General features: G+C 33.5%; 3 protein-coding genes and 1 non-coding gene across 5 annotated transcripts; 3 read left to right on the top strand and 1 right to left on the bottom strand.

Annotated features, from left to right (window-relative positions):
- The first annotated feature begins 11,322 nt into the window (after nucleotides 1-11,322).
- Nucleotides 11,323-12,127, top strand: LOC129315155 (uncharacterized). The gene has a single exon (XM_054958716.1). The coding sequence runs from the start codon at nucleotides 11,340-11,342 to the stop codon at nucleotides 12,120-12,122; it is 783 nt and encodes a 260-aa protein (XP_054814691.1). The 5' UTR covers nucleotides 11,323-11,339; the 3' UTR covers nucleotides 12,123-12,127.
- An 18,010-nt stretch (nucleotides 12,128-30,137) lies between these two features.
- LOC129315651 (uncharacterized) lies at nucleotides 30,138-35,132 on the top strand. 2 transcript variants are annotated; one of them, XM_054959526.1, is made up of 4 exons: nucleotides 30,138-30,244; nucleotides 30,413-30,739; nucleotides 31,805-32,164; nucleotides 33,201-35,132. In XM_054959526.1, the coding sequence occupies exons 2-4, from the start codon at nucleotides 30,548-30,550 to the stop codon at nucleotides 34,800-34,802; spliced, it is 2,154 nt and encodes a 717-aa protein (XP_054815501.1). In that variant the 5' UTR covers nucleotides 30,138-30,244; nucleotides 30,413-30,547; the 3' UTR covers nucleotides 34,803-35,132. The 2 variants fall into 2 exon arrangements, with proteins under 2 accessions (XP_054815501.1, XP_054815502.1); XM_054959527.1 differs by lacking the exon at nucleotides 31,805-32,164.
- A 1,787-nt stretch (nucleotides 35,133-36,919) lies between these two features.
- Nucleotides 36,920-50,795, bottom strand: LOC129314844 (uncharacterized). The gene is made up of 2 exons (XM_054958285.1): nucleotides 49,176-50,795; nucleotides 36,920-37,067 (listed from the first exon to the last, which is right to left on the bottom strand). Exons 1-2 carry the CDS (start codon nucleotides 50,793-50,795, stop codon nucleotides 36,972-36,974), a joined length of 1,716 nt encoding a protein of 571 aa, XP_054814260.1. The 3' UTR covers nucleotides 36,920-36,971.
- Nucleotides 50,796-51,534: 739 nt separating this feature from the next.
- LOC129316912 (small nucleolar RNA R71) lies at nucleotides 51,535-51,641 on the top strand. Its single transcript, XR_008594838.1, has one exon. It is a non-coding gene; the product is annotated as a small nucleolar RNA R71 (small nucleolar RNA).
- Nucleotides 51,642-72,089: the final 20,448 nt, after the last annotated feature.

Genomic DNA, 72,089 nt, shown 5'->3' with positions numbered 1-72,089 from the left:
CCTAGGACTCTACTTTAGAAAGGTTTAAACACTCACATTTCCATTTCATGAGTTAATTAGGTCATTAGTTAAATATGTCCTTTTAGTTTAATTAGTTAAAAGCAATCAATTATTGGTTAGTTATCTCACTAGTTATCCTTAAGTAACCTTAGTTAGCCTCCTTAGTGAAGAATGACCTAAGTTGCCACTAATACCATACACAATGTGCCGGTGCCTATAGATTATTTATGAGGGTTGATTCTTGAACCTATTGATGCTAACTACCCCTTGCCCATTCCTAGCTTGGAAGCATTCACTGTTGGAGAAGTAATAGCAACTTTGTTGCATGGACTAGGGTTTTCTTTTGTGTAAAATATGAAGCATAAAATTGAGAACAAGTATGCTAGTTACCTATTTATGTATATGTTACTTATATTGGTCTCTAACTATATAACTAGTGTGCAATACAAGGGGAAGGGCATCACCAAACAATTAGGCCAATTATTTAAGGTTGAGACAGCTGTACCGAATGAAATGCTAAAAACCTACCAAAATGCATTTGAGGCATATGTAAAATTATTTACTAATTCTACAATGTTTATCAGTTTTGACCAAAGCATGTACGGCAGAGAAAAACATGATATGAATAGGATAAAAATGGTCAAAGAAGTCCTCAAGCGCGTTTCGATCAGTCAAAACATAGTCCACTTTTATATGAGGTACAATATAGTTTACATGCCCTTTTACTATACTTTAGACTTACTAAAATAATTTGTTTATTTTTTTCATTTAGGTACTTATAAAATTTTATCATCCCTAATGATCCTGCATCAAAGTTTGTCTTTGTATGTTCTCATGATATCTTTGCTCATTGTGATATCACTACCAAGGTATGGCATGATCAAACTCAAACTTTAGCAAATTACTTCGAGCAAAGAACCCTACTATAGGGATATTATTTCTAGTACCTTATGTAACAAGGGTGAGATGAGCAGTATCGTAATTATATTAATTTATTTTTTTCATTTTAAGTTTAATGACATGTGCTTTCAAATTCTTTTAGGAGCCACTGGATGCTGATCTGTATTATGTCTGCTGTCATTAAAACTATAAAATTTTACTACCTAGATTCTACTAGTGGGTAGCCAGATAATAGACCAAACATGATGAAATTATTTAATGTGTAAGTTTATATTTTAATTAATTTTTATATTTTTTTTTCATTTTGATTTTCTAACTTCAACTTATTTTCTTTCTTCTTAAGGCTATAGAGTTTTATCACACCCAAAAGAACTTGCATGTACCATTAAGGTACAAGTCATATGATCTAACCTACCCTAATTAGAAGATGATAAAGGTACTTATCACTACTAATTTTAACAATCAATGCTAATTTTCTAATTGATTCAATAATATGTTTATTGATTTTTCTATGCAATGCCCATAACAAATAGTATATAGCAGGGATTGTGGATATTGCGTGATAAGGTTTCTCAAAGACATCATCACTTTTGGGATGATTATAATCCCTGTTACAATATATATATATTATTTAGATTCAATTATATATAATTATGAATTTTATTTTGCTAAAGTAATAAACTTTGTTGTCTTATTACAATATTGTAGTATTATCTCGATTCATACTATAAAGAAATTGAGGATCATCACATCACCGAAGTTGTTAAGGAATGGTATGAGTACATTTTCTAACTGTGAGCTAAAAATAAGTGAGCTGCACATTTTTATTTTAGTTTTTATTATTTATATTTTATAATTTAGAATAATTTTGGTTTAGTATAGCAAACAACTTTGCTTTACTTAGTATTATATTGAGTAATTGTATAGGAAACAAATTTTTTTATTTTAATAAAATTATTAGTTTATTATAATTGCATTTAGTTTAGTGTAATTTTAGATTGGACTGGTCATTATATTTGTGTTGTACTATTTCATGAGGCTGTAAGAAATGCAATCTCTGTAGAAAAAAATTGCAATATATTGGATAGCCAAAACCATCCAATATAAGCAACATATTGGACAGTTGTGGCTATAACCATCTAATATTGGATCATATATTAGAGGATTATGGTAATAAACATCCAACATTGACCATCTATTGGACGGTTATCATAAGCCATCCAATATGTTGCTTATATTGGACAAATTTGGTAAATAATAGTCTAATATATACTTCCCTATTACCACTAATTTGGATACTATATTAGACAAGTACTTGAACTGTCCAATATTATAACATTGGACAGTTGTAATCACCGTCCAATATTTGTTTTACCAATCTATGACGATGTCATATTGGATGGTTTATATAAGCAAAAAAAATAGTCTCTTCATCATTGTTTGACACATCTTATTTTACATACTACTAAGATACGATTTCAATATCTAGGTTCTAGGAAAAAGTTCCACTTTTAAAAAACTTTTGCTCTTAATTAGAATCTAGTTTTGGATTTTTTTTCCCAAATTCTGAATCCAATTAAAAAAAACATAATTAACTCAATAAAAATAATTTGAGGGTAAAACTTGTCGTTGATTAAAGGTTGAGAGGTTCTTAAACACTCTAAAATATTTTCTTAGAAATTGAATAAGCCTTCTATAGCCCAAAACTTGTTTTAAAAAAATCATATACTATAGGCTTTTTAGAAATCCATATATTAGAGCTGTTATTTTGGAAATTCATATCTTAAGTTTTAAAAATTCAAACATTATATTATTGGGCTCTTTGAAAACATAAATGTGTCCTTGATAAATTAAAAATATTACTAATGGCATATCATAGCCCATTTGGTATAGTTTATTAAAAAGATGGGATCACTTAACTTAAGTTAAAAATAGGTACAATTTATTGTTGGAAATTCATATCTTAAGTTCTAGAAATCCTTGTCTATAAATGACAAGCAAATTTTAAAAATTTACCATAATTTTTCTAGAGCACAATTTTGTATTATTTTTTTTGGAAAGCTAGATAAATGACATATGTGATAAAAATATTCACCAGTCGCTTTACTCATCCTGTAACATCCTAAGTTTTAATTCCCTAATTAATTAAATTTAACTAGGGTAATTAAGTAAATTGAAGTAGTGTATGGCTAGAGAGGTCTAATAATTATATTTGATAGTATTTCAGCTCTAGTTGTAGGTCTGGGATCGAGGCGGACTACCCGGGCATCGAAAGGAGGAGAAAAATAAAATTTGAAATTGCTGTGCCATACGCCGCAGTATGTAGATCGTTCGCTGCAGTGCACAATCATCTCTGAGTAAGGGAGGACCTCTCTGTGCCATGCATCGTGGCGCATTGTATGTCCACCATGGTGCATGGTCATTTTCTACACTTTATCAAACACAAAATGAGATAGAAAAAGAAAAAAAACAAGGGAGAGAAATGAGAGGCGTGCTAATACTCTGCTAGGGTTTACTTGGGGACTACTTTGAGAGTATTTTGAAGGCTATAGATACCCAAGGTAAGTATCATACTCATTGATCTCCTCTCTTCTTCCACATTTATGAGTTTATAGTTAGGGTTTGATAGTAGAAGTGAGATTTCAACCCATATAGGTTATGGGTCTAAATTTGTTAACTCAAATGGAGTAAGGGTAGATTAGAGTAGTTAAACCTAAGTATGATGAGTTTTGATGTCTTGGGTTGTTGAGCACTATAAATACCCAAAAATCCCATTTATTATGGGTGGTTGGAAGTTTTTGATGCTATTAATAAGGATTTAATGTCTCATTAATGCTATTAAGGGCTAAAGGTAATTATTAAACCCAATGGTTAGGCTCCACCTCTTGTAAAGTGAAGGTTGGGCAATTTAGAAGTAGAGATTAAGAGTTCAAATGTTTGAGTTTGTTATGTTAATGGAATTCAACTTGGTTAATTGTAGCTTTGGCTCTTGATCACTTATTGGAGTAGAAATTCAAGTTTGTAAGCTAGTTAATTGAGGGGTAAACTTTTGACCTCTCAAAGGTTTGAGGTAACTGGGAGAAAACTCTACTTTGGATAGTTGTATGTTAATTAATTGTTTGAATGCTAATGGTGAATATTACATGCATGAGATTGGTTTTTATGTAACACTATACATTAGTCTTCATTGAGTATGAAAATTTGATTGAGCACAATGCTATTTTGGCTTGAAATGTAAAATGCAAAGTCAAAAGGATTTTATGATGAAAATGCTTATGTTTTAAAAATGAATGCAGTGATGAGTAGAGATATTTGTTGTTAGTCATGAAATAAATTTGAAAAAATGATGAGAATACACACTTGAGTAGCACAGATCGTGAGCCCAACGTGGTTGCTATGAAAGTGAGTAAATAAAAGTGAAAAAGTAAACTCAAGTGAGTAATGATTATGGCATGATCAGTAGTGGGAGTTCGCCTAGGGATTTGGACGTAGAGAAAATCCATATGGTAACTAGGCTGCCCTTTGGTACACGAGAGCTATAGCCTTATCCCACTATTTGTTAAGGGACTATCCCATAGTTTGTCGAGGGACTAGAACCTAGCTATCTCCACCGGTTCAATGAGAAGAATAACCTAGGGCATGAGACACCCCAGGGATTCAAGAATGGGGGAAGCCATGGTCTGAGAGTGAGTCCTATGATCTTTGACCGGGTTACACCTCATAATTGGTGACCTTGGGTAGTCCAGTCACATGGACGGAGCCTTAATCAATGTTATAGCCTACAGTTTCAGTTTGAGGAAATAAGGAGAATATAAGGTTAGTTGATCATTGCCTAAGTAAATATATGACATGTCACACGTGTTAAGTGGTGGCAAGTCGCAAGAGTATGGGTCATGTCACATATCTAAGAATATGGTGACAATACACCTAGTTATGTGAGTAAAGAAGCTATAGAGTGATAAATGATAAGTTGTGGTATATGTGGACTTGTTTGACATATTTGATCTCCCTGTGCATGTATTTATTTTATAATTGATATATAACTGCATAGGGTAGGTTTAACCTTGGTTACTGAGTGGCTAGACTTATGCATCTTATTTAATACTTTCCAAGCTCTAGCTCTAATGTTGAAAGGGAGAAGACTAAAGAGGTGGGGAATTAGCATATTCCTACTGTATGCCTCTAGTTTAGCTTTACTTGTGTAATAATATATGGCTTGCTGATTTTAGGATGCATATTACCTCACTTGCACTATTTTGGTTGTTGAAAATGTTAAAATTATATTTTAGGCCCTTGGCCTTTGTGTATATTGTCACATATATGTTTATAGGGCCAAAATACTAATGTAAGTGTAGAAATGAAGTTTTATGCATGTTTTGAACAATTTGAGTGAGATGCAATGGTAATTTACCTCCCCCTTTATTTTTGGTAAATTGGTATTGAGGAGTGAATTTTTCTTATACTGATGTTTTGAAACTTGTGTCATGTTGTACTGGTAGTCCTAGGTCCATTGGACATGATTCAGGTGTTAGAAAAAGCTTTTGGCACTTGTTAAGGGTTTTGGACACCCATTTTGTGTAAAAGTGTTAAAAAGTGGTTAAAATGTGTTTGGGTGTCCAACTTCCTAGTGTGACTTGTTTTGGAAGTAGAACCTGTGCCATTAGTTAGTACAGGAAAAAAGCTTTTCGTAGACACTTGGATCACATCATTCAAACGTCAGACGGAGAATCGGGACGAGTCGGAAGTTCCCCCAATTTGACAGTAGAACCAGTGAAATTTTGTGCAACACACTGTGATGCATGACGCCTGTGCTACGGCGCGTGGCATAGAGTGCAACACACCGCGACGTAGAGTGCACCCGCCGTAGCGCATTGCTCTGCATGCACATAATTTGTTTTCTATCATTTTTGAATTCTTTTACTCCTCTGAGGTATCCCATGCTTTTGAAACTTATTTTTACTCTAATGTGAAAGATTTTATCGATGTTAACTTGTTTCTATTTAGAAAACTTGGGATCCTTTATTTTTGAATTAAAACTTGGTAATTACTCTTTGGAGCTAATCCCTCGATTACTATGAGCTTTATTTGTTAAGTGTGCTTAGTGGAATGAGAACGTTACACATTCCATTATGATGTAACTCTCAAATACTCACCATTACTCCAATCTAGCTATGTTCAGTTTCCAAATTCCTTAACCTTTCTTTGAAAAATTATAACTTGAGTTATACAAAACCAATTTAAGTGGTCTTAAACTCATGTTAAAGCTTAGAATGTCTTATTTAACATATATAAATTTCAGATTTTTATGGGTTATAATCAAAATTTATAGTCTAAGTGTACTTGCCTAGATTGACTCTTGACTTGTCTTCAAAAAGATAACCAATGTTTTTATGCTTATAACTCCCATGAAACCTAGACATTTGCACATGTAAACACATAAAAGGGTAGATAACACACACACACACAATAATCCAAAGGAACTTCAAAATGTCATGCATGTTTGGGCAAAATTTACAATACCAAAAGTCATTCCAAAAGCTCAAGCATCAACTATCTTGTCATTGTCTTTGCTAGAACTTGGACCTAGCATGTTAGTTAATGATTTGGGGAGTGAGATTGAGACAATCTTAGTAGTAATTTATACTTTATAGATTATATAAGAATTTACCCAAGCATATTAACATACAAACATTACAACAAAAACCAAACAAATCAACTAGGAAGTAGCAAGCTTAAACCCTTTACTTGGAAGCTACATACAACATTAATCTTGAAGAGGATTTTTGTAACATGCAGAATTTTTAATTCCTACATTAATGCTAATTAAGAAATGAATTAGTATGATTTAATATGAGGTTAGGATTCTATATAGTGAAATGTTTTGACTTTTTGGGATGCTATATGAATAGATATGAGTAAAAGAATGGCATCCTAAAGTGGAACGTGTGAGTATAGTGATGATTTCTCTCACTGTGCCTGCACCACAGCTAAGGCTGGATGCACCGCAGCGCATGATGCAGAATTTTGATAAGTTGGATGTGTTAGCTCATAAAAAATAGAAGAGGAAAATAGAGAAAAGGGATTAGGCATGGAGAAGAGGTGGTCCCCTGCTAGGGTGAGCAATTTTAGGAGCAAAGATGGTGTTTCTGACTTGTTACTTATCGGATAAGTTTTGTACTGCTTTGACCTCTGAAATTACCATATTATCTCTTGGTTTAAACTATTGAGAAACTGAATTAGAAAGTTTTAAAGAGTTAATTTCTTCCCTTTTAATAATAGAAAGGTTCTCTAGAGCTAATAGGGAAATGATAATGATTAAGTGCTTGATTACTATAATTGGCACTTTCAATCAATAAGAAGACTGACTCTGGGTGCCTTAATTGTGTAGATTCTCATTTGTGATGTGTTGAAGTTGCGAGAAGAAGTTTGAGTGATGTTTTAAAACACGAGGAAAACCTTTCTTACAAATAGAAGGGTTAAGGTAACCATATAATTTGTTATGTTCTTTAGCTATTATAACTGTGTGGAGTGAATATGCATGTGCAAAGCTATGATTTTGATGATTGTGCTTTCGGTGCATGATTTTACATTACTAATGATTTTGGCATGCATCATGATTTAGGAATGTTTACAAAACTTATATTGGATTTCAAATTGTAATGAATGTATTTATATATGAGTATATAGTGGAAATTATGAAAGTAGTGATTGGTATGTGTGAAAAGCATGATCATAAGGGGTGAAAGTTTACCTAGGGTATGTGTAGGGGTATGTGTGTTGAGATGGGTGTAAATAAATTCATATGGTTGGGCTGGCACCATAAGACATCTGGTGCAACATTATACAAGCTAGTACCATGGGTAATTTGGTACAACATTATATTAAGACTATTATCATGGGATATTTGGGCAATCTTACAACTCTCTAGTACCCGTTAAGGTATGATTAAGAGTCAATGACACCTTTATCATAAGTGTGTGAAATGAGAGAAACCATAGTCTGTAGGTGGGATAGATTACTTTTGGCTGGCTATTTCTACCAGTAAAGGTGCACTTAGGTCAGTATGCGATTGATCTAGGAGAGCCTATGGTTTCATGTCGGGCAGCTTAGAGGCTTGGTGGATAGAAGATCATGCTATTGTTGTGAATGTGTGGAAACACTTTTGAAAGAAGAAATTCTATATTTACTTTTGATATATAAACTACTACTTTAGTTTTGTTGCTTTAACATGGTTATTTGTGTTAATGGACATTAAATAAGCTATACTAGTTACTGAGATTTTGATCTCACCTGTGGTTATTTACATTTTTCAAGTTCTAGTAGTAGTGGTGGAAAGTGGAAAGACTTGGGTCAAGAGTAGAGATTTCTCTATATCACCCATTATAAGAATTGTTGTGTGTATGGTGGTTTTGATATCCTAGCCTAATGTGTGTACATATAAATGTGGTGGAAATGACATTTTGGGCTAGTGGTTAAATACATGAGCATTTGGTTATATTGTATATGTGTATGTGTCAAATTTGGCCTTAGGTATAAATAAGGTTGAGAAATATGAAATATGCCCAAAGTGTGTGTTGGGGCAGTTTATAGGCCAAGTGTGTGTACTTGTAATATATTGTTTATGTAACTACTCAGTCAGGTGTTATTTGTTCATTTGGATGTGGTCAAAGCCTTAAAAGAGGCTAATGATATATGGTTTCGATTGGAGATGCTCAAGTGAAAAATTTTAACATAAAATAGTTAAAATACACTTGGGTGTCTAATTTTTGAATGGGATATTAGATTTAAATGAAACTAGTATCATTAGTTAGATTTTGAAATAAATTTCGTGCGGCCAATTGAATAACCCCAATCAAACATTGGGTGTGAAAACGGAACACATCCAAAGTTCACATTAGAATCTATAATTTGACAGTAGATTTTGATATATGCACCACGGTGCATGTGTCAATGTGAACACATGCCACAGTGCATGGTACAGAGTGTGGTGCTTATGCTTCCACACCATATCCTATGATGCATGTAGCACGGGCCACAGCGCATGGCCCACTTTTTAGGTGAATTTTGATAGTTTGAATTGCTCTTTAATATGTTTATTCCTAATACTTCTACTGTATAGTGTTTTACAATTCAAATATTTTATGAATTAGTTTTAAAAATGATTTATTTGGGATCCCAAGCTTTCAAAGTAAATGATTTTGAATTGATTAATAGATTGCGTGGAAGGTTGTATGGTAATATCATTGAGGGCATTATAATTTTCGGTTAGTGTTTTCCACAAACAAAATGCCAAGCATTATCACAACAACATGCCATTATACTCAAGCAAATAAGTATATAAAGAGCAAAGCATAAGCACTACCTCAAATCTTAGCTAGCACAACTTGCCCTTTTTCTTCCTTGATGATCGAGCCCCTCCTTCATTCCTCTCCTCTCTTTTCTTTTCTCTCTTCACCTCTCTCTCTCTCAGTTTCTGCAAGAGCAAAATGAGCTATCAAATGTAAATAGAGGAAATTAATTCATCCTCATCATCACTTAGGCTTTCTACAAGTTGATACCTATCATCTCCTCTTCTCTTTGTATTGCCAACACACCAATCGTTACTTTTTTCTCCCATGATGACATCATCCTAAACCATCAACTTTTCTATACTTAAGCATTTTAAGTTCTATTTAGCAACTAGTTTCTTCTCTCAATTTCTTTCCTATGATGACATCATCTTAAACCATTAATCTTTTCTACACTATAAGACTTTAAGGCCCAATTTCAGCTACCTATTTCCAGTCAATCACAAGTCCTAATTCATATTCCAAATTGTTTAGACATTAAGGATTAAGTCATATTACAAGGAACTTAAAGTATGACAAATATTTTATGACACTTCTAATTTACTTAATTTTTCAATTATTCCCATTATATACTTCATTTATTTGTTTATTTAATTACTATTTTATGCTTATTTAATTATAATAATAATCAAGCAATCAGCTAAATGAAAGTACTATTAGTAGGGATGTTACATTGTTAACCCAATTATTCATTATAATTTTGTGAAATTCAATAAAATAAAAAGAGAAAATGACAATTAGGGACCCTATAAGAATATTAATTACAATTATATACCTTGAATTATTTAAATCCTAATAACAAACCATGATCCTTACTTATAATAAAATATCTTTTGTTGATTGACTTGAGATTTATGACTAACTTTTATAAATTCTCAACTATCATTACAGAGATTTTCGAGTATCCTTTATTATGGATTTTCTAAGTGATTTATATATATATTGACACCAAAAAAACACAAGTGATTAACTTGTGATTTACAATTATTCTCACAAATTCTCAATTGACATTAGTTACAAATAATCCCAAGTGTATTTTTATAAATTTTCAAGCGATTTATCTATATATTAACAGCAAAAAGTCATAAGTGATTGGCTTGCAATTATAATTAATTTTTATAAATTCTCAACTAACGTTACAAATAATTCCAAATACATTTTGTTGATTTTCCAATTCACTATTACTATTTTTTTTAAATGCAAGTAAAGATCATTGTCTATTATTGGAATTTCAATAATTTAGGGTAGATCTTTAATTGTAATTAATATTCCTATGGGTCCCTATTTGTCATTTTCCCTAATAAAAAGTGTTACATGAAAGTAACACTCATCCGCTCATAATTGAAAATTAGAATACAATGTAGGATATATATTAATATATAGAGAGAGAGAGAGATAGCTTAAAAACTTAAGTTTTATGCAGCTTAATTAAAAAATTTAGGTGGCATTATGATTAATGAATTTTGATTTAAAATATTGCATCTTAAATCTCACATTTAAAATTTATGTACTTAAAATATTGATTTAAAATGTTTGATTGTTTAAAAAAAATTCAAGTGCAAAAAGGTAGATTGAAATTCAAAACAAAAATAGAAAATTAGAAATGATGAGTTTATTCATATTTTTTAACCACTGAGAGATAAGAAAATATAATATAGTTATAGAGATATCAATAATAATGAAGACATAAAGAGAACTAAATATTTTAATTGACTAGAATTTCAAATGAATAAGGTGCAGAGAGAATATGAAGTTACAAAAGAATTATAATAAAAAATGGATAGATTTGAATTTAAACCAAATCAAAATTCATAAATTTTTGTATATTTAAATGAGGGATTTGGACAAAATCCAAATCAAAATTCTAATATCCATTAATCCAAACACACAATTAGTGATTAGAGCTGCAAAATAGTCATCCAAGAGGCGTGAACAACAGTTGGTGAAGCATCATCTTTGCATGCATGTACGTAGAAGAAAATTTGCGTCGTTTTCTCAGAATTTGGAGTACCCATTTCAAGATAAAACCAAAAGAAGAGATCGATATATCAGTAATAAATCAAGAAGCAAAGGGGTTATTAAACCTCAAAAATGGCGAGCAATAATATTGCAGTGTTAATGGCAATATCTCTGTGTATGATGCTGCTTCTTCTTCTTCCATCATCAGCTACTCCATTAGTAGAAAATCAAGACCTTGTTGCAGCCACTGAAGAGATGCAACGAGCTAATTACTTCACATTCGTGACACTTATCAATATGTCTCCACCAGATGCAAGACTTGAGGCCAACATTACGTTCTTGATGCCCAAGGATCGCATGCTCTCGAGAATGACGATGCCGGTAAGATCTGTTTCAGATTTCTTGCTTCGGCATTCGATCCCTTCGCCCTTGCTGATTGAAACCCTAGAAAAATTCCCTACAGGAACCACAATCCCCAGTTCACTGCCAAACTACATGCTTAGAATCATCAGCACTGGAAGGAAGAATTTTGTTATCAACAATGTGAAGATCATTAGCCCTAATATTTGTGTCGTAGGATCTTCAATTCGATGCCATGGCATCGATGGGATTTTGTCACAAGAAGCAGATGGATCATCAGTAAGAAACTCGTCGTCATCATCCAGTACTGTTCCTCCTCCTCCATCTTCTTCTTCATGTCCTGATAATAATAACAGCACAGAGTCTTCATGCATGGCTTCTTTATCACCTCCATCTCCATCTCCTATCAATAATGAAAATCTGAGTCCTCTTACATTGACAGCTCCTCCCGGTGAACCAGATTCTGGGACACAAAATTCATCAGGAGCTTTTGGTGGATCATCACTGAACTTTGTCACCACTTTGATGTTGATTTTCGCAGGCATTTATTTTTAATGGTCTCAGGCTTAATTCCATGCTTGGGTTGGATTATCAAATACTATATATTATAATTTGAAGAGGATATCGTTATTCATTAATTAATACAAAGATACTTTTGTTTTGAATCACAGACATCCAAAGAGAACTCAAATGCAGCGCTCCACGTAAGTCTAGTTTGGTTGGTGATTAATGAGGTGATTATTTTCATAGATACAAGATATATATGGTAATTTACTAATAATAATTTACCACCGACAAAGTAACACAAAGGGTAAGAATATAGAGCATGTTTCTTGATTATTATAGTGTACGTCATTCTTTCATTTGAAAGAAAAATTGAAAGGTGGGCAAAAATACTTAGAAATTTTTTTTCAAAAACATCAAATATCTTTAAGTGAATAAAGGTACAAGAATGCCAATGAATTTGTTATGATGAGTGCAAAAATTTACATTCTATTAAATTTGACTAACATCTGTTAATGTTGATTGTTAAAAAAAAAAAAGAAGAAGCAAACATAAGGTGTAAAAATACTCAAAAACTTTTTTTTCAAGAGCTTTTGGTATCCATAAGTCAACAATGGTGTATAGGTGTCCATTAACTTTATAAAAGAGGCCACATAGCTAAGTCTGGCCCTATCAATTCTAGGAGGAAGCAAATATATAAGGTGCATAACTTTTTCTTCATGAGCTTCTAGTATCTTTAAATCAAAAATGGTGTATATGTATCCATTAATTTTATAAAAAAGGCCATATAATTAATTCTAGGCCTAACAACTTAGATTTTTGTGGTTGAGCTGTCCCAAATCTCCAAATTATTAAATATTATTTTTATTTTATTTTTCTTTTCAGTCAATTTCAATTTTATCTTTTAAAATTAAGATTTTAATTTTTCTATCTAATTTAAATTTTATTTTATTAATAAGAAAAAAGAATTTGGGATATTCGGCTTAACCCTATTTGGTTTTGGAAATGAATCTTCATATTCATGGAAGTATATCAAATTTATATGTATGGGCCCAATCAAATAAAATGTGAACCACACAAGTATTAGATAAATTTAACAGTTGCATATGTGAGATGGTTCCATGTATGATTGTTTCCAATTTACAATTTGAAGTTTGCAAGATTGTTTGAATAAATGATTATATTGAGTGTACAATTTTCAAAGTATGCCATCAACACATTTCATTTTGAAAATGCTAGTGAAATTATATCTCAGGTTCTCAACAATTATAACATGTTTATTAAAAAAAAGCTAGTTGAAAGGCCTATTTTAGATATTTATCTAGCAAAACTATTTATGATAGCTATTTTAGATATTTATCTAGCAAAACTATTTATGAAAGCTATCATAGGAAGCTAGATCAATACTTTATGAGAACAAAATTTCTATTTGAGTGTTGACATATTTCATCTTATGTATTGCAACATTTATACATATTAAGCCAACAAAATTCTCCCACTACAATTGGCTTTCAGTCAAGAGTTAGATACTTTTCAAATTTGAATGTACAATATTTTATTTTATTATTATTCCACCACCCTAGATGGGTATTTGGAGTAAGTTACTGGTGTTAAAAACTCCTTCTAATTTGTTTCTAAATGAAACAAAGGAATATTTTCTAAAAGAAATGAATGAAAATAGGAGACTTATTCTATATGATAAGTTGATCATCAATTGACCAAGTTTTCTCAATTTAATGGTGAAAAAGACATTCATCAAACGCATTCATAAATCAGACATTCATAAAAGATTGCAAAATATTTGTAAAATACAATTACTGACCTAAATAAGAATTATTAAATCTTATATTCTAGCTAAAGATGTTCCAATCATTATAAAAGAAAATGAGACATGCCTAGAGTATGAGAGACCAATTGGTTAATTTTGAATATAAATATATCTTTACAAAAGGAGCATAAAATTAAAATGATAGTACTAAGGAGAAGAGATGGACCTACATACATCATAGAGGTGGCATTTGCTCGTACTAGATAAGGAAAAAAAATTAAAATTATAACACTAAAAAATTTCAATTAGGCCCCCAAAAACTTTCAATTACCCCACTAAAAAACTTATGTTCCTTAAAATTGTCCACTTCTCTCTCTAAAATTTATCTTATTCAGAAAGTTATCTATGTATCATAAACTTTTTTTAGCCAACATGTATAATAAACTTAAATAAAAATAGTTTTAGAATGGAGAAAGTAATATTTTTAAAAATAAATTTTCTAATTGTATAAATAATGATATACTATACAAAAGAAATTAAATAAATTCTTTAACAAAATAAAATTAATAAATATTATTTTATAATATTTATAAAAAAATTTGTATAAAGACATTATTATTTTTTCTATTATTACAAATTTTATCTTCAATTTAATTTAACAAATTAAAAATATTATATTTAAAAATATTACTATTTATTTTAAGTATAAATTTTGTCCCCATTAAATTTTTTTTTTTGGGCCTATCACTGCAAAGGAGGCATACACAATAGAAAAGAGTCAAGACAAATGATTTTGAGAACCCTTAAAGGGGTTCAAACACCTAAAAGTAATAAAAATATTTCAAAAAGTTATGTCACAATTGAAAAAATGAAATAAAAAACATAAAGTTGTCAACAACAATTTTGATGATAATATCAGTGATCAAATGAGGATTTTATACACAAATATATTATGAGTGGATAGAAAGATGATTGGTGAAAGGAAGAGGGAAAAAAAGTGACCCAAAGTAAGTAGAATTACATTTATTTTTGAATATATGAATATGGACCTGTAGTTTGAACACTTTAATTAGGATTTGACTTTAGTTTTAATTAGTTTCTTATTTTATTTAAAGTTTGAATTGCAAGGCTAATTAGTTTTCATTTTCATTCATAGCTTTAATGCTAATTCTCTTTCATTAGTTAGTATTTGATTTTGTTTAAGGGTTAAGTCTTCAATTTTTTGGAAAGTTTTTGAAGTCTTCCAATGAACTATTATTGCTAACGCTTCATGAATTAGGAAACCTTCCTAATTTATCTAGAGCAAATGCCACTTGTTGGAGGAGTCTTTTTTTTTTTTTTTTTAACACCAAACAAAATTCCCATAAAGGAAGTGAAAGAGTTTACAAATAGAATAAAGCAACAGCAATAGAAAATCAAAAGCCAAAAAGGCAAAGACCTTAAAGACAAAATGGACAAAACAAGAAAAAGCCAGCAAATCAACCAATTCCTTCTCTGTCTCGATTCATCACAGTTTGTTGAAATGAAGTCTCGGAATGATCAAAATCTTGAAAAGAAGACTGATGAGTGGGGGTGGTGGACAAAAAACCCATCCATGTGCATCTACTTCCTTTAAAGAGGAGGCTACCAACCAGTTAGCAGCAGAATTGCCATCTCGTTTTTATAAACGAGAAGGAGAGAAAGGACAAGGACTTCAAGATAGTTAATAAATCTTCCAGCAATCCATGGCAAGGCCACAAACAATATGATATATCTCTATGAACCAGGGCTCGAAAGAGATCAAGACAATCCATCTCAATGACAATTTTACCTTAACTGAAGTCCAAGGCTAATTGTACTGCTTTCTTTTTTACAAGCCAAAAGTTCAATTAAAATTCAGCCTCAACAACCTCACGCCAACCTTCAAGAAACATGCTAGAACAGTTACGAACGATAATACCTATGGCTGCCTTGTTAGTAGCTTGGGAGAAGGCTCCATCACAATTAATGTTGACTGTACTAGGCACCGGGGATTTCTTGACAGAATGCAAAACGTCAGAAGATAAAGCAATAGAAGGCACTGAGTGATTTATTCTACAAAATTCATCCACCGTTGCAGCTGTTGAAACAGGAATTTGGGTTAGGATTTTATTGAGTCTTCCATCCTCACTGCCAGAAAAATTAAAATTAGTAATAAAGATCCGTCACTAATTATAGGTGTTAGTAACAATTTTTGTAACATACTGAATGTGCCATTAATTACATAAATTAGTGACAAATTAGTAGTGGATATTGTGAACACCATATTTTATTTAAGCCTTAATAAATAAAAAAGGTAATATCCATAATAAAACAAAAAAGAGAAAATAATAAGAATGAAAATGGAAAAATATTTTACAACAAGAAAATATCAAAAAAAGGTTAAAAGGTATTGGATATGAAGATAATGAAAAAATTATATAATCAAGCTAGATCACAATATAATTATTTGAATAATCAAAATATAAAATAATATAATATAATGATTTGAAGATTTCAAGATGATCTAATAACTAATATTAAGATTTGAAGATTTTAAAATAATATAATAATCAGGATATAATAATAGGAAAGATAACAATTAATATCCAATCTCTAATAATAACAATAATATAAGAATATATAAAAATACTAATTTTGATCACGATAGGATTGAGATTTTAGAAAAACCGATCTATATAAATGAAAGCAAAGGTAGAGTAGAGAGAGTTAGATAAAGACTCAAGGAAGGAAGAAAAGAGGAGACAACATAACAGCAATCCTAATTGATTGAGTTTCATAAAGGTAAGTCCACCTTCCCTTAAATTATAAATATGCCTGTACATTGGTAGAAGATTTCAAAAAGTTTAGTCTTAAAAGCTTTAAGTCTTAAATCATTTAATGGTTATTATTATAAGAAATATTAACCTACACACGTTGCTTTCCATCTCTTCTTGAATAATCCTCCAATGTTTATCTCATATTTTGTCTTCATGCGTGGTTCCATGTGTGTTGGAGGAAATCAAGATTGTCAAACTCGTGAGTTTAAGTAAATTTATGATAGAGATGTAAACTCAAAATATAAACACAGATCGTAAACTTATAAAAGTTTACCTATATTAATAAATAGCATTTAAAAGTATATAATTAAATAATTAAAATATAAAATATGAACATAATTTATTGAAATTAAATCTATCTATATTTATAGATTATTATACTCAATATAGAAATTTCAAAATATGACAACTAATTCTTGATAATTTTTTCTTTTTTATTAATATTAATTTTTGGATTTTTTAGTTGAAAGTCCACCCAAAAGAGGGGTGAATTGGGTTCTATAAAAATTTGATAAATGATAGCTAAAATAAGGAGAGTTTAGAAAAATATCACCAACCAGAGAGAAGATAAAGAAGAATAAGCTTGTTCAAATATTTATCCTGATTCAGCTCCAACCACTTGAACTTACATTCAGTCCTCAAATTCTCCTTGAGATTTCTCCACTAACTTAACCAAGATTAATCCAAGCTCTTGGTAGCCTCGGTACAATCCTAGACTTCAACTAAAGTATGTATCACTCCCCCTCACAACGGTAATGAATTAACCCACTTAAACTCCCCGAGTTTAAGTTGCTGTGTTATTAATCAATAAAACAGAGGCAAACAGAGTATGTTTAAAAGTGAGCAACAACTATTAAATACTCTTGCTCAGAGTTAATATCTAATCAATGAAGCTTACTGGAAATAAATATATACTCAAAAGGTTGGTGAACAACAAATATGAATAACTTGAGCTTCTTTATATTTCTTCGTGTCTCATCCATCTTCATAAATATTTTCATTTATAGTTGAACCACGTTAAGGATCCGTTACTCTCATGAATATAGCCGTTAGAGTCAACAGCTTCTTTTCTCTAAGATATCTGCACAATCGCTGAACTGGGACAATGGAACAGTGCTTTTCAGCAAAGCTTTCTCTGATACAAGAAATAAGGAAAGTAACCCAACTTTTCATTAAATGTTCTGACAAAGTAGGTGAGAATGCTATTTTAGAAGAGAGAAGCTTATTCACGAATAAGGATTTTATGGGTAAGATCAAACTGAGCTCAACTTATCCCAAGAATGCATGTAGAATGATTCTAGAGAGATATTATATGATTAATATGACACTCAAAACGTGAAAGGAATTGGTTCAGCAAAGGTTACAAAAAACCTCTATTTTTCTCACATGAAATAGAGTATGAAAGAGTATGATTGTTTCGAAATAGGCAAGGCTCTTCAAGAATAAGGAAGAATATATTAAATGAAAATACAAAGAGCTTATTTTGAAGTAAACAACATATATCAGAATAAAGTTACGAGATGATAATCTGAAGAACTTTATTTGGGAATAAGAATAGCTATTCCCAAATAAGCTATTCCTGACCAGACCATTCCCGAACAAGCTAAATTTCAGAAAGACTCAATCCATATAAGCTTACATAGGCCACTATTTCAGAATAAGTGCTGCTATTCCAAAATAGGCTATTCCTGAATAGGCAGAAGGGATGATACTTGGGAAGAAGGGAGACTTGCTTGGAAATAAGCCATTTCGAAATAAGGTCACTATTTTGAAATAAGGACTAATGATTAGGAAAACAATAAAGGCAAACAGACGATGGGATTTTGATTCTAGAAAAGCTTGAGACACCTTTTAGGCAATATAAGAGATTAAGATTAAGTCAAATACTTAATCTTTTGTGAGAAAAATGAAGTAAGAAGATCAAAGAAGATTTTACATGTTTTTGCCTATTTGGGAAGAAAAAACTATTATGGGACAGCAAGTTCTACAGAAATTTAAATCTAAGTTGATTAATTCCCTCACAAACCATTGATTCTTGATTATTAAACCTATCAAATACAACCTTCTCTTATTTTGTAATCATCAAAACTAAGGTTTAACATTTCTCCCCCTTTTTAATAATAATAAAACTAGATGCACTTTGTTAATCCTAGAGAGAGTTTGGCTCTCCCTTAAACAATTAATAAATAAAGAAATAAATTGAGTCATGAACTAAATAAGCACATATATTGAAATGAATAAGAACAATACACAGTTATGACTGAAGAGAACAAAAACAGGCTATTAAAACATAAGCTCACTTTTAAACAAAGGAAGGCTAAGGTTTGGTGTTTTTGGATTTAGAGAAGATAAGACCATTCTTGATCTTTACTGCATCAACTCTAGCCACAAAATCTTTCAACCAGTCATTTATGAGGATATCAAGGTGAGGCAACAAAGGTTTCTCAGAAATTTTTGAGGGAGGTGATGACAGAGGTTTAGTCACAGAGTCTTCTTCCTTGACAAATTTAGGTTTGAATTTCCTTGCACTTCTCTTCTTTTTTATCACAAGGAATCCTTTATGCTTGTCTAACCCTGAATCCATAACTGCCTTTCCTTTAGTACTTTGCATACCATAACCACTCTTCAAACTCTTTGACTTGTTCTCCCCCTTTTTGTCAACATCAAGGGGCTAAGGAGTTAGGGAAACTAGTATAAAGAAATGAGAAGGCAGTGTAATTAGAGTGATTAGGCTAGCTGCTTTAACCTTCTCTTCTGACTCCTCCCAAGTAGGCTGAGGGGAAAATTGGAGAGAGAGTCTAAAAATCTCACTAAAGGCTAGTAAGGTAGTCAAGGGCTTAGGATTCAAAAATACTTGTGAGTTTTGCTTCACAAGGTTGTGGAAAAGAGCTGTAGTAGGAACACCTAGAGATTTAGGTAAAGATTTCTGTGAAATAGAAATCCAAGATGTCACCTCTTTAATATTAGAGTCCTCATTGCCATAGGTATGAGCAATAGCCATAATAGCTTTCAAAGCTTCATCTGTTGAGCTCCTTTTCTATTTGGGAGATTGACCATCTGTGTCAATTAGAGGATTAAGATCAAATTGCTTTTCAATACTAAGAGTTTTTGGAATGCCCAAGGTATTAGGACCCTCAAATTCTTCAAAATCCTTCTTCTCTATTCCATAGGAAGATGTATCAATAGTTGCACAAAAACATGTTCAGGAGTGGATAACCGAGTATAGTTCCTTTTGGGTAGACTTTTAATCTCTTCAAGTGAATCTCCAAGGTTACTAACTTGAGCCTTAAGTGACTCAACATCTAGCTTAAGATTTTGTAGCTCAAGTTTATAACCTTCATTCTGCCTTTCTAGACACATTGTAAAGACATCAAATAGGGTCTTAAATCTCTTATCTAGCCATGTCACCATATTGTTGGATAGGGAGGCGCAACAAAAGATTAAAATTTTAAAGTCCTTATCCTTATATGACAAAAATACACAAAGGCTAAGTGCTTAAAATACAATTCTAACATTTTCAAGAACCAAAATAGTGCAAGTGAGGTAATATGCATCCTAGAATTGGCAAGCCATATATTATTACACAATTAAAGCTAAGCTAGAGGCATACAAGAAGGAATGTACTAATTCTCCGCCTCTTTAGTCTTCTCCCTCTCAACACCAAAGCTAGAGCCTAAAAAGTATTAAATAAGAAGAGTGAGTCTAGCTACTTAGTAACTAAGGTTAAACCTACCCTATGCAGTTATATATCAATTATAAAACAAATATATGCACAGGGAGATCAAATATGTAATACAAGTCCACATATACCACAACTTATTATTTATCACTCTATAGCTTCTTTACTTACATAACTAGGTGTATTATCACCATATTCTTAGATATGTGACATGACCCATACTCTTGTAACTTGCCACCACTTAGCATGTGTGACACATCATGTATTTACTTAGGCAATGATCAACCAATTTTATATCCTCCTTATTTTCTCATACTGAAACTGTGGGTTATAACACTGATTAGGGCTCCGTTTGTGTGACTAGACTACCCAAACTCACCAATCATGAGGTGTGACCCAGCCAAAGATCATATAACTCACTCTCGAACCACGGCTTTCCCCCTTCTTGAATCCCTAGGGTGTCTCATACCCTAGGTTATTCTCCTTATTGAACCGGTGGAGATAACTAGGTTCTAGTCCCTCGACAAACTATGCGGCAATCCCTCGACAAACAGTGGAACAAGGCTATAGCCCCCGTATACTGGAGGGCAACCTAATTACCATATGGATTTTCTCTACTCCCAAATCCCTAGGCGAACTCTCGACACTGATCATGCCATAATCATTACTTTTTTAGTTTTGTTTACTCACTTTTACAACAACCACGTTGGGTTCACAACCTTGTACTACCCAAATGTGTATTCTCATCTTTTTTCAAAAATCCATTTTTCATTAACAAACAACTACGTCTATACCTCATCACATACATCTTTCAACAACAAAAACAATATTCATAGTTAAAACTCTCTTGACTTTACATATTGCACTTTCAAGTTTTCAAGTCAAAAAAATAACATTTCCATGCACTCAACGAAACATATATATAGTTTTACATAAAAATCAATCTCATGCATGTAACATTCACCATTCGTACTCAACAATCAATTAACATACAACTACCCAAAGTAAAGTTTTTCCATAGTTATCTCAAACCTTTAAGAGGTCAAAGGTTTATCCCTCAATCAATTAGCTTTCAAGTTTGAATTTCCACTCTAATAGGTGACCAAGAGCCAAAACTACAATCAACCAAGTTGAATTCCATTAGCATAACAAACTCAAACAATTTAAACCTTCAATCTTTGCTTCTAAATTGCCCAACCTTCACTTTACAAGAGGTGGAGCCTAACCATTAGGTTTAATAATTACCTTTAGCCCCTAATAGCATTAATGAGCCCTTAAATCCCCATTAATGGCATCACAAACTTCCAACCACCCATAATAAATGGAATTTTCAGACATTTATGGTGCCTAACAATCCACGACACCAAAACTCATCACACCTAGGTTTAAATACTCTAATCTACCCCCATTAACTCCATTTGAATCAACAAATTCAGACCCATAACCTACATGGACTAAAATCTCACTTTGATTATCAAACCCTAATCATAAACTCATAAATGTGGAAGAAAAGGGGAGATTAATGAGTATGATACTTACCTTGGATGTTTATAGCCTTTAAAATGCTCTTAAAGTAATCCCCAAGTAAACCCTAGCAGAGCTTTGGCGAACCTCTTCTTTTCCTCTTTTCTCTTCTTTCTTTTTCTATCTCATTTCGCATCTGATAAAGTGTAGAAAATGGCCATGCGCCATAGTGGATGCATAACATGCCATGGCGCATGGCACAGAGAGGTCTTCCCTCACTCAGAGATGGCTGTGCACTGCGGCAGACGATCTACATGCCGTGGCATGTGATACAGCAACTTCAACTCTTCTTTTTCTCCTCCTTTTAATGCCCAGGTGGCCCACCTCAATACCGGACCCACAACTAAGGCTAAAATAGCATCAAACATGATTATTAGACATATCTGGCCATACACCACTTCAATTTACTTAATTACCCTAATTAAATTTAATTAATCAGGGAATTAAAACCTGGAATGTTATAGAATGTAAAAGGTTAGAGTTAATGACATACCTTATTATTTTCGAAATAGTGATTACTATTTTGGAATAGCTATCATGTGTCTCACATTATGCTTTATTCATAAGTGATTTGACTTCTTTGTAAATAGCTTATTCTGGAATAGACATGCTTATTCCGGAATAGCTCACTTTGACTCACATGCTATTCCAAATCAATTACTTTATGAACAAGCATTTTGTCATATTCCTTATTCCGGAATAAGTAGCTTATTCCGAAATAGCATTACTATTCCCAAAGAAGTAAATAATAAGGATTTTGAACCTTCATTTACTTAGAAACTAGTTAAACTCAATCAATCTTATATCAAATAGAAAGATCCTATAAAACACTCCAAAGCTTAAGTTAGAAGATTTTCCATAAAACAATAATTACAACTTAAGATAGAAATACTTATAGCTCATTGGAATTTAGTAGTCCCAATTCTCTCCTTATGTATATAAATTGATCAGTTGCCAATGGCTTGGTGAGGATGTTTATTAGTTGAAAATTAGTAGGGATGAACTCAACCATCACATCTTTCTTTTGTAAATGATCTCTGATGAAGTAATGTCTAATATCAATATGCTTGGTTCTAGAATGATGTATTGGATTTTTTGTCAAGCATATTGTACTCGTATTGTCACATTTGATTGGAATTTCTTTAAGATTAATTCCAAAATCTTCAAGCTACTGCTTCTTCTAAAGAATTTGTGAACAACATAATCTAGCAGCAATATATTCTGATTCAGTTGATGATAATGAGATAGTATTTTGTTTCTTGCTTACCCAAGATACAAGTAAGCTACCAAAGAAGTGACAAATCCCACTTGTGCTTTTCCTTTTTGTTTTACATCCTCCAAAATCTATGTTAGAATATCCAATCAAGAATTTACTTCCTCCTTTAGGATACCAAAGTCCCAATGTATTGATATCATTGAGATATCTGAATATTCTGTTTACAGTAGTCACATGAGATTCCTTTAGAGCTAATTGAAATCTAGCACAGAGTCCTATGCTAAAAGAGATATCAGGTTGGCTTACAGTAAGGTATAGAAGTGATCCTATCATCCCTCTATATAATTTGCAATCATACTAAATTCCAACTACATCCTCATCCATTTTAATATATGAACTCATAGGAGTTTCTATTCCATTTGCTTGATCAATTCCAAACTTTTTGAACATCTCCTTTAAATACTTTGTTTGATAGATAAAGATACCATCACCTTGTTGTTTAATTTAGAGTCCCAAAAAGAAATTTAATTCTTCTATCATTGACATTTCAACTCACCCTGCATTAGCTTAGAAAATTCCTTACATAAGGATTGGTCAGTAGCACTAAATATTATATCATCCACATAAATTTCTACAATAAGTAAATGTTCTTTTCTTTTCTTAATGAATAGAGTAGTGTCAACTTTACCTCGATTGAACCTTTTTTCTAAAAGAAAAAAGCTTAGTTGATCATACCATGCTTTAGGTGCTTGCTTGAGTCCATATAATGCCTTTTTGAGCTTGAATGCAACATTAGGATTCTGTGGATCTTCAAAACTAGGTGGTTGTTCAACATACACTTTATCAAGGATGTATCTAATTAAAAATGCACTTTTCACATCCATCTAATAGAGTTTAATATCCTTCATAGCAGCATAAGCAAGAAGAAGACGAATTGCTTCTAGTCTTGTAACAGGAGCAAACGTTTCTTCATAATCAATCCCTTCTTCTTGATTGTATCCTTTGGCTACCAATCTTTCTTTATTTCTATCAATAGTACCTCCTTCATTAAGCTTATTTTTAAAAACCCATTTGGATCCAATAACTGGATAATTTTTAGGTCTTGGGACTAAATCCCAAACTTAACTTCGTTCAAACTGATTGAGTTCCTCTTGCATAGCATCTATCTAATAGGAGTTGGATAAAGCCTCTTTGATAATTTTGGGTTCAATCTTTGACATGAAGGCTGAGTGACCAGCTATGTTCCGTATATGACTTCGTGTACATACAGGATCACTTATTTCTCCAATGACATGGTCAAGGGGATCATTCTTATTATTCCTCCAAGCCATTGATTGTTGAGAGTCTACTTCTATCTCAGATGAAGATTCTGCTTTCTCAACTGCTTCTAGAATTTTTTGAGATTTTAGAAATTGAGGATTATCCATCATTTAAGTTAACTCATCCATCTTAGAGTTATCCTTCTTTGATGGATTTTCATTAAAAACAATGTGTACAAACTCCTCTATAACTTTTGTTTTAAGGTTGAATACTTGGAAAGCCTTGCTCCTATTTGAGTAGCCTAGGAAAATTCCCACGTCTAATTTTGCATCAAACTTTCTAAGGTTTTCTTTATTGTTGTTGTTTATGTATACCTTGCTTCCAAATACATGGAGATGAGAGATATTTGGCTTTCTTTCTTTGTAGAGTTCATATAGAGTTTTGTTGAGTTTTGGTCTGACATAGGCTCTATTGATAATGTAACATGCTGTACTTATTGCATCTGCCTAAAAAACTTGAGATACTCCATTGTCATTTAACATAGCTCTAGCCATTTTAGTAAGTACTCTATTCTTTCTCTCCACTATGCCATTCTGTTAAGGAGTTCTTGGTGTAGAAAAATTATGACTGATTCCTTGCTCTTCACAGAAATCCGTATAGTCTCAATTTTCAAATTCTCCTCTTTGATCAGACTTAATAGACACAATCGATATACCTTTCTCATTTTGGACCTTTTTGGAAAAAGTACTAAATTCATAGAACATTTCATCCTTAGAACTCAGGAAGAAGGTCCGTGTAAATCTAGAGAAATCATCAACAATAACAAGCATATATAAATTATCACTAAAACTTTTAACTCTTGAAGGGTCCACCAAGTCCATATGTAAAAGCTAAAGGGGTCTTTTAGAGGATATAAAATCCTTAAGTTTGAAAGAAGTCTTAGTTTGTTTTCCAAATTGACATTCTTAGTAGATTTTTCTTTGATCAAAACTTAAGGGTGGAAGTCTAATAACTAAATCATTATTCACTAATTTTTCTAGCTATTTTTTATGAACATGTGCCAAGTGTTTATGCCATAAAAAGCTTTTCTCATATTTATTCATAAAACATTTTTGCAAACAAGACTCAGATTCTAAATTGAATGTATAACAATTACCGTCCCTGTCACCATGAAGAACTATCTTTCCATCTAACTCCTTTTGTACTATGCAAGATTTTGAGTTGAATATAACTCTGTTTCCTTTATCACAACTTTGGCTAACATTGATAAGATTGTGAAAAAGTCCTTTAATGTATAAAACATCTTAAATGGTTGCTTCTCTTTCATTACTGTTCTTCCTAATGCCAGCAATATGACTTTTCTGATTTCCACCAAAGGTTACATTTCCTCCTTCTTTTTCTAAGAGTTCCACAAACTCATTAATATCTCTAGTCATGTATCTCAAACACCCACTGTCAATGTATTACTTTTTCTTTTCCTTTGAGACAGTGAGACAAACCTATAATTATAGGATTATTTCTTTTTAAGTACCCATTTCTTTTTAGGTCCTTTTTTGTTAGTTGAACTCTCGGGTACATAAGTACCTTTGGGAACTCATTTCATAAACACACTGATGCCATTTTTCTTATGAAGACAAGCTTTGATATGATGACCTTTCTTATTATAGAATGCACATGTGATAAAATGACTAGATGAATGCATAAAAGGCTTAAAAAAACTATGATAAAACTTTGCTGCCTTCTTTGGTTTTTGTTAGAGGTGTTAGTTGTGGGATTATACCCGATTACTGATCTATTAGTAATACAACATTGAGAACCAATTAAAATATTTAGTATCTCAACACCTTGAGTAAACTTAGCTAAATTATTTTTTAGGGAGTCATTTTGGTTCTGTAATGAATTGCATTTATCACATAATTCATTCTTTTTGCATTGTCCTTTAAAAATAGTCCTCTTGGCATGCAAAAGTTGTTTGCATTGTTCTTGAAATAAGGTAAATAAATCATTAAATTCATTTTGAAGTAAGTCAGAGTTTACCTCATTTGATTGTGCTTCAATTAGATGGTCTTCTTTCTCTTGTCCTACAAGACAAAGATTGGCTATTTTCTTTTCTTCATCTTCATCTTCTAAAGAACTATCTCCTCAGGCTGCAAAAGCTTTCTTTTTCTGAGGTTTTTCTTTCTTCTTTTCCTTTTCTTGTTTCTTTTGTTGTTAGGGACAATTCCATTTGATGTGACCAGGCTTCTGACATATATAACAAGCGAGAGGTTCCTTAATATATAATATAAAATAATATAAAAATAATTTTTTGTTTGATTATGTAATTTTAAATATAAAATAAAATTTTTATCATATAAAATATTTTAGTTATAACATAGATAATATAAAATGATATACACAAATATTTATTTTCATAATATATATTAATTGATATTAAATAATATATTTATTAACTAACAATAAATATTAAATTATATTTATATGTGTTAATTTGTGTGTGTATGATAATATATATTATCAACATATTTAAATAAAAATATATTAAATATATAAAAAAATACATTAAATTAAATATATGTGTTCAATTAAATAATAAATATTAAATTTTACATGTTAAGAATGAAAAGTCATCATAGTTCAACTAGAAAAAGACACATGTACAAAAAGAGAGAAATCTTGGACAAGGCAACGTCATATTTAAAGAGAATTAAAATAAATTGTTGATAGAATAATAATTTTATTGATAATATTAAAGATGAGGTCCTAAATTTACCCGTCAATAATTTCTTTTTTTTCCTGGTAGTGTCTCTTACCTATAAATAAGCCCCATATGTATGGATCATTTGATAATGTTAATGAATGATGATTTTCTCTTGAATTTGTTAAAACTCTCTATGCAAACTTTGCAAGCTTGTGGGAATTTTAAGGTGAAGATTAACATAATCAATAATCTAATCAACCCTTGTAGTGTTTTGAATATCATGATTGCTAAAAGCAAATGTTCTAATTATCCTTTTCTTGATATTCCTTATCCTTGTTATTTCATTTTATCTATTTTTTTTCTTATTGTTTATTTTCGATTTTAATTTGTGTTTCTAGTTGTTCTGAACCAGCACAACATTTCCACTCCTATATCATTTCTTGTATTTACTTTATATAACTTCTAATTATACAAATATATTGTTTAATTCTCTTATTTTTATACTTGTAACTCTTCGGGGTTAGTCCTCAATATTAGGATCCTATAAATAGAGGAGATGTATAACGTAAATTAGTAAAAATCACTCCTCTTTTACTTTTCAATTTTCTCATATTCTTCGTCTTCATTATTCTCATGTTCTTTTGTATTGTTGATTTCTCTTTATCTCAATCTCTTATTCCTTCTAATTTCATAACAAAACATAATTATTTTTTAAGTCATTTTTAATCTTTTCTTTAAAATGGAAAGATTAAATATATAATAAATTGAAAGTCATCGATTCCCTATTTTTAAGAATTATTTTACAAGTTGGACAAAATTTTTCTTTTCCTTATATATGTGTATATGAGGTTTTCAAAATGAGAAATTGATCGAAAGAAACAAATTGAAATTGAAACATATATAAAAACATAAAAAAAGGGAATAATTAAAAAAGAAAATAATGAAATAATTTTAAGATGGATATACAATGCAACATATGAATAAGATCCATACACATTAGATACAGTGATATTTTCAGTTTAAAAAATATGATCAAGTACATCTAATGTATGAGCACTTAGAAATATAAGAAAATTATTTTTTAAAAAAAAAATCTTTGATTTTAAAGGAAAATGATACTATAAATAAAAATGGTTGATATGGCCAACTATCTTAAAAAAAAATAATTTTTAACAGTACCTGAAATTATCGGTTTTGAAATATTCAGTCCCAATCTAAAAAAATTGAATATATATGAAAAATGAAAAATAATGTTAATTTTAATTAAAAAAAATATTTAAATAGTTTACTTATGAGAAAGCATCTCCATATGGATATTATAATTGAGAATACAGGCAGGTCTGGCCTTTAAGGGCCTAGGCTCTTGAGCCTGGTTATCAATTTTTAGCCTCTTTTTTGAAGCCCGGCCCTTATGTTGGGTCAGGGTCAGGCCTAGAAGCCCTATTAAAAAAAATTAAAATAAAATTAAATATTATAAATTAATTAAAATATTTTGAAATTAAAAAAAATTAAAATCCACACAATATTTTAAAAATTAAATAACATATTTAGAAATCTAAACAACAAAGATTCATCAATCAAAACCCAAATCCTCCTCATCCTCATCATCTACAAATAAAATATTAGATCCCTTGGATGTAAATGTACTTATTGAAGATGGAGGTGAAAATTCAATGTCAATTACTTTTACAACTTCTTCTTGATCACCTACAATAAATATTAATCAAATTATGTCATCATTAATTAAATACATGTATGTATGTGTGTGTGTGTGTGTGTGTGTGTGTGTGTAAAATAACCATATTTATCAAGGCTTAGAGGGTCGCCTGACCCCGAGCTTTTTTTTACAAGGCTTATTAGGGCCAGGTTCTTAAACTCGGTTTTTTTTTAAATAATTTTTAAAACTCAAATTTTTATTTAAATAGGGTTTATAAGTCCGATTTTTATTCTCAATTCTAACTGATATTGAAGGAAGATTTACCTTCATCCTATAGAAAATTTTATTTATCAAAACACTATTCTTTCAAAAATATTTATGAAGATATCATAAGTTAAAACACGGTTTGATAATTATCGAATTTTAAATATTTTTGTCAGACATTTACATGACTCGCCTGCTATACTTTCTGTCTAAGTCCTAACGCGCAAAACTTCCCAACCACGGTCACAGTACAAAGATACAAGCAATTCAAGGGGTGTTCGGTGACTTATCTTGAGAAGAGTTTTTTTATTCTCCAAAATAAAAAAAAAGAATTTATTTGATAATATGTTTTTAAAAATTATTTTGAAAAATAAAAAACTAGATATCATTATGAAGAATAGAAAAATAAAAATATTTTTTAAGTGTTATGGGATTATTATCTTAAGGAAAGGATGAAAAAAATATTCATGTTCATTATTCTTCTCTCATAACATATTCTATAAAACATTAGTTTTTGTAATAATTAAAAAAAAACATTTTCAAACAAGTCTTGACTTTCTCCGGATGTGTATATATATAGTGGTTTTTTTTAATACCCCAAAATAATTATTAATCATATGGTTGAAAATCATGGTTAAAAAACACTTAAATATTCTCAAGTTTTCCAGACTCTATTCGGTTGAAATGACAATAAAATACTGGTCACTAAACGAGTAATAACTCTTAAACACAAAATGCGATGGTTTAGTGGTGGTGGTCCGCTGGCTGCCATAAGGGCTCTTGCCACTCTGACGGTTTTCCAGCAGTAAGTGATCGTAGAGGAATTTTTTTTTAAAATAAATGAGAAATGATTTTGTAATTTTATAATAATTTTAATTATATTTTAATCTTGCAGAATAATTTTAAAATCATTAGTTTTTTTGTGAGTATAATGTTAAAGATGTTTTTGATTGTGGATTTTCCTAATTTATATAATATTTTAATAAAAATCTTTAAAAGTATAAAATTGTGATAAATAAAATTTTTTTATAGCATGCTGGTAAATTTGGCGATATCAAACATGACACATGTATACATTAAACATTTTTAAACTTAAAATCTTGTAGCTTTGCCGCTATAAATTATGAAATAACTATAATAATAGCTATATTCACAAACCTCACAAACCATTCCTCTTTCTTCACGACCGTCTTGTCCCAGGCAGTGCTTGACCGGTGGATTTCCTTCAAGCATGTCCCTTTCTTCCCGAGTGTTTGATGTTTATAAGGTACGTGAAATTTATTTTGGATTGTTTGATGATTAACGCTGTTGTAATAGATGGTCTTGATTTCATATGTATGGATGGTGCTTGAAACTTTCGAATGGTTCTGTAAAGGCCGATGCATCATCACACAAGAATTTTTGTAAATATAATGATAACCTTGGTTCAACGCAGATGCAGAAGGTAGGCGGATCGAAGAGCAGAGGCTGAAGCTGAAGGTTTGGACAGGGCATTAATGGCTAATTGATTCGCAAAACTTTTGCCCTAACCCTTGCTTGCTTGATTCTTGAACTCTTTCGAATCTCCAAAATGCAAAATCAGCTCCATACTTCACTCTCTTCTTCTGAAGTACTCTTACGTTTGCCTCAACCATCGCTTGCCCTTTCGCTGTTTTCCAACCCTTCTGCTGACGCTGGCTGCACAACAGATTCTTCTCTGGACTCGGTTTCAAATGTTCAGAATTTGATCGTCAATGAAGTTCGCCCCATGAGATATGGACCTGTGAGTTGAAACTATCCCTTTTTTCTCATATTTTCGAAGATTTAAATTATCCCAAAAGGGAGTTTTGAATGGTAAAATAGCGGCGAAATTTATTTTACAATGTCACGAACCTTTCCGCATTTGAGTTGAAATGCGGAGCGGAGCCGCTGCTGGTGGAAGTATTATCCGTGATGATCAAGGGAACTGTTCAAATACCTTGATATTACGTAGCACTGCTGCTGTACTTTTGGTTATTCTCGAAGGGCTGGGCTTTGCTTGGTATAGTCTATTGAAATCAACGTCTACTCTTTTAAAGTTCTTAGGCTTATTCGCCATGATTCCAATGAGAATCACCTTTTTGAAATCATCGTGAACATAAGAGACTTTCAGACTAAGCTCTAATTGATATTAAAATTTTTTAGACAAGTCGCTTTTAGAGTTAAAAGCTTTCTGGCTTGACTTAATCATTGTCCTTTACATTACACGGTTTTCTGTAGTCTTTTTTATTCAAAAAGAGCGGAAGACTAGTATTCCATTGTTGCTGGAGCAGGATCTTGATGTTTTCAAATTTTTTCTCTAGTATATTAGAAGGACAGAGACACAGGTGGGACCACTTAAATTGGGGGGTCAGGGTTTTAAGGATAAAACCAGAATACCTGTTAGGCATTGCCTTGTGTTTAGGTCAATGTATTCTTTTCCTTGTTATTATATTAATCTAATTTTTGGTAGCAAAAACAAAATAGTACTTACAATTTTACATGGGACAGCTGGGTGCGTCAAAATAGTACTATTATTTTATACTCCCTCCGTTCAAAATTATAATGTATTTTTAATTAAATTTCACCCCCTGATAATTTAATTACTTGTCTTTAAATTAACCCTATCTTTTCATATTTACCTCCATTTAATAAGGTGTTTCACCCTAAAATAAACATGAAGTGTTTTATTCAATAAGAGCACTTTTGAAAAAATGTAATTATTACACTTTGAAAGATTAAAAATATCTTACATTTTTTAACATCTAACCCCTCAAAAAATGTTTTTATGTTTGAATGGAGGGAGTACTTTCTTTCTTTTGGTATGCAGGCGGACGAAACTTCTCAAGGAACTTCCAATTTGCCCACAATTTTTCATAATTCGTGGAGGGACAGCTGGGTGTGTCAAATTAATCAAACCAAAACCAACAATCCAATGCAATGTGAAGTTTGTAAAATTGATTTTAATAGCAAGAGTATGTTTGGAGACCACATGTCAGGGAAGAGACACAAGAACATGCAATTGCACAATAATCCCAGCAATGAAATATTATCAGTAACATCTAATGTGAATTTTCAAATCCAAGAAAGTAGTGTCCACGGACAAGAGCTATGTGTACATGAAGGCAAGGATTTAAAGTCCAAGGAACGAAAGCTTTTGAGTAGTGGTGAAGCAGAGCATGCTGATCAAGTTAGTTGTGGATTTAATCAGATTTTCTTTAGGCTATTTATTTATTTCCATGTGTTTTATCCCTCCTGATTTGATTAGTGTCTTATATTGTTTATCTTCAAATTTCTGTCTGCTCTTCAGTTTTGCTAGTGCTCTAGACATAATTTCTTGCATTAAACATAACTTATCTGGACAGAGTTGCCTGAACGATAAACATGTGAGGTGGTTGGCTGTCTAAAATACCTTTATGGCTGTGCAAACCTGTCACCATTGTGTCGATTGTGAGGGTATTTTGACGTTGAATTTCACTGCTTCCTTTTTATAATTTGTCATGTTTTTTTGCATCCAAAAATAGAATCCAGTATATTCTCATTGACTAATCTGGACTTGATCGTACTGTTTGGCCAAACTCCTAATATGTTTTTCACTTTAATCTAAATAACTTATTAAGTAGCTGAGCATGACAACTTTTAAGATTCTCTCCTTAGCATCTAGCATGGATATGTGGATCAGGTGAAAGTTTATGCATGTGCCAAGTAGTGTTGTTAAAGGCGCACATACATTTATCATTTTATCCATGATTTGTTGTCTATACATCATGCATTTTTACGTGGAAGTGCCTTGCTTTACTCGAGCACATCCCTTTCTAGCACCTTGTGCCTAACGTGTTTTACAGACCTTGCTTCCAAGGCATTTTATAGACCTTGCATCTTTCACCTTTAACAACACTGGCGCCAAGGGGTTGGTGCTGCTCCATCTTTCTTTCTTTCTTTCTTTTTCGTCTGGTGTGTGTTTAGGTGCCAAGAAAACCTTACCGTGTTCTTTTTTTTTTTTTCTTTTTAAAACCACCTGATGATTCATGTTACACTATTTGCAGCGTTTCTTAGTTTCTCTGATCTGGTTGATCCATTAGTAGTTTGGTTTAACAACCTACTTTCTTCTTCTTGGTGTCATTTTCTGTTGACTTTCGTGATGTAATGCTGCAAGTGATATGGTGGCTGGGAATCACTAGAGGGATATTTCTAAATTGATTAAGCATTGTTGGTTACTTCTGTAGGTGGACTTGACATCTAATAGTGGGATTGGTCCAGAGAAAATTAAGGTTGCTCAACCTGTTCAATGTGAAATTTGCATGATCAATTGTAATAGTAACGATGTTTATATCAAACACTTGTCTGGGAAGAAACACTTGAGGAAACTGGAGAAACTATCTAAATTAAAAAATGATGGTGTAGCTGGTGTCACTACAGCCATCACAACAAATGATTTGCAGCTTGCATCAAATCCGGCTTTTGAGAAGCTGGACGCTAATAAACAAGAACGGATGAATTCATATCATCAACCGGAAAATGCAGTCATATTAGGAGCTCCAGAAAAGGACATTGAAACAAGGAAACGAAAAAATGAACTTGAAGGTGGGACTTCATTAACCTCTACCATGTTTTGCACTCTATCTAATGTCAACAATAATGAGAAGGTCTTTAATTTGCCTGATTTCCCTGCTCAATGCAAAATTTGCATGATCAATTGTAATAGTGAGCATGTATATATCAGTCATGTATCAGGGAAGAAACACATGAGGAACCTGGAGAAACTATCAAAATCAAAAAATGTTGGGGCTGATGCTAGTGGAGCCAGTGTGGTTGCAGCCAGTGTGGTTGCAGCCAGGTTGGATTCAGCAACTGAGCCATTGGAAAAGTTGGACAGTAGTAAACAGGAATCCATCAATTTACATCAACCAGGAATCGCATTCATATTAGATTCTCCAGAAAAGGACATTGAAACAAAGAAACAGAAGATTGAACTTGAAGGTGGTGGGGCTGGAACCTTTTCCTGCAATCAGATCAATGTCAGCAGCCTGGAAATCCTTAATTTGCCTGATTGCCCTGTCCGGTGTGAAATTTGGAAGAAACACCTGAGGAACCTGGAGAAATTATCAAAGTCAAAAAATGTTGGGGCTGATGCTAGTATAGCCGGTGCAGTTGCAGCCACGTTGGATCCAGCAACTGAGCCATTGGAAAAGTCAGACTATAGTAAACGAGAGTCGATCAATTTACATCAACCAGGAATTGCATTCATATTAGAAGCTCCAGAAAAGTACACTGAAACAGAGAAACAGAAGATTGAATTTGAAGGTGGGGCTGGAACCTTTTCCTGCAATCAGTTCCATGTCAACAGCCAAGAAGTCCTTAATTTGCCTGATTGCCCTATCCGGTGTGAAGTTTGCTTGATCGATTGTAATAGTAAGCATGTATATATTGGACATTTATCAGGGAAGAAACACAAGAGGAACCTACAGAATGTATCAAAATCAAAAGATGTTGCAGACGTTATGCCAGCAATTGATATGCAACAAGAAACGAATCCAGCAATTGAGCCACAAGGAAAGCTAGAGACTAATCCACAAGAAGGGATGGATTCACATAAATCAGGAAATATTGTAGTGGAGTTTGAGGCTCCAGATAACGATATCGAGACGAAGAAACATGGAAGTGAACTTATCGATGCGGCAGCCGCAACTAATTTTTTCAAAGTGTGCAATCTATGTAACGCGCCATGCAACAGCCAGACGGTCTTTAATTCTCACCTCCAAGGGAAGAGACATGCTGCTAAGGTGAAGAAGGAGCTGGCAAAGTCAAATACTAGTTGGTGGTTTTGAAATGTGAAAAATTGATACGTTGGCACTTGAAGACCTACTAAGTTATATTTGGTGTGTTTAGTACAAGTGTTTACTATTTAAAAATAATGATGACAAATTACTCTCGGAGAGAGTCACCGTTGTGCCATTGGATGACAAGAGCATCTAATATTAGCTCTGGATGGAATAGATGTGTCTATATAGTATCTTCACCTAGGTGGTTCAAATTATTAGTGCAGGATATATTGTATTTGCATAGTTGTGTCTTCTGAGGATCTAATGAGACTATTGGCCTGTGTGCGATGTTTCATTTTGAATATATATGTATATATAGTAACTGCTTAATCCCCATGATAGTTCTATTATCAAGAAGGCTCGTTTATACATGTTTTCCATTTGCTCCCCAAGTACTCCACTTCATGAACGAAAAGGAAATAAATCATAATTATATAAATATCAATTGTACTGAGCAAAGTATATTAAAAGAGGGCGAAAAGTGTCTTGTGTATTTTATTTTATCTTGTCTTGTCTTACGTCCTCTCTTCTCTTATATTGTAAAGTACACCATTTGTTATTGTTCATTTATAATTGCACAAAAAGTAACAAATTTTTTTTCTTTATTGAGAAAATATATCTACAGGTTCTTATAATTTTTAATCAAGTGTATAATTTTATTTATACTCTCATATGTTAGTAAGCCACTTAAAGTGTTTTTACATCCTCAGTGATGCTGATGACACTGTTAAGGTGAATTAAATTTTACAAGGTGGGTGGTGAGATAGACGAAAATTGCTTCTAGAAAAAGGTACTCTTATTAAATAAATTATTTTATATTTTTTTATGGTGAAACGTTCTATTAAATATGGATAAATATGAAAAGGTAGGATTTATTTAAAAACAAGTAACTACTTTACTGAGGGTAAAATTTGGTTAAAAATACTATATATTTTTGAACGAAAGGAGTATTCCTTTGTCTAGCTTCCTCATAATATTTAGAACAAATAAAACTATATATGACAATCAGTGTCGCACAAGAAGAATGATGAATCGTACAAGGCAGTATAAAACTTACTCAGCAAGTCATTGGTTGGAGTCAACTCCTAAAATTCCAATAATCGTTGCCCTAGCACAACTCAGCTTCTTCTCCTCTCTCCCATGCATTTTCTTCCCTTTCTCCTCCTAATTCATGAGCTGATTCACATCAACTTTATCTAAATTTTGTACCATGCATTGCAGTGTAACCCTCCACTATATCTATTTGATATAGGAAAGGATTAACCAAATCACCACATTACAAATAGCATACCATAATCGAATACTTTATTTGAAAAGCTTGGGCCTAAGATTCATTTTGCAAAATCATTAGATTCATACCAAATCAGAGTAACACACAGTGGAAAGCAAAGAGTTGCATTCTTAGGAACTATTGCATGCCTCTAAAACAAAAAAAATAATGTCAGATTTTGGGCCATGTGCCGCAGCGAACAGCACACGGGCTGATACATGTGGCACAGAGCCACACACCCTAAACACCTCTATGTCATGCGCCGCGGCATGATATGCCATGCGCTGCGGCACACAAGTCCAAATTTGCTACTATCATTTAACAGCAAAAATGATGAACTTTCAGCATGTGCTGTCTTAAGATACAACCTCCGATTGAAGTGATTCAAGCACCCACGTAAAGCTTAGCTCGTAAGCTAACTAATGAGATAGGTTTGTACACGATCTAACAGTCCAATCAAAATTTAAATACTAAGGTGCAAAAAAGTTATTTTTTCTAAAAAGTTTTCGCACCCAAGTATTTAAATCGATCCATTTGTCTCATTAAACCACACAAGGCCTTGAAACAAGTCCAAAAGGACCTAACACATCTAGTTAACCACATTATAACACATATGTACTTATATATCACAAATTGGCCAATCAATAGCCCATTTTCACATTTCATAAATTTTCACAATTTGTCTCAAAACTTCTCTTTGGCCATTTTCACCACATTTTCACTACGAATCTCCACTTTACACGTTCACAACATGTTCACAACTCAATTTTAGCCCTAATTACTCATTTCATCACATATTCTTACATATGGGCTAAGATTCACAAAATTCACTACATTTTCCACGAAACGCAACTTAAACATGCATACAATCTCTTATGACAACTTATATATATACAATATTCACATCAAGTTAGTTCATTACATAAACTAAGAGGTCTTGCAATCATGAAACTACTATATCGATTTACACTTTTTTCCCTTGCCCTGATCACTGCTTTGTCCTGTAAACACGTAACCACGGGAGTGAGATAAAAATCTCAATAACAGAATAATTCACTACTGACAACTATCACATGCAACTATATGAAAGCATAGCATATTATATAGTTAAGCATAACATGTAATACCAATTCACTTTAAATTTCATTTATATAATCCATTTCGCTTCTTTCACCACTTTTCCATATATAGCATGATCACTACCGACTAGACCTCTAAATCACCCCAACTTGAAACCATAAGGTTGTCTTAAACCAATATACACTCTCATTGACCCTGAGCTCACCTTTAGTGGTAGAATCACTAGGTCAAAGGTGTTCTTCTCACTTTTGGACAATGGTTTCCCCAATACACATAATGGGTTATCGTTAACTTTAACACCGCATCACATCGATACTAAAGAGTCCAAATCTCCAACATTGCACCTCAATAGGCACTAAAGATAATCTCCAACACCGCATCTCGAAAAGCAATAAGAAGATACAATTCTCCAACATCGCACCCTGTCGAACACTAAAAAGAATATGCCATATGGTCTTATCACTACACTCCACACAGGTGAACTCTCACCCTTATAATCATGCTTTCCGAACCAATCATAGGTTCCACATTCATACATATACCCACAACACATAGCGTGTATGTAACATCCTGAATTTTTTAAATCCTGAGTTTAGAGGTTAATCGAGAGTAAAGTGAAAGTTAGTATGGGATTAGACATTTGAATGATTAATTGGTATTTTGACTTGTTTGTGTGTTGTATGAACAGATATAGGTGATAGGAGTGCGTTTTGGGTCGAAGCAAGTGCGCATGGTGAGAATAAATCTCATTGTGCCATGTGCTGTGGAGCATTGACTAGAAAATCACTCTTAAGTCATGAAATTGGGTGATTTTCAAAAGTAAAAATTTAGAAACATGAGATAGAGAGAGGAGAAGGGCTAAAGAGCTAAGACAAGTTATTTTGGAGTGGTGGAAGGTGATTCGGATCAATAACTTGCCAGGTAAGCTACGTATAACTCTTACCTTCCATTCTACACAAATTTATCTAAAAATGAATTATAGGGAAATTGAATCGATAGAATTTGAGGGGTTTGATTCTTGTCCAATAGTAATAAAAAGGTCCTCAAAAGTTAAATTAGAGCTTTATGACTAGTTTAGAATTGAATGGTAGAGCTTTGAACCCGTAAGCTCAATTTTAGCCTTTAGAGAGAGAAAATTAGGGCAAAAATCTGATTTGAGTGAAATAAGATCGTTTGAGGTGATATAAAGTAGTACTTGAATAGTCATCAACTTAGAATGGATAAATGGAAAAGAGTTTATAGATGAATATAGCGCTAAGTAGTAAAAATAAGTTTTTGGTCGAAATGGACCAAATGACTAAAATGTGCCAAATGTGTTCAGATTGGCATATTAGATGCGTGAGTAGAGAAAGAAAGCTTGAGATAAGCTTGTGTGAGAGTTGAAATCCACGGGTAACCTTTCTAGTGATAGAAGGGTTGATGTAACTAAATAACTTCCTTTGTTTGACTATTTATTATAGCTATATGTTAGTATGCTATGTAGTGCATTAAATGATTTTAAGCTAACAATGTTTTATAGCTTTGAGTGCTTGTTGTGTGTAAAATGGTGTTTGATTGATGTAAGCATGGAAATGTTGTTTTGTAATGAAAAGTATTATATGTATATGTTATGTGTAAGAAAGTGTTAAATGATAATTGGGAACCTTAAATGGTTCAAAAAAAACATGATCATAGGGTGGGAGTTCATCCGAGTGTAGGAGATAATAAAGACCATGTGGCAAGATTTCCTTAATACCCTGTAGGGTGCGATGTTGGAAACAATTCTCCTTAGTTCCTTAAAAGGTACGGTGTTGGAGATGAGAGACTCCTTAGTATCCTTGTGATATAGTGTTAGAGTTAATGATGCCCCATTGTATGTATTGGGAGAAACCATAGTCCGTATTGTGCGATAGAACATCTTTGGTCGGGTGATTCTACCACTGCAGGTGAGCTCAAAACTATGAGAGTGTACATTGGTTTAAGATAAGCCTATAGTTTCATGTTGGGGTGATTTGGAGGTTCAGTTGGTAGAGATCATGCTAGTATATTATGTGATACGATAAAATATCTTGAGATAACATGGAATCCTTTGTGATTGAGGAAAAGTTGAGAATGAAATAAGATATGTGATCTAAATGCTATTTTATGAGATTTTAATGATATACTATGTTTTCTTTCATATTGTTGCATGTGATAGTCAATAGGAGTGAGTTATTCTATTACTGAAATGTTTATCTTACCTCCATGGTTACATGTTTACAGGATTAGGAAGTGATTAGGGCAAGGGAAGAGAGTTTGGAGCAGCTTGAGTTGTGAAGCCGTGCAGTTTGAGTTTGTAATGAACTGAATTGAAAGATTGTATATATAAGTGTATATGAGTTGCCATAGAGTTGCGTGCATATATAGAATTGAGATTTTGTGAAATCAAGCTCGATTATGTGTATATGTGTTGTTTGAGACAAAGGGGCTATGATTTGAATATGTTTGGCTGTGTTGGTGAATCTTAAGCCAAAGATATGATGAAATGAGTAATTTGGAGGCTAGGATTGTATTATAAATATGATTGTATATGTATAAGTTGAGAAATAGCCAAGTGGGCTAAGTTATGCCAAGAAATGGCATAGTATGTGAAATTAGTGAATTGTGGAAACAGGCCGTGAAAAGGTCAAATTTTGATATATGAGTATGATTGTGAATAATTGTGGTCAATTAAGTGTATTAGATCCTTTTAGACTTGGTTCAAGGCCTAGTGTGATCTATTGAGAGAAAGGGATCGTTTTGAGTGATTGGGTGTACAAAATTTTTCAAAAAGAGTGACTTTTTATACTTGAGTGTCCAAATTGTGATCAGACCATTAGATCGTGTCCAAACTTATCTCATTAGTTAGTATACAAACTAAACTTTATGTGGGCACTTGAATCACTTCGATTGAATGTTGTATGTGAAAACGGTGCATGCCGAAAGTTCATTATTTTTGCTATCAAAATGACAGCAAAAATTTTGGACAGGCACACCACGGTGCATAATGACACATGCTACGATGCACGGTATAGCAAGGGTGAGCGTATGGCTCTGTGCCAGATGTTGCGGCGTACAGATTGCACGTCGTGGCACATGGACCAAATTTCAGTTTTATTTTATGTTAAAATGCATGCAATTGGGATAGGTTATGTCCACTATATACTTGAGGAGTGTATGATTTACTTCCATTGTGTTTTTTCTAATTGTATTGTAAATTGATTGATTTTTCAAAATAAATCCTTTGCCGAAGCTTTTGAAATGAAATTTGATTATTATGATTGATGTGAGATAGTGGTAACACTATAATCTTCTTTTATATTGAGTGAATATAAGAGGAGGTTACAATGTGTGTGTGTGTGTGTGTATTTAAAGTATGAAATCACATATTTTCACTCATCTATTCGATTAAAAGCTATTTTCATGCAAAATTTACAAAATGCCATAAATCATGCTTAATTTGAAACCAGTTCATGTACTAAATAGCATACTCACACACAATTACAATAAATAGTCAAATAGAGGAAGTTATTTGATTACCTCAATCTTTCTGTCACAAGAAAGGTTACTTGTGAATTTCAATTACCATAACAACTCATCATAAACTTCCTTTCTCAACTTATGTACGTGATATGCCAATCTACACATAATTGGCACATTTTAGTCAATTAGTCCAATTGACTAAAAATACTTAATTATCAATTATGGCTATATTTAGCCATCAATTCATTTCTATTTAACCATTCTAAGTCTATTACCACTTGCTTACCACTTTATATCTCTTCAAACAATCTCATTTTGATTAAACACAATTCTCACCCCTAATTTCCATTAATTTAGGACCAAATTGAGCTTATGGGTTTAAAGCTCTATTGTTCAGCTCTAAACCATTCGCAAAGCTCTAATTTAACTCTTGAGAACCTTTTTATTACTATTGGGTAAAAATCAAATCTCTTAAATTTCACCGATTCAATTTCTCTATAACTCATACTTAGAGAAATTTGGGTAGAATGGAAGGTAAGGGTTTTACATACCTTACCTGACAAGTTACTGATCAGAAGTGCCTTCCAAGCTCCCAAACCACCTTGCCCTAACACACCTCAACTTCTTCTCTTCTCCTTCTCGTGTGTTTCTAATTCTTTTGTATGAAATTCACCCAAATTTCATGACTTATAAGGTCATTTTTTAGTCCATGCACTATAGCGTAGGTAGCATCTACTACAACGCATGGCATAGTGAGGAGAATCTTCACCAAGCGCACTTGCTTCCACTTGAAATGCAATCCTTTCACCCATATCTATTCATTTATCATCCTAAAGACACAAATCATCAACTAATCATCCAAATCTTTGATCCTTTTCTAATTACCACTTTACCCTTAATTAAGAGCTAATTACAGGATTAGAAGATTAGGATGTTATATGCAGTGCATGAAACAGTAAGATAATTCCTATTGCTGCTCGTCCATTTCATTTTGAATCATCATCCTACCACTTAATCCTATTAACATACCAGCCAAACAATACTAAACATTAACCCATTATCCAAAACCATAATTAATTTATTAATTATTAATTTATCCCTACTTAGCAATTAGTTTATCAGATTAAAGTTTAGGATGTTATAAAAATTTTGTATTAAAAATGAAGGGAATGAACCTCTAAATTAACGAAAGAATTTTTTCTCCACATGTCCTCATTTTTCTCTTGTTAAGTAACTTTTTTTGTAGCACATTAATAGAATAAGTGGTATCTTTCAAATAAATATTTTTGTTGCATATTATTAATCTTGATTTGTCATGTTTTTTATTTTACTCTTAACACTGCAATGTACAAAGAGTAATAAATTTGGGTAGTGAAATGTTTTGGAGGAAAATCCATTAGTTGACAAAAAAATTATAGAAAATGATCAAAAATTTAAGGAACTTAATTAATATTAAAAATATAAGTAAGTTCTGATATGTACAAAAGGCATAATGATTTAGACACTGTCTTAGAGAAAAAGATCAAAAACTGATATATAAAAAATAAAAAGTCATCTATAAATTTATAAAATGCTAGTTTGAGTTGTTAATATTTAAAAACTAATTTATAAATTTTGAATGAATATTTATAAATAATACTATTGAATTATTAAGTATGAAAATATTTAATATTTTAGCAATATTTATTAAATTTTATTTTAATAAGACTTTAAGGTACACAGTGTTCTTAGAAAAAGACTTTAGGGTGCCCAGCACTCTTAAAAAAAAAGTTTAGGAGAAAATTAGCACCAAATTTTTTTTCTCTAAATTAATTATAGACAATTTGAAATATATGAAGGAATAAGCATAGGAAATTATTAAACATTTATTGAAGATTTAAAGTTGAAAAGTAATAGAATAATTTAAGAAAGAAAATTAATTGATTATGAGGTCAATGAGTGATATTATTTCATAGTAGTTGAAATTTATAATATAATTGTTTGAGAAATTAAAATTTAGCTAAACTAGGATAAATTATGAGGGTTTAATTTTAAATAATATAACAAGAATAAAAATGATGTGTGTGTGTGTGTGATAGAGAGAGAGAGAGAGAATAGGCAGGTGATTAACAATATATATTAATTAATTAATTAATTAAACTATGATAAAATATATATCAATGGAACAAACCAAATGATGAGAAAAACGGCCCCTACCTATTATTCTATATTCTATATATATATATATATATATATATATGCATCACCTACCCTAGACTCACAAAACACACATTCAAAAATTCTCTCTCCCAGCGGCGACAGTGAGAGTATGAGAGACACAGGACGTGAGTGCAAGCATGAGGGAAGGCAATGTTCTACAACCAAATAATTTAAGAATTATTTGAGACTTTCTGTAATCATACTTTCAATTGTTATGTGACTACTTATAAGCTCAAGAAAAATAAGTAACTCAGGGTTTTTTATATATATATATGTACAAACTTTGTGTGATAATGAATGCATATAACTATAAATTTATTTATTGAAAATTCTTATGTTACTTGAATCTTGTTAAGCATACTTGTATATTAGCTATATATATATATAATTGTTAGTGTTTCTTTTTCTTTTCAAGCATGCTTATGAATGCAGATTAATAATTTTTAATTGTTGGAAATTGTATATTATTTAACTGTAATTTATTTCTTTGAAGCATACTTGTAATTTGAATTGATCAAATAAGATATATTGTATGTGATGTAAATGTTATATATGCGTGGTACACATTGGGAATGGGTTGATGAGGAGATGATGTGGATGTATATATGATTCAATGATCACGTGGTTTGCCTTACGGTGGTTGGACTTTTTCAGAGCCAATTCCTCAATACTTACTTAGCTAGGTTTGTAAAGGAGGGACATGGTAGTGACACCTCTTAGTTTGGTTTTTAAGGAGGGGAGTCATAGTTTAGGTCTTCAACTCTGTACCTTTGGCCAGGTATATCTCGAGCACTAGAGAAGCTTTGGTCAATCTAATGTATGGGCCAGATCGTAGTTAACCCTATGGTTTCAGTCGGCGGGATACGGCTGAATGAAGTAATAAGGGAGATTACTGGTTTTGCAAATTAACATGTTGCATTCAATGGTTATCAAATATGCTCATAACAAAATGATTCTCATAGACTTACTTGTATTTCTTGTTTATTTGTGTGGTTATAATTTGTGTATGTATATGTTTGGGTTAAATATGAAACGTTGATTGCCAAAGCATTTGAGTAGGCCATAAAGCCATATGGGCTAAGTAATTGAAGAGTCAAGCCCAATCAACAAACTAAACAAAAGGGCCAGGCCCAATCTTAGTGGAAAGCCTTGGCTAGATGAACATGTTGAAATCCTGCTAGCTGCAAATTCGCTCTGTAAATCATTGGTGCATAAAGTCACAATCTCAAATGATCCTGGATCTCATAGGAACAGAATCATTGTGTCCAAGTATCTTAGTAAAATGGGTTAGTTACTAAAAATGGAAAAACAATGATAAAAGATCGTGCCATGAATTTTGTAGAATTCCTGATTATTCATAAGAACATTCCAGATTCTAAGGAAGAAACTACCGTCACTCTATCACTATAAATAGGGCACCAAATCTCAAGAGGACACGGACATCACTCAAAAGACTTGCACTTTGCACCCATAATTCTTAGGTATATCAGTTAGCTTTTTTTCCATCCAAACTTGTAACCGTTTACATTTTGTAACCTTTTAGTAGTAATCAAATGCTTGTTACTAAGTCTGGCATATCTTTTACATTCGGGTAAACTGTGGTAAGGGAGCCCGAGAATCCTTTGTTAATGATTGAGACTTAGTGTCTTTGACACGCCTAGTAATTTATTGTTCTTGACAAACAAGTTTTGGCACGCCAGGTGGGACCTGTGTAACAAGATGGCAAGGACAAGTAAGGACAAAAGGACTGATGAAACAAGTGCTGGTTCTCATGAACCAGAAGGAAACTCTGCACTTGTAGGGTTAGAACCATTGATGCCTGAAGCTAAGACAGTTGAACATCATGAGCTCATAGTACTAATGTTAATTGGTAGCAACAGCATGAGCCCTAGGATAAAACCAGGAAATGAATAAATATATCCACTAATTATATCCAATAGTCCAATAGTAAAAGTTCTATGAGGAATTCAAAATTGCATGGATAGACAGCTGGAGGAAAATTAGAAGTTCTTTGCCATCTCCCTAGAAACGTCAGAATGCAAGGAAAAGGAAAGGCAACAACTCATGATGTAGGCTTTGCATGATGGAATGAGGAATTTAGCCGCATCTATGAAAGGGACTCCTCTAGAAGCAGGCTTCAACTTGGGGCTATGTGGAGGACAATAGGCAGGAATTAATGTAACCACAAGCCCTCAGGACTACACGGCTGTAAGGGACTATCATAATCCCCATGTTTTTCTAACACTAACCTTTTAAATAATTCCTTGTATTATTTACAGGAACCTAGTATGAGGGGCCTGAGGGGTATGGGAGTAGTCCCAAAACATCAGAACAAATTGTTTAATCAGTTGGTCAATATGGAAGCTCTAAGGGATGCCATTCAGGACATATACGAACCAAGACTAAGGCCGATTGGTTGTGCTACTTTCTCAAAGCTTTACCTTGAATACATAGACAAGGATAACCCATACCTTCAGGGGTATAAAATTCCTAATTTTACTCTGTTCTCAAGAAACGATAAGCAGTCTACATTAAAGCACATTAGAAGGTTTACTATCTAATGTGGAGAGATCACCAACTATGACAACTTCACCAACCTATAGTTGAGATTATTCCCAAACACTCTCATAGGCCCAATGTTCATATGGTACACCTCACTACCTCGCAATTCAATCCTTAGCTGGATGGAAATGGAGCAAAAATTCCATGTGCAGTTTTATAAGGCAGAACTCGAGTTTAGCAAAACTCTATAAGCTTACCAAATGGGTTGGGGAAGCAGCAAATCAATATTTGGTGAGGTTTAAAAAAGGTTGAGGAGGTGCCATATGCCGCTTCTAAAGGTTGAGTTTATCAAATAGGCTCAAGCAAGACTCAATATAGAGCTACATAGAAAGTTCTAAGGGATAGAGTTTAAGGACTTTTATGAGCTCACAGCCAAGATCTGTGGGTATGAGGAATCGTTGAAGGAGGAAGACCATCATTGACGAATTACAATAGGCACATACTTTGATGAACTTAACATAGCAATTGCAAAACTAAAAAATGCAGGCAACTACATGTGCCCAGCCCTAATATGAAAGGCTGGGGAGACCGCTAAAAGGCCTAACTCAATATAGTATCCATTCGACACTTTCAAAATAGAGGAAATATAAAGATTTCTTGCTCAAGCAGAAGTTTATCTGATTACCCTTTGATCACAAGATCCCTTCAAAAGAAGAACAAAGAGAGAAGGAGTATTGCAAAAACCATCATTCTTGGAGTCACAATACTAAGACTTGTTAGGGATTTAAGAATATTGTCCAAGATCGTATTAATAAAGGGATCCTGAAGTTTCCAAAAGAGGAATCCATGGTCATGGATGGGGACCCATTTCTGCTATTCGCCACAATCAACATGGTAGAATAAACTCTAATAGATAGCGAACTAAGAAGAATGATGGTAGACGAAGAGATGGATGGCCCAAGAATGTTTGGACAAAATAAGAAAGCACAAAAATGGTAGAGGATCATCTGGAAGGACCTATAGGCTGGTTAGACCTTAAAACATCAAAGCAAGATAGAAATAGGCCATTGCGATAGGACAATGGTTAGGGTGGACAGAATATGAAAAGCCTAAACAAGTCTAAGGTGGTTTGGGACCACCTAGGTGAGCCTACAGGTAGGACATATTTTAAAAAATGGTAAACAACAGAGCAGGATAGCAATCAGCCCTCGAGATAGGATATTAGTTCGAAGGGGTTACCTATGAAAGGCCCGAACACGTCTAAAGTAGTTTGGGACCACCTAAGAGAACCATCTGGCAAGTTTGATTATTTTGTTAAATACTCAGCACCGCCAAGAGCAAGGGAACCTTTCACTGGAACACCTTCAGGATGGGATGTGAGCCTTAATGGACTACCCTTAACAGTATCAGAGAACACTATAAAGCTTCCTTCGATACCAAAGGCCATTAAAAGTTCAGGAAGGTTGGTTACTCCATCTGGTAATGTGCCACCTTTGAAGTGAAAAGTTGTATCGCACCAAAAATTTCCAAGTGTCTTAACTAGAACTCAAAAACAACATCTCTAGTGTAAACGGGCTGTACAAAGGTACTTTGAGCAATAAAAGGTTGAAGCTCGAGAGAGCACTAACTGGCAGAAAGCAAGCAAGTTCAAGAGAAGGTCAACAGAAGACCAAGATGAGGAGAGTAAGAACAAAAACTAATGGAAGGGGCCATCCACATCTAGGAGATACCTCTTAATCTCTGTTGCATGGTTTCATTAAAGCCCCTTCCCAATTTAGGTCTACCACTAATAGGACCCATGACCAATCTTATCAAAACAACTCAAGGGCAATGCATACAAGTTCATATCAATATTGCCCGATAGAACCTAGAGAGGATGAGGAGCCTAAACCAATGAAGATATAAATACAAGCAGGGAAGGCTGAAACAGAACTCGTGTGTCAAGTTACCTTATAGGCCATAGAAGGAAAGCCAAAACAGGCTATCCTAGAAAAACCAAGCATTAAAATGACTCAACATTTAAAGCCCTTGATATTTTGATGGGAAACCTATGAATAAAGTACTAGTGGATAATGGCTCAACAACAAATATATTACTAGCCCGTGTAATGCTCAAAATGGGGTGGGAAGAATGAGTCTTAATGCCAACAGAGGTATCTATAGTGGGATTCATTGGGACTCCTTTGAAGGTCCTTGGTGTATTGCCATTACAAGTTGATGTCAGGTCTAAATCCTCTCTGATAGCTTTCTTCGTGATAAGTACCACAGCATAATACCAGGCTTTATTAGGTTGAGATTGGATCCATACTAACAAGTGTGTCCTATCCTTGCTATACCAAATGCTTCTTATGTGGAAAGGGGAAGAAGTGGAAGTAGTCTAGGTTGAAGACAAATCCTTTACACCAATCACAAACTTAATATATGCGAGGTACTATAATGTTGATGTGGGCCCTTTTACCTTTCGAAGGGTACAAAAGATCCTGAACAAAGTTTTCCATATAAATTGTCAACACATGCTATCATACCTCTAATATCACAGAGGCATGAACCCATCATAGAATTGATAGATGATTGAGTCAGACCACAAAAAGGCCATAACAGCTGTGACCATCCAAAAACTATGGCTGCAAAACATGCAAGAGTGATTGGAAGGCTATGGGCCCAAAACTCTAAGGACTAAAGTCATTTATGAAGATGAAACCTAGAAAATAACACAAGTACATGAGCTAGACCCTGTACTTTAAAATTTAAAGACATAGCCTAGAGGTACAGGATTTGTTAGAAGAAGTAACCCTTGAATCCCTAGAGGAACCGAGGATCACCTTTATTAGCTCATTGTTAGATCAGGAACAAAGGAATGCCTTTAAACAGGTATTACAAGAATTTAAGGATTGCTTTCCGTGGGACTATGATGAAATGCCAAGGTTAGTAAGACAATTGGTTGAACATAGGCTCCCTATAAAGCTGAATTATAAACCACATCAATAGCCTATCAGAAGAATGTAAGTTGAAGTAGAGCTATGGGTAAATGAAGAGATCAAATGCCTCTTATGGGCCAAATTCATTCGACCTTGTAAGTACGCTCAGTGGCTCTGTAACATAGTTCCAATAATCAAGAAAAATGGAAAGCTATAGGTTTGTGTAGATTTTCAAAATGTAAACATGGCCACACTTAAAGACATGTATGTAATGCCTATTGCAGACAGGTTAATAGAAACTAGGGTTGGGAATGCATTAATATCATTTATGGAATTTTTTTCAGGATATAATCAAATATTTATCATGAAAGAAGACATCCACAAAATTGCTTTTAGGTACCTAGGCTCTATTGGAATGTTCGAATAGGTGGTCATGCCATTTAGACTGAAAAATGATGGGGCTACCTATCAGCGAGATATGAATGCCATCTTTCATGATATGATAGGAAAACATTTGAAATTATACATAAATGATATAATGATCAAATTGAAAAAAGCATAAGATCATATCGAGCATTTGAGGACAAGCTTCCTTCGAATGAGGGAAGTAGGCCTCAAATCAAATCCATTTAAACGTGCATTCGGTTTAATTACAAGTAACTTCCTTGGATTCTTGGTCCACAGAAGGGGAATTAAAGTAGATCGAATGAAAGCACAAGCCATCTTAGAAGCAAAGGTGCTATGCAATAAGAAAGAGCTACAAAGATTTTTGGGCTAAGTTAATTATCTTAGGCATTTTATTCCAAGTCTAGTAGGGAAGATGAAAGAGTTCTCTGAACTTTTGAGACTTAAAGATGCTGAGAAATTCACTAGGACCGAACACTATCAGGCAAAAAAATAAGACAAAAAAATAAGAGTTAGAAATTATTACCAGAAGCTTCTCATAAAGATTTGGTTTATCCTCTTCTTTCTTTATAGCCTCCCCCTTTTCTTGCAACTTGTCCTCAGGTGCTTGGACTTGAGCCACGGCCTCGATATGTGAAAGTGTAGAATTTTCCTCCAATAGCTTGGGAATCCTAAGAACATCAAGCTCGAGTGGAGAAAAACTCATAGATTCGGCCTTAATGGCTTTAGTACCTACAACACAAGAAGATATACCCTTCTCAAGCATTTCAAGATCAAACATAGAAGATATTTTAAACAAATCATGAGAAGAAGTAGTTGCATCATTCAAGCATGCATCAATCTCTAAACAAATAGGACAACTACATCCATCAATGCATGTAGTAGTAACAAGAGACAAATCATCATCAACATGTGAGAAAGAATCAAGCATGTGAGACTCACAAGCATCATGAAGCAATAACTCAATGGAACTTACACCTGACAAAGAATAATCCTCAAAAGGATGTTTCATTGCTTCATATATATTAAAAATAACATGATCCTCTCCACATTTCAAAATCAAACTACCTTTTTCCATGTCAATCAATGTACGGGCAATCCTCATAAATGGCCTTCCTAAAATCAAAATATCATCCCCACTTCCTTCTTTTGACATATCAAGCACATAGAAATCTACAGGAAATAATAGACCTTTAACACAAACCAACAAGTCTTTTACTACTCCATGTGGTCTTCTAACACTTCTATCCGCTAATTGGCATATCATAGGTGTCTTATATATGCAATCAAGACTCAAGGCATGATAAATTGAAAGAGGCATAACATTAATAGCTGCACCTAAGTCTATCAATGCATGAGAAAAATGTGTGTTGCCAATCTTGCATGGAATTGTGAAGAAACCGGGGTCCTCATATTTTATAGGGAGTTGAGGCTTCATGATAGCACTCACAGATGAGGGTAATTGTACCCTTGCATTAGGCCTAAATTTTCTTTTATTTGTACAACAATCTTTCAAAAATTTGGCATATTTAGGAAAGTTCTTAACTACATCCATCAAGGGTACATTAACATGAATCTTATGGAAGAAATCATATACCTCTTGATCAAATTGTCCCTTTACTTGCTTAGGGACCACTTGTGCTTGTGGAAAAGGAAGCTTCTTCATAATCTCTTGACTTTGCTTTCCTTCTTCCTTCCTTGAACTCTCCTTTCTTGTTTCACTTTGCTCGGCCTCTCCCTCTTTTTCCTTACCAAACAACTCGGCCATAGTCCCCTTTTTCACCTTAGATGGTGGTTGCTCACATATGATCTCCTCAATGTTTTCATCCTCATCATCTTTACAAAAAGATGCATCATTAGGAGCAAAAGAAGAACTAAAAACATTAACATCAATTGAAGAATTTAAAGAGGGCTTCTCGGCCTTCCCTTGTCTTTTGTCTTCTTGCACTCTTTCTCCCAACTCCTTGCCACTCCTCAATGTGATAGCATTAAGATTAGCTTTAGGATTAGTAACAATGTTGGATGGTAATGTAGAGGCTTGAGCATTGGCTGCACTTAATTGGTTAGCAAGCATATTCATTTGAGAGTTCATGTTCTCACACTTATTACCCATACTCTCTACCTTGTTCCCTAAGCCATCATACATGTTTTATACAAGGAATTCATTTCAATCAATTGCTTACGTAACACATTCACATCATTAGAAGAGTTCGAATTAGAAGAACTCTCACATGGAACAAGCCTCCTATCACTATAAGAATTAGATGAAGGTGTAAGAGAATTACCACTTGGATTGTAGCTTTGAGAAGAGCTACCTTGAGACAAATGAGGTGGAGGGTCACGGCCAAAGGTGTTTTGATAGGATCCTCTTTGTTGATTGTCTTGTAAAGCCACATTTAGATTTGAATAGGAGAAATTAGAATGGTCTCTCCATGAAGGGTTGTAAGTATTAGAATAAGCTCCTTGCCCTTGCCTCCCACCATAGGATTGTTTTCCATTGTAGATAGCATTTACTTGTTCAAACTTAATAGGACAATTGCTTTCTACATGCATAGGTGAGTCACAAAAAGTACAAGAATAAGGGACAAGTGCTTGAGAAGTACTTACATTGCTCACTTGAGATATTTGTGGAGCCAACATTCTCCCAATCTTGGCAGCTAGCAAGTCCACATATGAATCATTAAGAATTGAAGAACCTACCATATTCACATTTCTCTTTTTCCTTGTAGAGTATTGAGCACCACTTGAAGCCATCTTGTCAATTAGTTCCCAAGCCTTTAAGGAAGTGAGGTCAATCAAGCATTCCATCACTAGCGGCATCAATGTTAACTTTGTCTCTTGGAATCAAGCCCTCATAGAAATATTGGACTAAATTCTCACTAGAAATTTGATGGTGTGGGCATTTAGCCAAAAGGCCTTGGAATCTAGTCCAATACTCATAGAGACTCTCATCCTCTCCTTGTTGGACCCCATAGATTTGCTTCCTCAAATTGGTGACCTTGGAATTTGGAAAGAATTTATTTAAGAAGAGTCTTCTTAGCTCGGCCCATGTGCTCACTTTCACATAAGAAGGGTAGTTGAAATACCACTCCTTTGCTAAACCTTCAAGAGAAAATACAAAAGCCTTAGCTTGAACATCATCAACATTTGCATGCATAGGCTTCATAGTATCACAAACCAATAGCAAAGTATGCAAAAACCTATGGCAATCCTCTCCTGGTAACCCATGAAATTTAGGCAATGCATTAATCAAAGAGGATTTAATTTCAAATTGAACATTAGTAGGAGGAACATATAAGCCATAAGGATTATCATCCCAATTAGGTTGAGTTAATTGCCTAATTCTCCTCTCCTCTCTAGGGTTATGCAAGCCTTCAAATTCATTATTAACATGGCCATCATCATGTAAATTCTCATTCCCATTCCCATGGCCCTCATTATGCACATGCTCATGTCCAAAGATACCTTCCATTGTTGAATTGCAAACCAAATGAGAATCAAGAATAGGTTGTGATCTTCTCAATCTAGAAATAGTCCTTTCAATTTTTGGATCTAATTCAACAAAAGAGGTATGTTTTCTTCGGGTCATGCACTAATCAAGCTCAAGAAAATTAAGAACAAAGAACAAGCCAAACTAAAATGCAAATCAACACGAAACAATTCAAAACACACAAAAGCAAGAGAAATAATTTTTTTTTATTTTTTTTAATATACTCAATGGCAACAAAATGAAAAAAAAATAACACCAAACAAGTAGAAAGAGAGTTAGAAATGCTCAATCAAGAAGCTTTGGCAATTCTGAAATTCGCACAGTAGGCTCTCTGGAGACAGTGAACTTGTGAATTTTCTATCAGCAAATCCACATGATAAATTCCCCTGAAACTTTTATGAGAAACACAAGAGATATACAGGAAAATTATATAAAACTTTCAGATTACAATTCCTTCCCAATCGTTCCCAGAATTTTTCACAAGTTGGTCCTCAGGTCTGGAGAAACAGGATTTCGTCCAGAAGACCTTTAGAGCTTCTAACAAACTTTTAAATAGGAAAATGAAAAAATTGAAGAAAATAATAAACACAAGAAACAAAGATAAGACAGTGATAAGAAAAATGAAACTAGAATCAATCAATTTGAACGCACAATGAGGAAGATATGCTAACTCAAAGTTGAAATAGGGTTTTGGGAATCCTCTGTAATAGCTCCCTGGACCTTGTTAGATTGTAAAATTTCCACAGGACACTTCCCACGTCCAAAATTAACCAAACCAATTTTAAAGTGAAGCTAAGATATAGAGCTTTCAATGAAATAAATTTCAAGTTCAAATTCCCACAGACTCATTCCTAGTTAATTTTTCAATTTCAGATAGAGATACTAGAAACAGAGTATTTTCAGCTCTACACCAAACCAACGAAAATTGGACTAAATTTTTTTTTTCTTTTTCAAAACAGAAAAAACACTCAAAACACACAAAAAACACTAAACAAAACACAAAACACAAAATTTTATAATTTTTCAAAAAATTTTCCAGGAACACTAAAAATGTAAATTAAGTACTAAACAATCTTAGAATTAAACTTAAACCATTCCCCGGCAACGGTGCCAAAATTTTGATAGGAAATTAGTCGCTTATCCTCAAAATTACACTAAAGCTAACCCTAATGCAATATAGGGCCAACCCTAGATCATCTCCCAAGGAATGGTTTTAAGTCTAATTGAAAGTTATCTAGTGAAATAAATCAACCAAAGTTTGTAGGAATTTAGTTACCTAGCTAATTACCTAATATGCAAGTAATTAACATGCTAGTGAAAGTGAGTGAAATGAACTTTCCTTTTCACAATAATGGAACCCTAGAGATTAGTTGATTTTGGACTCATTATCTTCTCATGATTAGGCTAAGTTTAGCTTCCCTTTCCTCTTAACTAAAGCTGTCATGACTTAAGAAAATTATCCTAAGCCAATTAACCTAATTAGCTAACCTCCCTAGGTCTTAGATTAAAGTCCCTAGTTCAATTAACCAATTGGTGAAGACATTAGCCAAGTGATTCACTCAAAATCCTCTCTCAACAGCCATGGTCAAACACATAAATTGAGCAACCACAAGATTATGTCAAGCTACTCAACAACACAAGCATTAACACCACAAGATTATGCAATATTAACACAAGAAATTCACTAATTGAAAAACACAAGATTATGTGCCAAACAAAGAGTGGCAAAATTCAGTCATGAATTTCCAAGGAAGAAATAAAATGAAACAATCCTCTCTCTTTACATCAACATCAAATTCAAATTAGAATTTATAAGCTAAGATGATTAAACCCTAGATTAAGGAATCTAACAATCTAGTAAAAAGAGAAGAGGATAGGAAACAAAAGAACTTAGCCAATTTGAAGCTCAAGACTCATCCTCCATCTTCATCTCTCTAGGATTCCACAAAGAAACTTAGCCAACCTTCATCTTCAAGAACCCTGGTGATTGCTTGTGAAGGCCAAACTCCATAGCTCTTGAATGATGGAAATGAGCTTCAATCCTTGTAAAAATGGAAGGGATGGAACGAAAATGAAGAGAGGAGAAGAATGGTATGAGTTTTGTGGAGGTTTGGTGGCTGAAAATGGAGGTTAGGATGCTGGAAAATGAAGAACAAAAGAGAGAAAATGAAGAACACTATGAACAAGAGAGAGAGAATGTGGAAAATGAATGAGATATGTGTTGGATCCCACTTGGGGCTTAAAATGGCGTGCTCCTTGGTGTCTCCTATCAGCTGAAGCTTAATTAAAATAAGGAAAAAGAAATTAAAATGTAAGTGGGAGCCTTGTCACACTTGCAAGGTGGCAACTTCCTATTGGTTTGTAGATGATTCCAATGTGTGCTTAATTTCCCATGTGTCATCCATATCATTTTAACTGATTTAATCCCTCAAAATAATCATAATTCACGTGCAAACCATTAGCCATTGACCTCAAGGAGTGTTGACCTCAATTGCCTAATTGATGCACAAGTCACATGCCACCTATGTCACATAAATCACATAATTCAATTAAATAGCATATGATATAAAAAAATCTAATTCATGTTCAGAACTAAATTTATAATTAGAAGGGAGAATTTATTAAATTAATCAAGTTTCAGGCTGTACAAAATTATATAAAAATTTTCACACAAAGGCAAACCAAAAACTAGGACAAACTAAGACACTTAAGAAAGTGTTGACTTTTTTATTTAATTACTCCCAAACTAAAATGAATTTTAAAAATATAATTTCACCATTCATCAAATGGACATAAAATGCACTTTGTCAATTTTTCTTGTACATTTTCTCAAAATTTTATTTTTTGGACCAAAATGCCCCTAGTGCACTGAACCTAGAAACTTAGGCAAAATTACAAATCTAATGCAATGTGTGCACTTGAAGGTGATAAATCATTAATAAAAGGGTCCTAATTGATAAATAAAAGTGGGTAACAAATGTGTTCTATCATAGACCATTGGTGCATAAAGTCATAATCTCAAACGATCTCGGATCTCACGAGAATAGAATCATTGTGCCCAAGTATCTTGATAAAACGGGTTGGTTACTAAAAATGGAAAACAATGATAAAATACCATGCCATGAATTTCACAAAATTTGATTATCCATAAGAACATTCCAAATTCTAAGAAAAAACTACCGTCACTCTATCACTATAAATAGAGTACCAAATCATAGAAGAGGACACAGACATCACTCAAAAGACTCGCACTTTGCACCCATACTTTTTAGGTTTATCGGTTAGTTTTTTTTCATTCTAGACTTGTAACCATTTATGTTTTGTAACCTTTTAGTAGTAATCAAACACTTTTTCTACCAAGTCTTGCATATCTTTTACATCTAGGTAAACTATGATAAGGAAGCCCGAGAACCTTTTGTTACTGATTAAGACTCAGTGTCTCTAGCATGCTTGGTAATTTGTTGTTCCTGACGAACAGTATGGTAGAACTTGAGTTACTGAGATGACGCTAGTACTCACCCACTTCTTTAACATTTTTTAGTAAGCTTAGAGCAAAAAAGGGAAGCATCTGGAAGTTTAAGGCTTAGCTTAACTAAGCCTTGAGTCCCATTTTAGTTTATAGAATAATCAATTGCCACTTTCATTTAGGATTAATCTATTGCTTTGTTTATTATTTATTCATGATTTACTTATATGGAGTAAATATTTTATAATAATACTTTTGCACTAAGACTTTTACAGAAAAATAGATATTTGAGCATGAAGTTCACAAATGTATATATACTTTATGAAAAAGAAATATTAACCTAAAATTTTTATAACATTAGTAGCCTTTTCTTTAACTGGTTTAATCCTTTTTTACCAAGGTTAATTTTTAAGTATCTATTGATTAGATGAATTTTTGTTATAACCATGGTAGCCCTATGAAACTTAGATTAACTCTTTTCTATCATGTTTACTTCTTATAAATAAATTTGAGAATTTGTTTTAAACTTTTATACCATGGTATTATTTTAATTGGTTTAAATATTTTTATTACCATGGTATTTGATTAAATTTTTAGTTAGTAAAATTAAGGTGTTACACAAAAAACCTATCATTATGAGTGGGCACCAGCCCTCACATGTAATATCCTAAATTTCTTAATCCTAAGTTTAAAGGTTAATCTAGGGTGAAGTAAAAATTAAAGTGGGATTAGATATTCAAATGATTAATTGTTATTTTGACTTGTTTGTGTGTTGTATGAATAGATATGGGTGATAGAACTGCATTTCGAGTTAAAGCAAGTGCGCGTGGTGAGAATTAATCTCATTGTGTCACGTGCCACGGCTTGTACTGCGTGCGCTGCAATGTATGGACCAGAAATTTACTTCATAAGTCATGAAATTTTAGAAATTTCAGAGGACAAAATTTGAGAAACACACAAGATAGAGAGAGGAGAAGGGCTAAGGAACTAGGTTAAGTCATTTTGGAGTGGTGGAAGGTGATTCGGATTGATAACTTTCCAAGTAAGCTACATAAAACTCTTACCTTCCATTCTACACAAATTTCTCTGAAAATGAGTAATAGGGAAATTGAATTGATGGAATTTGAGGGGTCTGATTCTTATCCAATAGTAATAAAAAGGTTTTCAAAAGTTAAATTAGAGCTTTGTGTCTGGTTTAGAGCTGAACGATAGAGCTTTCAACTCGGAGGCTAAATTTTAGCCTTTAGAGAGAGAAAGTTAGGGCAAAAATTTGATCTGAGAGAAATAAGATGGGTTGAGGTGATGTAAAGTAGTAATTAGGTAGTCATGGACTTAGAATGGATGAATGGAAAAGAGTTTACAGATGAATATAGCCTTAAGTAGTAAAATAAAAAAGAGTTTTTAGTCAACACGGACCAAATGATTAAAATGTGCCAAATGAGTTCAGATTGGCATATTGGACGCGTGAGAAGAGGAAGGAATCTTGAGATAAGCTTGTGCGATAGTGAAAATCCACGAGTAACCTTTCTAATGATAGAAGGGTTGAGGTAATTGGATAATTTCCTTTGGTTTATTGTTTATTGTAATTGTATGTTAGTATACTATGTAATCCATGAAATGGTTTCAAATTAAGCATGTTTTATAGCATTGAGTGATTGTTGTGTGTGAAATAGCTTTTGATTGAAATAAGCATAGAAATGTGTTTTGTAATGATAAGTATTATATCTTATATATAAGAAAGTGTTAAATGATAACTGGAAACCTTAGATGGTTTGAGAAAGCATGATTTTAGGGGTAGGAGTTCACTCGAGTGTGTAGGGAGTGATAAAGACCATATGGCAAGGTTTTCTTAGTATACTATTAGGGTGCGGTGTTGGAAACAATTCTCCTAGGGTCTTGAAAGGTGTGGTGTTGGAGAAGATCTTGTTAGTACCTGTTAAGGTACGGTGTTAGAGATGAGAGACTCCTTAGTATCTTTAGGATATAGTGTTGGAGTCAACAACGCTCCATTGTGTGTATTAGAGGAAACCATAGTTTGTATTATGCATTAGAACATCTTTGATCGAGTGATTCTACCACTGCAGGTGAGCTCAAGACTAATGAAAGTATACATTGTTTTGAGATGAGTCTATGGTTTCGTGTCAGGGTGATTTGGAGGTTTGGTTGGTATAGATCATGCTAGTATTTTTTACGATATGATGAAAAGGTGAAAATGAAATGTGATATGTGATGTAAATACTACTTTATGAGGTTTTTAATGGTATATTATGTTGACTTTCATATTGTTGCATGTGATAGTCAATAGGAGTGAGTTGTTTTGTTATTGAGATTTTTATCTTACTCCCATGGTTACATGTTTATAGGACCAGGAAGTGATCAAGCCAAGGGAAGAGAGTCTGGATCAGTTTAAGTTGTGAAGCTGTGGACTCTGAGGTTGTGTAATGAACTGAATTAAGATTTGTATGTATAAGTGTATATGAGTTTTCATAGGGTTACATGCATGTATTGAACTGAGTTTTTTTGAAGTCTAGCCCGATTGATTGTATATGTGATGAAATGAAATGAAAAGGGGCTATAACTTGGAGTATATGCATGCAATGGTTGTTTATGTTGGTGAATCTTATACCAAAGGACAAATTATGATGAAATGAGTTATTTAGGGGCTAAGATTGTATTATAAATATGATTGCATATGTATGAGTTGAGAAATAGCCAAGTGGGCTATGTTATGCCAAGAAATTTTTGATATATGAGTTGATCATAAAGGGGTCAATTTTTGATATATGAGTATGATTGTGATTAATTGAGGCCAATCAGGTATATTAGATCCTTTTGGACTTGATTCAAGGCTTAGTGCGGTCTAATGAGAGTAAAGGATCGATTCGAGTGCTTTGGTGTGTAAAATTTTTAGAAAAAGTGACTTTTTGCATTTGGATGTCTAAATTTTGATTGGACTATTAGATCATGTCTAAACCTATCTCATTAGTTAGTATACGAGTTAAGCTTCATGTAGGCACTTGAATCACTCCAATCGGATGTCGTATGAGAAATTGGTACACGCCGGAAGTTTGTTATTTTTTTGCTTTCAAAATGACAACAGAAAAATGGACAGGCATGCCACAGCACATGGTGACACATGCTGCGATGCACGATATAGACAGGGCAAGTGTATGGCTCTATGCTATATGCCGTGGCACATTGACTGTCTGCCATGACGCATGGACCAAAATTTAGTTTTATCTTGTGATAAAATGCATACAATTGAGATAGGAATACTAGTGGGTTATGTTCACTATGTAATTGAGGTGTGTATGATTTACTTCCATTGTGTTTTTCTCCGATTGTGCTATGAACTGACCAATTTTATAAGACAAGTCGTCAACCAAAGCATTTAAAATGAAATTTGATTATTGTGTTTGATATGAGGCAGTGGTAACATCATAATCTTCTTCTATATTAAGTGGATACAGGAAGAGGTTACAATTTTGGTATTAGTTTCTCAATTTCAAGACCAGATTGTTATTGATGCATTCATTTAGAAATATGGCAACTTATCTTGTTCATTACACAACTCTTTCCCTAATGTCTTTTATGTTTGGTATTTTCATCCTTAGGAGGGGAGAAATAGTACAGTATGAGAGGTACTCGTGCGAAAATAGTAGTATCTAGACGGGTTGTAGAGGAGGAAGGGGAGCCGGAAGTTCAATTGGTTCAGCCGCAAAAGGATAGACGTGATGAGCTATTGGAAGAGCTCAAGGATATGGTTGTTGATATAAGACAAACTGTTAGGGATCATGACATGATCCTAAGGGGTAGAGAGCAAGAAGAAAGAGTTGAAGCTCAGAATATCCCAGTACAAGAAGCACATAGTAGACCTGGACCGTCTTGAAATTTAGGTAGTGGACTAGAAGTTCCTGGCACTGATCCATCTATTGATCATGCTTGGAAGATGTTCGTTCGATTCAATCCGCCAACATTTGATGAAAGTATAAGGGAAGGTGAAGCTGAATTGTGGATAGAACTAATGGAAACCATCTTTAAGGTAGTGATCTATATTGTAGAGTAGAAAGTTATCTTAGCCAAGATGTAGTTGGTTAGTACTGCTAAGAGGTGGTGGGAATTTTTTAGACCAACTGGTGGTATTCGTTTGAGCTGGGATGAGTTCAAGAGAATATTCCTTGATCAATACTTTCCAGTCTCATTCAGAACTGAGAAGGAAGAGGAATTTCATGCTTTCAAGCAGGGAGACCTAGACAAGGAAGAATTTATAAGAAAATTTAATGACATATCAACTTATTCCACATATCTTCAACATAGTAATGACTCAAGGTTGAAAGCTGAGAGATTACTTGAAAAGATGAGACTCGAGTACAGGCAACAGATAACATTGCTTAATGTGATAACATATGAGGAGATGTGCCATAAGCTGAGGGTAGCTGCTAGGTGTGGTAGGAAAGCAAATGCTGAAAGGAGATGAGATAATATGGGGAGGTTTTCATCTTCTATAGGTCCGACTAGTGGAATCTTAAAGAGGACTAAGTTCAGTGCAAGCAGTTCCAATTCTTCTAGAAGAAGAGGTTTCAATTGAGGATTGCAATCTTGACCTGTGCATAGAGGGTTAATACAGAAGGGTGGTGGTGTGAGAATTGGGCCTCTACAGTCTTCGAGGCAAGCGTCGAATGTTCTAACTCCAACTTTGAGTACTAGAAGGATGCCCTAATGCAACATATGTGGCAAATCTCATCTGAGAAGATGTTGGGCTTGTTACAAGTATGGTAAGTCGGGTCATATAGCGAGGCAATGCCCAGAGGGCAGAGTTAAGGGGACTGAGCAGAGATCGATGGTTCATCGCTGAGTATTTGCGGTTACACAAGAAGAGGCCAGAGCATCTTTGAATCTGATCAGAGGTATGATTTCTGTAAATGGTCACAAAGTAAAGGCATTATTTGATTCGAGTGTCACCCATTCTTTTGTGTCTAAGGAATGTGTGGATAGATTGAAATTATCTTTACAAGAATTATTTGTGCTTATTAAAGTGACAACACCTTCTGGATCGTCTAGTATTACAAGTCAAGCTTGTCAGAATGTGGAGATTCGATTTGAGGACAGGGTTTCCAAGATCGATCTAATTTGTATTCTTATGAGAGGAATGGATATGATAACTAGTATGGATTAGCTAGCAACAAATAATGCTACGCTTGATTGTGCCAAAAGAGTGGTTTCCTTACCAGTGTTGTGCATAGCTGTGGAATCTTCAAAGCAACTTAAGTTTTTATTAGTAGTAAGTATGGAGAAGTTGATTTGGCAAGGTTGTGATGCCTATATGGTATTCTTTACAGCAGCATGGTATATGATGGTAGGCTCGAGAAGATTGGAATAATAAGTGAGTTCCCAAAGGTATTTTCAGAAGAAATGACTAGATTACCTCCTAAAAGAAAATTTGAGTTCTCAACTAAATTGGTTCTTGGAACGAACTAATATCAAAAGGCCTTTATAGAATGTCACCGTCTGAATTAGCTGAGCTAAAGAAGCAGATTGAAGATTTGTTAGAGAAGGGATTCATCAGACTAAGTGTATTACCTTGGGATCACCGGTATTGTTTGTGAGAAAGAAGGATGGCAGTTTGCGACTGTGCATCGATTACCAAAATTGAACAAGGTCATTGTAAAGAACAAGTATCCTCTACCAAGGATAGATGATCTTTTAGATCAATTAGCTGGTGCCTTAGTCTTTTTTAAAATTGATTTGAGGTCAGGGTATCATCAGTTGAGAGTTAGTGCTATAGATGTACCCAAGACAGCTTTCAAAACTGGTATGGCCATTATGAATTCTTGGTTATGCCATTTGGTTTAACCAATGCACCAGTAGTGTTCATGGATTATATGAACCGAATCTTTAGGCTGTACTTGGATCAGTTTGTAGTGGTCTTTATAGACGACATCCTGATCTATTCTGAGAATGAGAAGCAACATGCAAGGCATTTGAGGATGGTACTATAGATTTTGAAAGACAGAAAGTTGTATGCCAAGCTGAGTAACTGTGAGTTTTGGTTGAGAGAGGTGAGATTTTTGGGACATGTGGTGTCTACGGATGGAATTTTAGTAGATCCACATAAGGTTGATGTAGTGTTGAAGTGGGAACATCCTAATTCAGTTACAGAGATACGTAGTTTTCTAGGGTTAGCTAGGTATTATTGACGATTTATTTAAGGATTTTCCCAGATAGCTTCTTCTTCGACTAAACTAACCCGAAAAGATTAGCCTTATATATGGGATGATCGGTGTGAAGTAGCATTTCAGAAGCTAAAAGAGAAATTAACCACTATGCCAGTGTTGATTATTCCTAATCTAAGGTTACTTTACGAGGTATACACTAATGCATTATTAAAAGGTCTTAGTTATGTCTTGATGCAAGACAATCAAGTAATAGCTTATGCTTCATGACAATTGAGACCACATTAGGAGAATTATCCTGTGCATGATTTAGAGCTTGCAACAGTGGTCTTTGCTCTAAAGATTTGGCACCATTACCTGTATGGTGTAGTGTTCACTGTGTTTAGCGACCATAAGAGTTTGAAATACCTGATAGATTAAAAGGAACTAAATATAAGGCAAAGAAGGTGGATGGAGCTTCTTAAGATTATAACTTTGAATTCAAATACCATTTGGGTAAAGCTAATGTGGTTGCTAATGCTTTGAGCCAGAAGACTTTATATGTGGCAAGTATTATGGTTAAGGAATACAGATTGATGGAGTTGTTCGTTGAGTCGCAGCAAGATGTGCCATTAAAGGCATTAGTTAGTTCCTATTCCACTGAGATTAGCAATGATTTCTAGAAGGAATTGAGAATGGCACAACTAAAAGATGAGAGTCTTTTAAAGATTAAAGAAGAGATTGAAGCAGATCAAGCTATTGAGTTTAGATTCAATGATGATGGTTTCATGGTTTATCAGGATAGGATTTGTGTTCCTGATGATTTAGATCTAAGAAAGGTTATCTTGAATGAGGGTCACTATAGCAAGTATATGATCCATCCGAGAGCTATAAAGATGTACCAGGATGTGAAGCGGTATTAGTAGTGGCCTGGTATGAAGAAAGATGTAATGAAGTTTGTGACTCGATGTTTGACCTGTCAAAAGGTTAAGATATAGCACTAAAGACCAGCAAGAATGTTACAACTGTTGGATATTCCTACGTGAAAATGGGAGAGCATTTCTATGGATTTTATAACTAGGTTACTACGAACTCAATCTGGACATGATGCCATTTGGGTTATAGTGTACTTACTAAATTGGCTCATTTCTTAGCAATTCGGATTAGTGATTCTTTGGAAAAGTTGGCAGAGATTGATGTCCGAGAAATGGTAAGGTTACATGGTATGCCGAAGAGTATAATTTCTGATAGAAATCCAAGATTTACTTCCAAGTTTTTGGGAGCTTTACATATCATCCATAAATAGATAGGCAGACAGAACAAACCATATAGACTTTAGAAGATATGTTGAGAGCTTATGTATTGGAGTTGAAAGGTAGCTGGGATAGCCATCTCCCTTTGGCTAAATTTGCTTTTAATAATAGTTATCACTCTAGTATACAAATGGCACCGTATGAGGCATTATATGGGAGAAAATGTAGATCACCTCTTTAATAGATAGAGTTGAGTGAAAGGAGTATGTTAGGATCGGATATTATGGATCAGACAGCTCAAAAGATTGAATTGGTCAGGCAAAAGCTGTTAACAGCACAGATTAGGAAAAAGAGTTACACAGATAGGCATAGAAGGCCGTTAGAGTTCCTAGTGGGAGACCATGTATTTCTAAGGGTTACACCAATGACGGGAATCGGGAGATTGATAACAGCTAAGAAATTGACTCCTAAATTCATCAGTCCTTCCAAGATTCTATAAAGAATTGGACCAATTGCCTACAGGACTGCTTTGCCACCACAGTTATCGGGTGTGCATGAGGTGTTTCACGTATCTTAGCTTAAGAAATATCAACCTAATCCTTTGCACGTGATAAAACTGAAGGAGATTGAACTCTAGGAGAATTTAACCTATAACGTTGAGCCAGATTGAATCATAGATGAGAAAGAGAAGCAGTTAAGGAACAAGACTATATGATTAGTTAAAGTTTTCTAGTGAAGCATGGCTCCGGTGATGCTACCTAGGAGACAAAGGATAGAATGAAGCAACAGTACCCTTACCTGTTTCTATAGGTATATATTTATGTCTTTTATGAATTTTGAGAGAAAAATTCTTAAAAGGAGGGGAGAACTGTAATATCCTAAATTTTTCAATCCTGAGTTTAGAGGTTAATCAAGGGTGAAGTGGAACTTAAAGTGGGATTAGAGATTCGGATGATTAATTGGTATTTTGACTTGTTTGTGTGTTGTATGAACAGATATAGATGATAGGAGTGTGTTTCGGGTCAAAGCAAGTACACGTGGTGAGAATAAATCTCACTGTGCCATGTGTCATGACTTGTGCTGCGTGCACCACAGCGCATGGACCAAAAATTCACTTCATAAGTCATGAAATTTCAGAAATTTCAAGGGAGAGAATTTGAGAAACACACAAGACAGAGAGAGGAGAACGGCTGAGGAGCTAGGTTAAGTTATTTTAGAGTGGTGGAAGGTGATTCAGATTAGTAACTTGCCAGGTAAGCTATGTATAACTCTTACCTTCCATTGTACACAAATTTCTCTAAAAATAAGTTATAGGGAAATTAAATCGGATGGAATTTGAGGGGTTTGATTCTTGCCCAATAGTAATAAAAAGGTTCTTCAAAGTTAAATTAGAGCTTTGTGTCTAGTTTAAAGCTGAACGGAAATCTGATTTAAGAGAAATAAGACTAGTTGAGGTGATGTAAAGTAGTAATTGGATAGTCACAGACTTAGAATGGATGAATGGAAAAGAGTTTACAGATGAATATAGCCCTAAGTAGTAAAATAAAAGAGTTTTTGGTCAACATGGACCAAATGACTAAAATGTGCCAAATGTGTTCAGATTGGTATATTGGACGCGTGAGTAGAAGAAGGAAGCTTGAGATAAGCGTGTGTGATAGTGAAAATCTATGGGTAACCTTTCTAGTGATAGAAGGATTGAGGTAACTGGATAATTTTCTTTGGTTTACTGTTTATTGTAATTGTATGTTAGTATAAAATGTAATGTATGAAATGGTTTCAAATTAAGCATGTTTTATAGCATTGAGTGATTGTTATGTGTGAAACGGCTTTTAATTGAAATAAGCATGGAAATGTGTTTTGTAATGAAAAGTATTATATGTTATGTATAAGAAAGTGTTAAATGATAAATGGGAACCTTAAATGGTTCAAGAAAGCATGATCTTAGGGTATGTTTGGTTGGGGGGGAAGGGAGGGGAAATTTTAAAATTTCCCCTCCTCCCTTCCCCTCCAAAATCTCCCCCTAAATTGGGGGGAGCTCCCCTCCCCTTCCCTCCCATTGAACCAAACAAGGCCTTCGGGGTGGGAGTTCACCTGAGTGTGTAGGGGATGATAAAGACCATATGACAAAGTTTCCTTAGTACCTTGTTAGGGTACGGTGTTGGAAACAATTCTCCTTAGTGCCTTGATAGGTGTGGTATTGGAGAAGATCTCATTAATGCCTGTTAAGGTACGGTATTGGAGATGAGAGACTCCTTAGTGTCCTTGTGATACGGGTTGGAGTCAACAACGCTCTATTGTGTGTATTAGAGGAAATCATACTCTGTATTATGCATTAGAACATCTTTGACTGAGTGATTCTACCACTGCAGGTGAGCTCAAGACTAATGAAAGTGTACATTGGTCTGAGATGAGTTTATGGTTTCGTGTCGGGGTGATTTGGAGATTTGGTTGGCAGAGATCATCCTAGTATTTTATGCGATATGATGAAAAGTTGAAAATGAAATGTGATATGTGATGTAAATACTACTTTATGTGGTTTTTAATGGAATATTATGTTGACTTTTATATTATTGCATGTGATAGTCAATAGCAGTGAGTTATTTTGTTACCAAGATTTTTATCTCACCCCCGTGGTTACATGTTTATAGGACTGGGAAGTGATTGGGCCAAGGAAAGAGAGTCTAGACAGGTTTGAGTTGTGAAGCCGTGTACTCTGAGGTTGTATAATAAACTGAATTAAGATTTGTATGTATAAGTGTATATGAGTTTCGATAGGGTTGTATGCATGTATTGAACTGGGTTTTTGTGAAGTCTAGCCCGATTGATTGCATATGTGATGAAATGAAACAAAAAGGGGCTATGACTTGGAGTATATGTGTGCAATGGTTGTTTATGTTGGTGAATCTTATGCCAAAGAAAAAATTATAATGAAATGAGTTATTTAGGGGCTAAGATTGTATTGTGAATATGATTGTATATGTATGAGTTGAGAAATAGCCAAGTAGGTTATGTTATGCTAAGAAATGGCATAGTAGGTGAAATTAGTAAATTGTGGAAATTGGCCGTAGATGGGTTACCATGTGATCCCCAGCAACGGCGCCAAAATTTTGATAGGAAATTAGTCGCTTATCCTCAAAATTACACTAAAGCTAACCCTAATGCAATATAGGGCCAACCCTAGGTCATCTCCCAAGGAATGATTTTAAGTCTAATTGAAAGTTATCTAGTGAAATAAATCAACCAAAGTTTGTAGAAATTTAGTTACCTAGCTAATTATCTAAACTAATTACCTAATGTGCAAGTAATTAAAATGCTAGTGAAAGTGAGTAAAATGAACTTCCCTTTTCACAATAATGGAACCCTAGAGATTAGTTGATTTTGGACTCATTATCTTCTCATGATTAGGCTAAATTTACTTCCCTTTCCTCTTGACTAAAGCTGTCATGACTTAAGAAAATTATCTTAAGCCAATTAACCTAATTAGCTAACCTCCCTAGGTCTTAGATTAAAGTCCCTAGTTCAATTAACCAATTAGTGAAGACATTAGCCAAGTGATTCACTCAAAATCCTCTCTCAACAGCCATGGTGAAACACATAAATTGAGCAACCACAAGATTATGTCAAGCTACTCAACAACACAAGTATTAACACCACAAGATTATGCAATATTAACACAAGAAATTCACTAATTGAAAAACACAAGATTATGTGCCAAACAAAGAGTGGCAAAATTCAGTCATGGCTGTCCAAGGAAGAAATTAAATGAAACAATCCTCTCTCTTTACATCAACATCAAATTCAAATTAGAATTTATAAGCTAAGATGATTAAACCCTAGATTAAGGAATCTAACCATCTAGTAAAAAGAGAAGAGGATAGGAAACAAAAGAACTTAGCCAATTTAAAGCTCAAGACTCATCCTCCATCTTTATCTCTCTAGGATTCCACAAAGAAACTTAGCCAATCTTCATCTTCAAGAACCCTAATGATTGCTTGTGAAGGCCAAATTCCATAGCTCTTGAATGATGGAAATGAGCTTCAATCCTTGTGAAAATGGAAGGGATGGAACGAAAATAAAGAGAGGAGAAGAATGGTATGAGTTTTGTGGAGGTTTGGTGGCTGAAAATGGAGGTTAGGGTGCTGGAAAATGAAGAACAAAAGAGAGAAAATGAAGAACACTATGAACAAGAGAGAGAGAATGTGGAAGATGAATGAGATATGTGTTGGATCCCATTTGGGGCTTAAAATGGAGTGCTCCTTGGTGTCTCCCATCAGCTGAAGCTTAATTAAAATAAGGAAAAAGAAATTAAAATGCAAATGGGAGCCTTGTCACACTTGCAAGGTGGCAACTTCCTATTGGTTTGTAGATGATTCCCATGTGTGCCTAATTTCTCATGTGTCATCCACATCATTTTAGCTGATCTAATCCCTCAAAATAATCATAATTCACGTGCAAACCATCAGCCATTGACCTCAAGGAGTGTTGACCTCAATTGCCCAATTGATGCACAAGTCACATGCCACCTATGTCACATAAATCACATAATTCAATTAAATAGTATATGATATAATAAAATTTAATTCATGTCCAGAATTAAATTCATAATTAGAAGGGAGAATTTATTAAATTAACCAAGTTTCAGGCTGCACAAAATTATATAAAAATTTCTACACAAAGGCAAACCAAAAACTAGGACAAACTAAGACACTTAAGAAAGTGTTGACTTTTTTATTTAATTACTCCCAAACTAAAATGAATTTTAAAAATATAATTTCACCATTCATCAACTGGACATAAAATTCACTTTGTCAATTTTTTCTTGTACATTTTCTCAAAAGTTCATTTTTTTGGACCAAAATGCTCCTAGTGCACTGAACCTAGAAACTTAGGCAAAATTACAAATCTAATGCAATGTGTGCACTTGAAGGTGATAAATCATTAATAAAAGGGTCCTAATTGACAAATAAAAGTGGGTAACAAATGTGTTCTATCAGATGTCGTTTGAGGAATTGGCGCATGCCAAAACTTCATCATTTTTTTGTTGTCAAAATGAGAGCAGAAAAATGGACAAGCACACCACAGCGCATGGTAACACATGCCGCAGCACATAACACAAAAAGGGCGAGCGTGTCGCTCTGTGCCATATGCTGCGACACATTGACCGTCCGCCACGACGCACAGACCAAAATTTAGTTTTATCTTGTGATAAATGCATGTAATTGAAATAGGAATACTGGTGGGTTATGTCCACTATGTAATTGAGGTGTGTATGATTTACTTCCGCTATGTTTTTCTCTGATTGTGCTATGAACTGATCAATTTTATAAAACAAGTCTTTAGCTAAAGCATTTAAAATGAAATTTGATTGTTGTGTTTGATATGAGGTAGTGGTAACATCATAATCTTCTTCTATATTAAGTGAATATAGGAGGAGGTTACATCGCGCACATGTCACGTAAGATAAAATGGCAAAGTTAATGGCCTCCTAACAAAAAGACTTTTTTGGACCTTGAAAAAATACCTCAAGGGGTAAATTGTCTCAATTAAGAGTATAGGATACCCAATACTCTTACAAAATAAATATAGAGGTAAAATTGAATCTTAGCCCTATAATTTTTTTTTTATAGTTTTTACATATCATCTGGATGTACTCTAAATAGTCTAGATTTAACATCAAAATTTTTTATATTTTTATATTAATAAATATAATATTTAAAATATCTAAAAATTAATTCAAAATGAATGAAAAGATTATTTTATGGTAAAATAAAAGGCCATGATTTGGCCACGTGTTATGAGCACCAAATGCAAATGTGGAAAAAAAAAAACCCCTGGCAGAGACTAAAGAGAGGCCAATTTAATATATGTTCTTATGGAAACAAATATTCTTCTTATTTATATTTTCAATAATCAATATGTATATAGATAAAAAAAATATAAAATAAAACAAGTTTAAAATTTAATTTATGTATAGATAATACATAAATTTTAAATTATAAAATAAAATAATATTTTAAAATAAAAATTATAAAATAGAATATGTTGTTATTTAAATTTTAATTTACATGGGAATAACACAACTTATGGTAAAAAAAAATTGTCTATTATATTTGTCGTATACAGGGGGTGAAAATTATAAAATAATTTACGTGGATAAAATAAATTCATTAATTATATTGATAAACTTATTTTCCATTGCAATCCTCCAAAAGTTCTCTTAGTGGTCATTTTTATCATAAGCATATATATTATTTACAAATAGAACTATAATATTGATTATGTTATTTGCTTAATTTAAAATCATTATGATTTGGAAATACTATTGCCACATAAATTATATATAGTATATGGTTCATCACGGTACACGTTTCATTTTTCTCAAAGTGATGCAAGGACTAACAAATTCTATAAAAAAAAAATAAGCTAATTGTATTTTGCAGGATGCAATAAATTGAAAAATGTATATTTTTTAATATGCATAAGGGCGGTATAGTGCAAAATAAAAGTGGTTGCTTAGAGTTAATTTATACATAGCAACCAATGATATAATAACATATGTTGGAAGGAAAATTTTTTTTCTTCAATTAATAATGGGGGTTGAACTCAGTAAAAAAATTAACCTAATTTCAAATTTCCCCTCGCATTAATCACAGGAAGAGCATAAGTGTTAAGAAATATATGATAATGTCTCGAACATTATTTCTCTGCAACCTATGCACTTGAATGAATCGGGAAGTCAAGCCATCATGTGGGGGTTAAAAATGAAAATTTATCTTAAAATGGGGGGTAAAATTGATTTCAACATTTTTTATAAATAAAAATAGACATGTTTACAAAAAGAATGTTTTATGATATAGTAAGCATCTCTTAAATTTGTTATTGCCTATGCATAAAGAAAAGAAATATTCCCTATACATTGCACACAGGGTACCATTCCAGTTAAAATAAAAATTTAGAAATATGAGTTCTACATATTTTAAAATAACATTGAAACATTAATATCATCGATATCAATTAACTATCAATATAAAATATTTTACTGCCTCAATCTCAAATTATAAGAAAATTTTGGAGGAGGTTTGGCTTCCTAAAATATAAATTAAATACTTTGCCAAAAATAAAAATTTTATTAACAATACTTTTTCAATATTATCCTTACCATTATATTCTCTTTTTTAAATATTATTTTATAAATAAAGTATTAAATAAATGATTTTGGAAAGTTTATATTTTTTTAAAAAATAAAATTATAAAGTTGTTTGGGCTAAAATATGAAACCTTGCTCAAATAGGTCATAGAGCTAGTTGGATTGAGTAACTGAACATTCAAGCCTAATATGAACAAAAAGGCTGGCCCCGAAGCTCAATAAAGGCCATGATAAAATAAACATGCCGAAATCCTACCAGCCACAAACATTGGATCGTTGGCACATGAAAGCACGATCTTGAGTAATTCTACAATTTACAGATATCATGCCTAAGTATCTCGGTGAGACGGGCTGATTACTAAAAATGGAGAACATGGAATAAAAACCATGCCATGAGTTTCACAAGATCCTTGATTCTTTGGCAAAACGTCCTAGGTCTTAAGGGAGAGGCTACCACTATTCTAACATTATAAATAAAAGATGAAGATATAGAGGGAAACAGTCAACATCCAATCCAAAACTCGCATTCTACACTTTTAGTCTTTAGTTTTATCAGTTAGTTTTTACTTTCAAATTAGACTTGTAACTTTTTCACATTTCAATCAAACACTTATTCTACCCAAACTTTATGTATCTTTTACATTCGAGTGAACTATGGTAAGGGAGCTCGTGACCCTTTTGTTATCAATTGAGACTCAACATCTCTGGCATGCCTGGCATTTGTTGTTCAACACGAACAATTTTTGACACATCTAATAGAACTTGTGTAACAAAGATGGTAAGGATGAGAAAAGATAAAAGGACTGATGAAACAGGTGCTAGTTCTCACGAACCAGAAGGGACTTCTGCACACGCAGGGTCAGAACACTTAATGCCTGATGCTGAAGTGACTGAACATCATGAGCACATGTGTCAGTGTTGACAGGTAGTAGTAGCATAAGCCCTGGCTCAAAGTTAGGAAGTGGACAAGCTAACCCACTGATCATATCTAATGATCCTGTGGCAAAAGTGCTGTGGGGAATTCAAGACCGGATGGATAAGCAGCTGGAAGAGAACCAAAGGTCCTTTGCACTATCCCTAGAAACATCAGAATACAAGGAGAAAGAATGACAACAGATCATGATGCAAGCTCTGCATGATGGCATGAAGAACATAGCCATATCATTGAAAAGTGCTCCTCTAGAAGCAGGCTCAAATTTAGGGCTGCATGGAAGGCAGCAAGTAGGAATCAATGTAGGTACTGGCCTTCAGGGCCGCCCACTTATAAGGGACATCCTTAACCCTCAAATTTTTGCTAACACTAATCCATTGACTAACCTATTGTACTATTTATAAGAACCCAGTGCAAGTGGCCCGGGGGGCATGGTAATAGTCCCGAAGTGTTAGAATGAGCCTTTTAAGCAACTGGTGAACATTGAGGCCTTAAAGGATGCTATCCAGGATATATACAAACTAGGGTTGAGGCCAATTGGCCACTCTACCTTCTCAAAGCCATATCCAAAGTACATAAATAGGGACAACCCATACCCTTGGGGATATAAGATCCTTGACTTAATACTATTCTCAGGAGACAGAACATGATCCATCTTAGAGCACATTAGGAGGTTCACAATCCAATGTAGGGAGATTGCCAATTATCACCAACTTAAAATTAAGACTATTCCCCAATACTCTCATAAGCCTAACGTTCACATGGCACACTTCACTACCTCACAACTCAATTATCAGCTAAATGGAAATGGAGCAGAAGTTCCATATTCAATTCTACAAGGCAGAGCCAGAGGTCAGTATAGCAGAACTCTATAAGCTTACCCAACAGGGTAGAGAGACGTCAGACTAATACTTGGTGAGGTTCAAATGACTAAGGAACAAGTGCCATGTGTCACTTTCAGAGACTAAATTTGTCAAGCTAACACAAGCAAGACTGGATAT

This window comes from Prosopis cineraria, unplaced genomic scaffold (genome assembly GCF_029017545.1).
Source record: "Prosopis cineraria cultivar Desert tree isolate PC_DT_omini unplaced genomic scaffold, ASM2901754v1 PC7, whole genome shotgun sequence".
Lineage (NCBI taxonomy): Eukaryota > Viridiplantae > Streptophyta > Magnoliopsida > Fabales > Fabaceae > Prosopis > Prosopis cineraria.
The sequence above is the reverse complement of the archived record's forward strand: the minus strand, read 5'-3'. Positions and strand labels throughout refer to the sequence as shown.

Excerpts from the sequence above, each read along its gene's own strand:
- LOC129315651 (XM_054959526.1), top strand. The coding sequence starts at position 30,548 with ATGCAAAATCAGCTCCATACTTCACTCTCTTCTTCTGAAGTACTCTTA. Across the intron at positions 30,740-31,804 it reads GCCCCATGAGATATGGACCT|GCGGACGAAACTTCTCAAGG; the intron begins GTGAGTTGAAAC and ends TTTGGTATGCAG. Across the intron at positions 32,165-33,200 it reads AAGCAGAGCATGCTGATCAA|GTGGACTTGACATCTAATAG; the intron begins GTTAGTTGTGGA and ends TTACTTCTGTAG.
- LOC129315155 (XM_054958716.1), top strand. The coding sequence starts at position 11,340 with ATGGCGAGCAATAATATTGCAGTGTTAATGGCAATATCTCTGTGTATG.
- LOC129314844 (XM_054958285.1), bottom strand. The coding sequence starts at position 50,795 with ATGTATGATGGCTTAGGGAACAAGGTAGAGAGTATGGGTAATAAGTGT. Across the intron at positions 37,068-49,175 it reads ATCTTTATGAGAAGCTTCTG|GACAAAGCAGTGATCAGGGC; the intron begins GTAATAATTTCT and ends ACGTGTTTACAG.